The 72,089-nt window shown below is 38.5% G+C and overlaps 2 protein-coding genes and 1 long non-coding RNA gene across 4 annotated transcripts; 1 reads left to right on the forward strand and 2 right to left on the reverse strand.

The window, feature by feature from the left end:
- Positions 1-433: 433 nt before the first annotated feature.
- Positions 434-14,176, reverse strand: LOC137295124 (ubiquitin carboxyl-terminal hydrolase 30-like). Its single transcript, XM_067826450.1, has 8 exons — positions 13,979-14,176; positions 11,437-11,610; positions 10,207-10,307; positions 9,156-9,254; positions 8,800-9,003; positions 7,455-7,607; positions 6,616-6,812; positions 434-5,980 (listed from the first exon to the last, which is right to left on the reverse strand). The coding sequence occupies exons 1-8, from the start codon at positions 14,082-14,084 to the stop codon at positions 5,590-5,592; spliced, it is 1,425 nt and encodes a 474-aa protein (XP_067682551.1). The 5' UTR covers positions 14,085-14,176; the 3' UTR covers positions 434-5,589.
- Positions 14,177-14,424: 248 nt separating this feature from the next.
- LOC137295135 (MAP kinase-activated protein kinase 5-like) lies at positions 14,425-30,945 on the forward strand. 2 transcript variants are annotated; one of them, XM_067826460.1, is made up of 12 exons: positions 14,425-14,480; positions 15,735-15,808; positions 16,605-16,778; positions 18,046-18,154; positions 20,268-20,357; positions 21,318-21,413; positions 22,867-22,932; positions 23,553-23,740; positions 25,024-25,138; positions 25,862-25,989; positions 26,482-26,565; positions 27,492-30,945. In XM_067826460.1, the coding sequence occupies exons 1-12, from the start codon at positions 14,448-14,450 to the stop codon at positions 27,493-27,495; spliced, it is 1,161 nt and encodes a 386-aa protein (XP_067682561.1). In that variant the 5' UTR covers positions 14,425-14,447; the 3' UTR covers positions 27,496-30,945. The 2 variants fall into 2 exon arrangements, with proteins under 2 accessions (XP_067682561.1, XP_067682567.1); XM_067826466.1 differs by lacking the exon at positions 27,492-30,945 and having other exon boundaries at positions 26,482-26,569.
- Positions 30,946-30,984: 39 nt separating this feature from the next.
- Positions 30,985-34,451, reverse strand: LOC137281483 (uncharacterized). Its single transcript, XR_010956741.1, has 3 exons — positions 34,353-34,451; positions 32,458-32,545; positions 30,985-31,798 (listed from the first exon to the last, which is right to left on the reverse strand). It is a non-coding gene; the product is annotated as an uncharacterized lncRNA (long non-coding RNA).
- Positions 34,452-72,089: the final 37,638 nt, after the last annotated feature.

Consider the following 72,089-nt stretch of genomic DNA (forward strand, 5'->3'; position numbering starts at 1 on the left):
TAAATGGCTATTCATGACACTCGATTCTCTGGTGTGACGTGACAGGAAAAAAACGTTCTTCAATGTAGCTTTGGACATGTCCAGCCTTTATGCGAGCAGCTGGTGTCTTCTTTCATTTTCGCTAGTCTGCTGGTGTGAGTTGTTTTACGCCGTTTTAGCAATATTCCATCAACATATGGCCTGGAACACTGAAAATGAGATTTACACATTGTACTTGTGTGAGGAATCAAATCCTGATCTTCGGTGTGATGAACGAACGCTTTAACCACTCGACTTTCCCACCGCCCGTCTAATGGTGTGACTTTCACTGCTGTTTTATATTTTTCTGCATAATGAAGACTGGATGTTCTCAGGAACTGACCAGTGGTGTTTTGACTACACTCCATAATATTAACAATGAACAAATAATACACAAATAAAAATGACCACAAACTGAAATCTTCCGGTTTATTCAATACACAGAATCATGGCACAAATACATTTACACAAAAATATCAAAAGCGATATATTCATTATGACCAATAACGAATAACTGGCCATACAATTCTCAAAAGAAGTTAAAGACCAGCCATTGTATTATATGACTTCTGATTTGGGTTGGTGAGGATTGCAACAAACTGCCTTCGAATGTGGAGCGCTCTTCAATCTGTTTTGAGAAATACAGACTACTGCTGAATAGCCATAAATGCCTGCCTTTTCTTAAATGCAATAACTGATAACACTTGGTGATCTTTCGTTTCCATTTCACATTAAAGTTACGTGAAACAACTGTGTCTTTTAGTTTTTCAGAATCATATCAATGGATAACTTAACGTAATCCTTGAAAATCTGTCATTGCACACCCCATTTCAAATGAGGTACCTTTTGAAATTCTGTTCCCCTGGCTTTTTGGATCCTGGGAGGGAACAGTACCTTTGCGGTAGTGACAGTAGCTACAACACCTGGTATCCTCACAATACAACATATACAATATATTGAATCGCACATTGCTTTAGAAGATATTTCTCATCACCTTATGTCTTTTCAATGCACCAGGGTTCTGGTTCTTTCTACTCCGTATTCCGCAAGTAGAATGAAGGGGGATTTCATGAGGTAAAGTACTGGGATAATACACAATAATGGTTTACATACATATGATATCCTAAAGGATGGAAAATACCATTTGGAAAAATAGTTTTGGATATTCTCTAAAAACATCAATAGCCTGAGCATTCTGTACAGTGACCACTGTCATGACAACATAAAAGCATATCAAGAAACATGTGTATTATGTGCTCTTTTGAGTCCAGTTGTGATCTGGCTTTAATATTTAACAATATTCTCGCCATATCATGGCATGTCTATCTGCGAGGTAACCATGTATCCCGATCCCCAACCCCAATAAACAGTTTAGTTTCACAGGAAATAACCTCAACACAAAAAATGCACTTCTCAGAGAAATGACAGTGTTTAGACATTTTACTCCAGAGAGTTTCTAGGACTTCAGTCCTACCCCTGATGAGGCACATGGAGACATGCAGTCTCATCTTAGGCAAGTAAGTTTGTTAAAACACTGCCTCTGTTCATGCAGCAGTAAATAGGTTCCCTGTGAGAAAAGCCATGTGACTTGTAAGTGCCACATGGGAAGCTTTGGTTATCTGGGGTAGTATAAATTGATTGTACCGCTTTGAGCATGCCACTCCGTGGTGTGGAATTCAGCACATTACTAGTGAAGTTATTGTTAATATGAACAGCACTTATGCCTTGTAAGGTGTCACAGTGACAAAGAGTCAAGAAGAACATACATTACTCTCATGGTAGCTATTACAAAGGTATCTAGACAACATAACCAAACACTACAAAAACTTTGAGGCTGCCTTCTTCTATGTTTAAGAAGTAAAATTTGACAAGCTCAAATACTTAAACCTGCTTGATTCTGTTGGGCATTGTTAGTATGTGATACTAACATCCATGAGATTATATTACAACATGTCGTCTGGACACAAGGATTTCTTTTGATCCCTGGAAGAATCCTATCACACATTATTCATCTATACCACAAGGTAAAGCATGGCTCTTTTGTATCGGTGTTTGTAGACATGTTTAAACGTTTGATGTAAATGTCTTAAGTTTATCAGCGATGGACTTGCCAATGCAGGTTTTCCAAACCAGCAAAGGATGAGATGAGATATTGTTAACCAAACAGTTAACTTTTCGATGCTAACTTGTTATCCCTTGTGTAAACATTCCAGAATTTTGTTCATGTTATCACGGTTCTGTTCAAACATATTTTCTTTCATTCCTTATGACAGTATGCTTTTGATTGTTCTCTCTTTAGGACAAGTATGCCTCAGAAGTTGCGGAATTGTCTCTTTTTTCATCCAACACAAGAATTGCTTCCTAAAAGACCAAGATGAATTTGAAATTATGTACATTTTTCACTTTATCAAAAACTAAACAAAACAAAAACATACCAACTTACACACAAATACAAAAAATGCAACTGCAGATGAACAAAGTAGATAAACTGGGACAAAAACTGGTATGTTAACATTTCGAAGCTGTATACTTACTTAGAAAAAGCATGCATCATGAGGTTTTCGATCTCAAGCTGATGGTTTGATTTCAAAAGCCCATCCAAGATTTATGTATGCAACAGTTACAAACTTTTGTTTACCAATGTGTTTTTCAAATGTAATTTACACATTTCAGGAGTAAAATTGAAATGAAAATTCAATTCACTCAACCTGGCTCTCGTCTTGTACAACATTCCTGAGAATATTAACTTGAAAATGCTCTAAAACATATCAGGTAAAGCTTTAAATTTCTGGTACAAAGTAAGAAAATAGTACTACTCAGGTACTAAAACATTATTTTAAAAAATGCTGAATTGGACTTGCTGATTTCATTTCCAAAAACAGGAATCTTCATGCTCAGGTCTGATGACAATTACTTAAAGGAAGCAAAGATTTAAATAAACATAACTGTAGAATATCAAAGAGACATTTTGCTGTAATATCACAAGAAGGGATGTCATGTGTGACTCTCATATTTCATAGTATCCACCTTTGGTCACAGGATATCAGATGTATTCCGGTATGTCACATTCACTGCTTTCATGACACATGGGCATTGCAATGTCCACAACAACCAAGGACCTGGTCAGGCCATATCATGCTTTGCTTGATCACAACCACCTGGTGTCATTGCTGATTTTCAGACATCCATCCATATAAGTTTCAAAGCTATTTTCCCTTTTACACAAACTGGAATTTGTGGAATCCAGTGGGTTGTCAGGGTGGGGTATTCTTTTTCACTGACATTCTGGTGTATATTTATCTATGCTTCACGTTTTGCTTAGTTTACAGATTCTCTGATAAAAAAAATAACAAATTTTCAAAAACTAACTTATGAATGAAAAGTCCTTTTCTAACATTAATAGTAAAGACAGTTTGATTACAAGAATGAAAATGAAATGTCACAGTCAGAAATATATTACTATGGAACAAAACCAGGTTAAAAAATTCAAACTTTAAGATCATAACAAAGTTCCAGTACAAAGCATTTCTTGATTATTCAACCGATTATTAAACTAAATTTTTCACAAACATCTGTAGATCTTGCATCTAATCAAAATGATTGTCCAGAACAATCTAGAAGCAGCTCTCACTACCCAACAAGTAATATTCGCACATCAATGTGAAAATGACAACAAAAGGGTTGACATGATCATATCTGAATGAATAAATGTCACGAAAAATTTGCTTAAACGTGATATTCGGATCAACAATGCACATTTTGACTTTCATCTAACTACAAATCGTATCACTGTACCAATTAGCTTTCTAACAACATTCACTAGGTAAAGTGCAACAGCTGCTTCTTGTAGCTTTTTAACAACACACACTAGGTATTTCCTTGTTTCACATGTAGCAGGGTTTGTGTGATCTCAACAGCTGTTTCTTGTAGCTTTTTAACAACACACACTAGGTATTTGCTTGTTTCACATGTAGCAGGGTTTGTGTGATCTCACACTCACTTCAAGGTCCAACACAGACATGAGTCATTTGACAAGTCTCCATATTTGGAGGTGAGATACTGAGGGAAAAAAATAAGGGATCACATGAAAGGACAAGTTTTCCTTTATTTTTTTCTAGGTTTCTTTACAAGTTGAGAGATACAAACCTTGAAAAGAAACCAAAGAAAAAATACAGGAACACTTGTGCTTTCATGTGATTCCTTATTTCAATCTCTCAGTATGTCATTTCTTTTGTCAATCCAACTTGTGTCATGATCGTTAACATAGTCTGACCATTAGTCAAGTCTTGAATCTGTTACGCTCCTTTATTAAACGATTTAAGATGGATATCAGCATCTATATTCATCTGTTATAGAATTCAGGAGAAGATAATGATAACTGTTCTTGTATAAAAATGCATTCTGTGTATATCAGCTGTATGATGGTGGTGTGTATATAATTGATTTTGGACAAGACAATGGATTGATTGATACTGTGAGATCAGTCTACTCAGATGGGCAGCCGACACATGATACCTGATCAGTCACCCCTTTCAGTGAGCGGGTTTGGTGATGTCACTTTTAGCAATATTTCAGCAATTACACTTTGATGGGCACCAGAAATAAGCTTCAGATATTGTATCCATGTTGGGAATCAAACCTGGGTCTTCAAGATGACAAGCAAACACTTTAACCACTACGCTACACCACTGCCCCGTCACCTCTTTCAGCTTGCACAAGTTGGTGGGCACTAATTTGAACTTGGAATCTCATATTGTTGGATTTTAAGTTGTTTGTCTTGGAATCAAAGTAGCACGGCCATTATTTTTGGTTTAAGTCTGCTACGTTCAACCCATATGACTTCACTAGACTGGCTAGAGTATGAACCAGATAATCCAGTGATTGACATGAATGTTGATCAATGCAAATTAGATACAAAGTCAGTAAGTTTGACCTCATGATCTCATTAGTTGTCTCTTTTCACTCACATGGGTGTATGAAGACCTAGAGAGAATTTTTATGAATGGCTACCAGAGATGGTGATACTGATCGCTAGAGATATATTGATTTCAAACCTAGTTTAAGAATATCTTATTTTGTTTTGAAAGAACATTTCGTCTTCAACAATATCAACAGACAAGACAACCAAAACAGTTTTTCCAGCTGAAAATAACAGCTGAGTATTCAAATAAATGAAACTTCCCCAAATTTTTATCGTCGATTTGATGTCAGCTTACAAACTTTGTAAGCAAAAGTCAAACGATTGCTAAAGAACTTCTGAAAAAGAATTTGTTGTCGAAGTAATGTTTCAAATTCTTAGAGAAATAACCAGTTTAGGATGTCAAATGATTACAAACCATAAACAAAATACAAACCATCCACATTTCCTGGTACTTCTTGGTCAATGTCTCACAAACCAAATTATGATTGAACCAAAAAATGATCCAGTATGATATCCTAAAATCATAAATCTGAGACTATTCCCCATCTGCAAACATGCATCTTCATTCCAGTCTCATCACATGAACTATTTACATCTACCAGTCTCACAACCCACTCTCAAACAAAAAAATAATATCTAACTCCCTTTCGTCAAATTCTTTCATAGAACAGCATATAAGCCTCCGAACCCAGCACCTGTTCCCGAGAAGCCCTCTGGACATTTGCGTCGGATGTATATAGCCATTTATCGCTGCTTTTACCCGCTTGTCCGCACAACGGGCTGCGTCTATATGTGACAAAATGTCCAGACACCTCGTCCCCGAGATGTGCGACAACGCTTGAAAGTCTGTATGTGAACTCTGTCTGTTTGGGTAGGTCAGGTCCATTGTGGTTGACGTCTCCGTGGGTGTTGGGTAAACTTAATGGACACGGTGGCTGTAGGAACAGCCCGTTCTTTGTCATGTGGCTGTCGTAGTTGAGGGCACGTAACAAATTTACGGGCGCTGATTGCGAAACGAAACGTCCATTATTGCTACCAAACCTGAAAGAAATAATGTTAACATTTCTTAGGTTCATACATAAGTAATTCTCCAGCAATATCATTGCTAGGAAAACCAGAAATGGGCTTCACACATGAGGAATCAAGCCAAGGTCTTCAGCATGATGAGCTGATACTTCGATCATTAGGCTACCCTACCTACCCAGCTTAAAGCAAGGCACCAGGAAACTGAGTGAGTGAGAGAGTGAGGTTAGTCAGTCAGCCGCAGTCAGCATTACTCCAGCTATGTGGCAGCGGTCTGTAAATAATCAAGTCTGGACCAGACAATCCAGAGACCAACAACATGAGCATCGATCTGTGCAATTGGGAACCGATGACATGTGTCAACCAAGTCAGAGAGTCTGACCATCCGATCCCGTTAGTCGCCTCTTACGACAAGCATAGTCTCCTTTTATGGCAAGCATGGGTTGCTGAAGCATATTCTACCAAGAAGCCGAAAAGTAAAAGTGGTGCACTACTAAATCATTCAATTTTTACTGACAGCATCAGGCAAGGTAGCAGCATGTACATCTGTTAACAGCTACATGATGCCACAAGGTATCAACACCTCCCCCTCCCAAAGGCTGACGGTCTACCCACTGAGCTGATGTCCACAGAATATCTGAAAATCGAAGTACCTGAGGAGGTCCAGTGTTGCATCCTTTCCCCCGAAAAGGCCATTCTTATTGTCACTGTCCTTCCTTTTGCCCTTCATGTAGACGTAGCTGTCCATGTGAAGAACTTCAGGGAAGGAGATGAAGTCATAGCGCTTGACGGGGACGCTGTTGTTGAGCCACTGTGTGCGCTGGATGTGAATGCAAAGACACTGAGGCACCTGAAAGATGTGAATCAATATGCAGCTGTGACATTTTTCATGTTTTCCACAAGTCTGTTTGGTTTGTTTGTATAGAGCTATTTTATAACTGTCTTATATAAAATGGTGCTAAAGTGTTTTATTCTTTACAAGGAAAATAAGATTAAAAATATCATACAAAAACATAATAAGGTCACTTAAAATATTGAATGTTGGTGGTAGTGTTCTAAAGTTTATGGTTTTATGTAGGGGGTCAAAAATATGTTGAAAAGCCACTTGGCACAGGACAAGTGACTTCAAGACAGTTACTTGTCCTGACTAATTTTCCACTTGCCCTGATTTTATGACACAATGCATAGTGTAACTGTTTAAGGAACTATTTATCGAAGAGTGATAATTTCACTCTCTACTACTTCTACTTTATAATTATTGCGAACTTTAAGAGCTTCATTATGAGTAAATATAAAATTAAATCCAAGATTATTTGCAGTTTCAAACCATAAGTGGAAATTATCTACTAGTCCACAGACAAGTGAGATACCATTATTTGATTCCCTGAAATGACTTGTCCCCAGCTTCAGGCAATAGGATTTTTTAACCCCTATTATGCATATCTTGCATATAAAACCATGAAAGTTATATAAAATTCTGCAACATCCTTACCTTTCCTATGGTTAACTTCTTTCTAAAACATGATTTTGGTGACACTGAAGGATCTTTGGTGCCAGCTATTTTGGCACATCCTGGACACTGAACGTCCTTGACCATCTCGGGGCAGATGTAATGGTGAAGGAGCATGTCCAGACTGAGAGGGCCCTGGAAGACAAATCAACAAATATAGGGCAACTTGACAACCTGCACTGTACCTAAAGCACGAACTGTAACACATTAAATTATTTTATACACTTGAAACAAGACTTGAACAAGGGAGGCAACTCTAACATGAAAAGCTGCACCTCAGACATGAAAGCCAAGTCTGTTTATGGATAATCCAGATTGTACGTTATCACTAAATCCAAACATCTTTGTCAGTCTTATCAAATGAATAACTGTGGCACACCTTGGTGAGTGAGCTCAGTTTCACGCTGCACTCAGCAATATTCCAGCTATATGGCAGTGGTCTGTAAATAATCGAGTCTGGACCTGACAATCCAGTGATCAACAACATAAGCATCGATCTGCGCAATTGGGAACCGATGACATATGTCAACCAAGTCACCGAGCATGACCACCCAATCCCGTTAGTCTCTTCTTACAACAAGCATAGTCGCCTTTTATGGCACGCATGGGATGCTGAAGGCCTATTCTCCCCCGGACCTTCACGGATTGTGGCACACCTGAAAAATACATAGTGAACTTAAAGGGTCCACTGCAATTTCATGTTTTTTACATAGACTTCACACATGCAGCAAGTGGGCATGATAGAAAACACAGAAACACAGCATGAGCAATGATGTATGAAAATTGGGATACAATGACTAGTCAAGCGAGTCAATGTCTGACCACAAACACATGTTATTGGCCTCCTGACAAGCATGGGTTACTAAACACCAATTCTGAACTGGATGTTCATGAAATATGACCAGATGGTGGCCACATGAATACGTGCAAACACCTAGTTGCTGGTACAGCAACGTGCAGTGAACTTGGACAAAGTAATGTGACTATGTGTCCCAGTCCACCAAGCTGTGAATGGGTACCTCGTTAGGATGAGAGAGCCTCAATAAACTCGGTGCACCAAGTGGCAGCAAGGGTTGTATACTCTCCATGGAGTTGAGATTGAAATACGATGTGCTGTTGAGATTGACATCCAGTGATCGAGGGGAAAAATACCAGCACCTTAAGCATGCAATAGTGCGTGGATATGAGTGTTATATAAATATCCTATATCATATCATATCTTCACAAATAGTTCATTGTATATTTCCATCCCACAGTTTGGGGGCCAATGGAGACCATGTTTCGCGAAGTGACCAATGAACAGTTAGTACTACACAACTTAACTCACCCAGAAGTTTGCTGGTATGCTGAGAGACAGGCTGTTGAACAGGTCGTACTTGACAGGACATCTATAGCCACAATCTCGGCACTGTAACTGACTAGCCAGGAGACCTCGGAAGGGGTGTTCCATTTCCCGGTGAGGGAGGATTGGTAGGAGACCTTGACTACGGGTCACTGCAAGTCGGTTAGGTTGGTATTTATTGTAGGGGTTCTGAAAAACAAATTTTGGAAATGTGAAAGCAAACACCCGGACTTTGGTACATGATAAAAAGAGACACACACATACACTAAAGTGAATATCAAACTGGACACAAGACAAAGACTATCCTTAATACCACAGAGACAAACAACACACACACTAACCTGAATAGCCTTGACATCAAAGAGAGACACAACCCTGGGATACTGGGAAGTCTCTTCATCCAGTGTCTCTGTCAACACCTGGAACAGCTCGTGGGCATCCTGATAAAGGAGAATGATTATGCAAAATGCATTTTTAAACTGCTCAGTGACAATAAACAGAAATATACAACTGAAGATTTGGAGATAATCAGATATGGCATATATATTGATATGAGATATTATCATAGAAAAAACATCAAACATGATTAATAGTTCAGGTTATGCATATAAAATGATCATGCCTGAGAAAGATAACACTGCAGCAATGCTCCAACCAAAAAAGGAGACCCCATTATCTAGATACAAGTGACTGAAAGCAAAACAAAGTAATGACCCACACAATCAGGAGAGGGTGTAACACAACCAGGGTACAATATCATACAACCTGGGCATGATATCAGAGCATGATACCTAACAGAGTGTGCTATCACACAATCAGGACATGGTACAGCAGTGTTTGCAATACTTTAATTTGCCAGTTCACCATCAGTTCACCGCCTGGTAGCTTTAAAGTATACAGGCCCTGAATGAAATCTGCAGGTTCATTTCGTCAAGCCAATAAAAACAAACAGACTACATTGTACATAGTATACACTATACACAATTTCTACAACATCAGGCAGCCAAACCTATGGCACAGAGAGATGATTTTATTTGTTAAAAATTAGTCAAAGATATTCCTCAGCACAAATGCCAGGAAGCGACTTACTTATCATAGCATGATGGATCAGATCGTTCCTGAACGTTACAAAAAGGGGGAAAAAAACAAGGAATGATTCCAGTTGCCAAAAATAAATTTACTGACAGCCATACAGGCCTGTAGATATTTGAAACTGCCAAACCAATAGAATAACAACCAGAGTTGGGCCTCGGGGCCAGCAACTGTTTCGAACGCTGGGTACCACAAAACCAGGGCACAATACAGCAGCATCACAGCACTATATTGAAGAATTCATCAGGGTCAGGACAGTTAAGCTAAAGGATGTCTGCACAATAAGAGAGAATTACTCACCTGTTCCTCTGGAGATATTACCCATCTTCTTAGTCGTAGAGCAGTAATTACCTCCCCTGGACTGTATGGATCAGAGCCATCTAGTCTGTTGTCATTGACAACTGCAAAAAAAAAAAAGCATGTAGAATGCACAAATAACATGATATTTAGATCCAGAAACAGGTAATTGATAAAACATTCAAAGGTGCATCATATTTGTACAGTGAGATTTTCATCCATAAGCTTCAAGATGTTTAAACGTATTGTAAATTAAAGGAATGTTAATTTTGAGACGTAATTATGTTCACAAGAATAAGAACATCCTGGATTATCCAGTGTATCTTATCTCCCTTATATTATGTACACAGTCCCTTCAAGACCGCAACAACAAGCAATACCACTTGCATTTGCCTTACTCTTCATCTCAAATACAACTTACAAGCAGCAATTTACATTGCACAAGGATTATCTTCACTGTCTACATCGGTTGGTTGAATGTTTTTTTAACGCTGCACTCACTAATACTTTACCTACATGGCAGCAGTTTGTCAATAATCAAGTATACACCAGCAAATCCAGAGAATAACATCATGAACATCATTCTACCCAACTGGGATATGATGTGCTGTCTAAATACCATGAATATTCAAAGGTGAGATTGTTTGTGGTTTGTTGTTTAATGTCACACCCAGTAATATGTCAGCTCTAGGCAGTGGCCTGTAAACAATCAAGTCTGTACCCGATACTCCAGTGATCAACAGCATGAGCATCTTCTTTTCGAGTTATTTTAGAAGTTGTAAAGATGAAGGGAAAATAAGTTCTATGGATAGTCAACAATATGCGACAATGACAATGAATTTACAGCTACGCTGTTTGCTTGTAACTCAATTCCACAATCAGCACCATTCCTGTTATGCACAAGCAGTCTCTTGATAAGCAAGTCAGGACCAGATAATCCAGTGACTGACATTTTAGTGACAACATGAGTCAAGAGAGTGAGTGAGTGGGGTTTTACGATACTTTCAGCAATATTCCAGTAATATCAAAGCAGCTGACATCAGAAATGGGCCCCACATATTGTACCCATGTGGGGAATCAAACCCAGGTTTTCAGCATAATGAACATGATCAAGAGTATGCACCAAATATAAATTGGAATTTAACACACTGGATCATCAGGGTCATATCTGAATGTTGCAAGTCAGCAAATTTCAAGACGTATATACGAACAATTTTGAAAACAAGTATGCACCATTTAAGACTTTCAGTATTGATGCAGCAAGAAAATCTCGGACACTGCCAGCTTCGGAATTCCTGGACAGGAAGTTGTGTAGCCAGCAGAGTACTGTGGGACATGCTGCCCAGGACTGAAGAACGGCATTCAGAAAGCATGTGTTGCCGAGGTTCTCAAGACCCCGACAGTAGTCTGAAACAGAATGTGTGAAAGTTCAGTTGGACTGCACAGTATTACTGGCACACCAGTATATCTCAATGTGCTTTTTAAACAATACATAATGCAAAATGCAATTAACACGTACAGCGCACTTAAAGTGCATCAAGAGTAGTTGTGGGTGCCTGATATTTCAACATACGATCATAAACTTGTCCACCGATTTATTCTTGGCTCTTAATTAGTATCGATTATGTACAGAGTACTACACCACTTCAATACTTTAAAGGACACTAATACTACCTGCAAGGTTGCATATTTATTTCAGGTGGCTACAAAATTTCAGATGAAAGAATGCATGAAATATTTATGCTTCACAATCCATGAATCAAAAAATGCAATCAAGACAATATGAAAGGTGGCCTATATCCTTCACTACATATATCTATCATACGTATATCTTCCATTGCTTATCTGAAAGGTCACATGCAACCAAAAAATCAACCACAATTAAAACACAATTACCACTTATTTATGACATACAATATGCATTGCTGATTATAAAAAACAAAAAATTATAAGCATACAATGGCAAATCATAAGTACAATATTTTGTACTTGGATCTACTATGCTCAAAACAAAAGACCCGGGATACCGAACCCTGTCAGAGCCACTGGGTGTGCACTAAAGTGTAACGAGATCTTTTCATTGGCTGGTTCGTTTGCTGATACACTTAGCCGGCTCTCAGTTTATGGCATATAAGCCTGAAAGGTGTTAATTTCAAATTGCATGTGGTCAATGATTGAAGTTGTGCACTGTATATTGTCATCAGTAGACAGGAAAGCAGACATATAGGTGTCAATAAACCAGACATTGAGTTCTGTCTGTGACAGAGGATGCTTATCACAATCAACATGTTTCTTTATTTTTAGGCAACGAGTAGATTATTTACATGTTTGTGAACACATCCAAGATCAGATTACTGCTCATGACTTCATACTCCGGGTATGCATAACTTTTGAAGCTCCGTGAACCTGTTCACTGCATATGCGTATGGGCGCAGCACAACACAGCTGTTAAAACCACCTTTTCCCCGAGTGCTGGGGGAAAATTACTGAATCGTTTGAACTTTGATTTAATTTTTTTTTTCAACTTTATTGGTTAAATTGCCATTTTTGATGATTTGTTTCCGTAAGTGCATATCCAAAGTTATCAGAATATGCAAAGTTTTGACAGAGGATTAGGCAGTCTGCTTATGAGATCGGCACACACCAGACATCACTATAGTATTAACAACAAGGCAGTGTCTGAATGAACATTTATGTTTAACTGTTATCACTAAGTGATTGACACTTCCTGTTTCTGAATGATCTTGGGAAATGTGTTGTTACATCATCAATTTTGCCTTAAATACCCTCCAATCAACAATGTGTAAACTCTTGCTCATTTTTACAGTCAAATGCCCACTATTATCATTCTGTGTGAGAGACATGTTCCACTCTCTAATTAAGAAGATATTGGTTGACACTTCCCGTTTCTGAATTACCTCGGGAGTAACCGCGATTTGTGTTGTTGCATCAGTTCGACCTAATTGCATCAAAGGGTTGCATCATTTTTCATGTGCCGGATTCGGATTCGTTTTCATAACAATTTGTTCGTTGGGACTGAAAAACAATGCTGATATCCTGAGCAGACAGAAGCCGATGTTAATAAAGTACATTTCTGCTGGGACTGAAACTTTGTGCTGATGTACGCAGAGCGCTTGTATTTATTGAGGCTGATATTGCTAGAGTCCACAGTACAAGCTGCATTTGAGTTCATGTACAAGTTCACATTCAAACATAAAAGAAACTAGACCCAAATTTGCTTGTCCATCAACAATGTCAACCAGGAACAAAACCATATTAAAATTACCCAAATTAAACAGATATTCTAGTTAAAACCTAATATATATGAGATTTGAGAAATAGTACATTTGCTCCTTCCCCGATATAATATTCCAACACTGATACAAATTTATTCATTGTTTTTTTTTAAATATCTGTTCTAGTTTATTAAATGTACATTTACTTTGAGATGTCCATGTCAGTTTGTAATTTTGGTTTTTGATTGGGGTGGGAGGTACGTGCGGATATTACATTCCTGACGAAACGACGAGTCACTCATGATTAAGTACGTGGTGTAGTATGGCAAATGAATGTCAAGGGCAGGGTTGTCTGGTCATTGAACTTAATTGTTTTAATGGAATATTCACCACTGACACGTGAAATGAATAACAGTAATACCACATGTTCACTTTGATTATTATTATTCCATCAATCGACAACAAACCACGTCTAGGTATATGCTACTCTGTAGTGTATGCACAAATAATTTACAGTTCGTATTTTCAAGAAAATGCACCTTTTCTCTTTGGCTTCTTTCTCTCTCCTGGGCCCCAGAAAACGTAAACACTTGCTAACACTGCGGCAGCTGCTCCGCCTACTATTGCAACTTGTTTAGAAAACATAACACAGTCTCCAGTAAAGATTTACGCCTCTCACACTGCTAAATTGAAACGTAAACAACAATCACCCATCACGCCATCGTTCCACCATATTGGGCTAGTCCATCACGAGGTGAGCTGGGCTGTTACTATTACATCATATCTTGTTAACGTTTGAAAAAACTCTTATCTGATTTTTTAATATTCTATGAATTCGATACTCTTTTTATGGTTTACAAATTGTTTTAAATCCTTTAAATTGCACAATCCTGGCGTTATAAACTACATAACAACTTGACCCCTATTCCGTAGTAATTTCCACTTCCAGGAAGTGCTTGTTATAAATAATGCCGTTAGAGGGCGTTGTTTACAGTATGGCTGTCAAAAATGACAACCGAAGAAGCTACACTCTGTCCTAAGGTAAATCGTGGTCATGTCGATGTGTTTTTGAAGCAAAATTTGATCCACAAATGTTTGGTTCAGCTCAATCGGGAGGTTAACCACGAATTAGTAAGGCAGCCATGTTCAGAAGACTACAAACGAGGAAGTCAAACCGAAAGGCAACTGTCAAAATCTACTAACTACTTCAGTTTGGTATTTTCACAAATGTTCAGAAACAAATGTCAATGATATTGTTAGTGTGACAAAATATATACGCCTAAGTATAATTGTCGATGTCGATAATATTAATACCAATTGTTTAGCATCTTTACCCTTTTACAACGGTACAGGTAAAGTTGATTTCTAACCATTTTTATGCTGACCAAACATTATGTAAGGTTAGTAAGGAATATTTTTAGATATTTTGCTTTCGTTTGCATGAATTCTGTCAATTCCGTAGGAACATGAAAAGAAACAGACAGCAGATAACTCTTGTTCACTAGTTCAAATAAGACAGTTCTACAGACTGTAAAGAAGTCTCTGAGTCCTTGTCAAAATTCTGTGTTTATATCTTTAAGTGTGAGATCCCAGTAACAAGTATAACATTCCCAAGGACTCCTGGGGCCAGTTTCACAAAACTCTTGTAAGCCTAAGATCTCATAATGTTTCTCGTAGCATTCAAACCTCCTATACTGTAACATAGGAGGCACAAATGCTATGAGAAAAGTTTCAAGGTCTTAGACTTATGACAGTTTGGTGAAACAGGTCCCTGGACTTTCCTCAGTATCAAACACAAGCTGTACAACCCACAATCAGTTTTGAAAATTGACATGACATCCTCCATTTCAAATGACCGTCTTGATATTCTACTGATTCATACACACACTCTAAACACAAAGTCTCTCTTTCGTATCAAAAATGACTTGTGAAGATTCGGGTTAGAATTGATCTTCAGTGACTTATGCTTGTCATAAGAGGTGATTAACAAAATCGGGTTGTCAGGCCTGCATAGATCGATGCTCATGTTGTTAATCACTGGATTGCCTGGTCCAGACTCAATCATTTACAGACCACCAGCATATAGCCTGAATATTGCTGAGGGTGGCGTAAAACTAAACCCACTCACTAACTCCTCCATCACCCCAAGGGTGAGTCATTATCCATGATCAGTTAACCTTGAAATGTGCTTAGGTCCTACTTAGTTAATGTGTATATTTTGTGTCACACAACATATTATGAGCTGATTTAAGTATCATGATTTGCTATTTTGATAATCCAGTTTTCCTTATACAGACAACAGCCATATCAGATGATTATGATGTCAACTGGCACGACAAACTTGGAACTGGGATAAACGGACCCGTCAGGTGAGGAATCATGGTATATCAAACAAAGGTGTTATCCTTGACAGTGGTTTAATCACATTAATAACCAGTCTAAAAACCTGAATACCGGCATATACCGGTATGCCCTTATTCCAACTGACTATGGTTAAATCACATTAATAACAAGTCAGCTGAACTCTAAATGTGTGAACAGTAGTATTTAAGAGTATAGTTAACTTTTCAGTATAATTTAGTTTACTGTTAAGGTGTATACCATAATAAGCAATCCTCTTAGTTATCTCATAGTACTATCAATCTCAGTGTAATATCTGAAGATAAACTGTTGACTATCTTATCCCTCTGTACCTAAACATATAGGTTTGGTAACATTTTGGTAATAATACCACAGAGATGTCAAGTAAAATAAATCATAAAACATGATCATGATGATAATGATGATGATGATGATGATGATGATGATGATTGTTGTAACAATCATCATCATTGTCACAATCATTATCATCATCTTCATCATCATCAGAAGTAAGAACAATGTATTAAAAAATTAGTGACTAATCTGCTTGGGAAATGAGCCCCTGTACCCAGTGCTAGACATACGCTTGTTAAGAATATGTTTGTGTTTGCTTGGTTTCAATTTGTGGAGTCACTGATTATGCTTCATTGTGTCTGAACCTGTAGACAATTCTTCATGCTCCTTACTACTGGTTTCCCTGAGTTAGACTGTATGACAGTTTACAGATGGAATGTGACTGAGAACATTCATTCACTGTATTTGTTCAGAAGGATATATATTTTGAACTTTTTTGTTGATTCACAGGTCTTGTAAGCACAAAGTATCTGGTGTGAAATATGCCCTGAAAAGTATTTTGGACTCATCAAAAGCCCGCCGTGAAGTCCACATCCACTCATTGTGTAGAAGTCATCCCAACATCGTCGGTCTGCAGGATGTGTATGCAAACAAAGTCCGCTTTTCTGGGGATGAAGAGTCCAAGTAAGTCAGTCAGCTGATTTTGAGCATTGAGAGACATTTGTTCATTGTACATTGCAAACATCATACACCAGGCTGAGTTACATGAATGAGTGATGATTGTAACAGCTCTACTCCTGAAAGTTGGGTTATATTTTGTTCTTTAAAACATTGAAACTCAAGTCATATCTTGTGTGCCCTTTGTCATTTGCATTTAAATGTGACTGTGGCCAGGGGTGCATGGGTACCTTGTAGGATGAGATTGTAATAAATCTGTAAATCCTCTAGAGCCCCATAAGCCACCTTTGAAGCTTAGGATGAAATCAACTGTGTTCTGATCAAATCACCTGAGTAATAATGATAATGCACACAGTACTGTGAGCATGCTTCAATAAATAGATTACGTGCTTCGCAAGTAGCCATTATTACTGTCTTAATACAAAGTATATGCTTGTCAGCCATATGCACATTAAACTCAAGCATCACTCTCAACCTTGCAAGTAATTAGACTGTGCCACTCCCTCATATTTATGAAGGTAGTAATGTCTGTATTGTCTCTCTTTCACAGCAACCAGTTCATAAACTCAACCTGAAACGTGTTTTGTGATTAGTAAATCAATAGCTTGTATTGGGTAAACTGATGGTTATTGTGTTCATTCACCATGACAGTGACACAGGTTTTTGTTACCTTCATGGTGTCCTTCATTGTCAGATGGAGGGAGTATTGCTAAATCAGCATAAAAATACATTAATCTAACACACTGTTCAAGTTATCCTACCTTGATCAAGTATTGCTGTACATTGAGAAGATCCTTTCAGCTAAATATTTGCATTGATTAATAGCTAGTTGATGATTTTGAGAGTACTGCCCTTTACCAGAAGCACTTTTTCTGATTAATTAGCTCTCTAAAAAGATCAGAAAGGGTACCAGACCCTAACGCTAAGGATTGTAAAGGGTGTATAACCCTTACCGTAAGGATCGTAAAGTGTGGCTAAACCTAAGCCTAAGGATCGTACAGGATGGTGACTTGTTGGTGCTGCACCCGGTAAGCTGCATTCTGGCCATGATTACTATCATTCTTGCTTTGATTTCCTAGATTACTGATGCAAGTGACTACAACTGTACAGTAAAGATATGCACTTGAAGGCTGAACAGTCAATGGCAGTCTACCCTGGGTGGCAGGGTAACCTAGTTAGTGTTTGTTCATCATGCCGAAGACCAATGATGATATTGCTGGAATAGTTGCTGGAAGCTGTGTTAAACTGAACTCCCTAACTCACTCACTTTCAGACCACAGTTGCTGCTGGTGTTGGAGCTGATGGATGGAGGGGAACTGTTTGACCGCATCATAGAGGAGCAGTGCCTCACAGAGAGAGAATGTGCAGGCTATCTCAAGCAGGTAGTTACTGTCATAAAACCAGTATTCTGTTGCTGATTAAACTGGTTTGACATGAAATTCAAACTGTTTGGATGCTGTCCAGATTTTTGTCCCGAAATGTTTTAGATGAAATAGAATTCGCTTTTCATTATTACTTTCTGAAAATGTTAAGTAGATTGAGGTAATGATTCAGTATATTTATATGGTCATATGTGAACATTTAGCTGTCTGATCATTAAAGTGAGAAAATCACACTCCAACAAGAATATTTTATTAGTTATCCAGTGTTTTGAAAGGGTGTACAGGACTGTAGAACTGCGTCTCAGAAAATACGGTATTTACAAGGGCTTTACAGTCCTGTACACCCTTTCAAAACTCCATGTCACAAGTTTATTACCCTTAAGATCTTTGTAATTTAGCTCATCTTTAAACAGCAATATTCAACATTCGGCAGAATGAGACGCAGAATGTTTCGCCATGGTATTTCCTCATAGAGGGAGATAACTCAGGATGGCTTAGTTTATGATAAAAATGATCAAATTTGAGGTTTTGTTAAACGACAAGTGAAATACAGAGACATTTTATTTATTAGATTCATTTATTGACAAAAACAAATTATGGCAACAATTTTATTACTCTTTTTATTCCGATAATTGTATACGTCAACTCTAAAATATTGAAGTGCTCAGCCGTTTGGAAGCCACATACGGTCAAGGTCATTTGAACAACCTGTGTATTGTGTCACATGATAGATTTGACAGCTTGTACAGTTTGTACACCCTGGAAAATCTGCCTACATGATTTCATATGCTTGACTAATAAAGGTCATATGTGACCAAAGTAACAAACATAATTAAGATGCAGTTATCATGTATTCATGACATATAATATACATTCCTAATTGTTAAAAAACAAATAAACAAAGTTAAAGCATAAGAATGAAGATTTCATGGATATAACTTCTTTATTATGGGAACACACCTGATGAAGCAGTAAGCATTAACTCCAAAACATGGTGTTCCCATAAAAAGAAGTTATATCCATGAATCTTCATTCTTATGTATTTCACTTCTAAATGCCCTTTTAAGACTTGAAAGTTAAAGCGTACAATTGCGAATCGAAAATGCAATATTTTGTACTTGTGTTTACTTCCTTTGAAACAAAGCACCCGGGAGATGTGTTTGTGTTCGATCCAATCAACAAATACTGAGATGATGAACTACTGCGTGGCTGGAAACTGTCTTTTGTCCAAGTACAAGGCAGAACTTGAAACTGACAATCTCAGCTTGCACTGGTTTCCGCCATCTGGGAAAAATCAGTACAGTTTGTTTGCAACCCACAGACATAATAACATATATCATATGTCACGTGTACAAGTATCGCATGTCTGTGTCTATCACATAATGTGACAGAGATAGAACCCAGGTGCACGAGCCATAGATCAATGTATTCTGTTTATGGTGTGTATCCTGACAGGTGTTAAGTCCAAATTGCATGTGGTCAGTGATTGAAGTTGTGTATTGTATATTGTAATTAGCAGACAGTCAGGCAGACACATAGGTGTCAATAATACAGACACTGAGTTTTCTCTGTGACAGAGATCAACATCAACATATTTTTTCTGTTTCCCTAGAAATGTATTAAAACATTTTAGTTTTCAAGCTGAGCAATTCCTAGTAATGGAATTAGTATTTCTAATGTTACACCTTCTTGAAAACTTGTCTTGCAAATCTGCATGTATAGGACCAGTGTACATTTATTTATTACTGCAGACCCAAGATGCTTGTAATCACAAGAGACATCTCTTGTTCTCCAACTCCGACCATAGCAATAATCCTTGCAAGCATCACTTGCTGTGTTTGTATGAGTTGCCTTCCTGGTTCAAGCCACATGAACCTAATCACTGCAGTAGTAAACTTCAGTGTCTAGTAGATCTTGTTTTAATATGGAAGGCAGTAGCAATTGAACCATCAGACATTGACTAACTTTGATTTAATACAGATGTTATTTATGCGGGATTTTGACAGTATTACTCATGACACTTAAAGTGTTTTAATAAATTCTGTAATGATAACATCTGATGTTATCAAGCCATGAGCATGATGCCAACAATGTCTTCTTGTATTTTCTTCAGATAGCCGAGGCTGTCCATCACTGCCATAGCCTGAATATAGCACACAGAGACTTGAAACCAGAAAATCTACTTCTAAGTAATACAACAAAGGTGTGTGTGTTTTATATCATTCATTCAGTGAAATATGTTATGACTTGACTATGGCTGTGTTTGCCCATGGCATAAACATTTAGGAGTCATCATGACTCCCTGGTGTCATGAGAGGGAGTCATGGACATGTTTTTGGGAGTCAGCTTCAGTTTTTTCAGCAAGCAGGCAACTGGCAAACATTAAATTAAGTGGTTCTCAACAACAGCAAATTACAAATTTAGATTATCTGAAATAAGGGCAAGGTAGCATTGTGTCAACAATGATGCAAATTTCTAAATTCACTGTGTATTTGAGATAATTTGAGCTTCAAATACACAGGCTTTCTGTGTCAAGGCAAACACTGCTATTCAGTCTGAGAACTTTGGGTGTCTTTTGATTCAGTGTTTGTTTTTAGGACAGACTGAGTTGAACCTTTATATCTTCAAGATGTTTAAAAACATCTTATTAAGGTATCATCAGGAACATTCTGTCGGTAGAGATAGGTTAAAATTAAAAAATACTGAAATGGAAATATTTATGTTTACCATAGCAATCTCTTTGATGTATGTTAGTATAGCTTGTGCAGACAGTTATGAAGATTAAAGTGTAATTTGACCTACCCAAAATAATAAAAGTTGTGTTTTGTATGAAACCACGAAAAAATTCATTATTTGCATCATTTGAAAATCTGAACATGACATCAGGGTATTAAACCCTGTTTTCAGAATAAGTCTCATTTCAATAAATTATCTCCCTTTGACCATTTCCTTCCTAAGCTGAAATCAAGCATCTTTGGAAGCCTGTATCCATTCCTGTCCTCAGTAATTTTATTGATTGCCAGACAGTATTGGATATTGCTTATGATACCAACCACTGATTTGTCTGGTCTGGTCTATAACATGCAGCAGTGACATACATTGAATACTGTTTAATGCAGTATGAAACAACACTATTGCATTCATGTATTGTGACTCATAACAGGAAGCCACCGTGAAGCTGTCCGACTTTGGTTTTGCCAAGTTTGATGATGGAGACCTGAAAACCCCTCACTTCACACCCTACTATGTCGCTCCTCAGGTAAGAATCTCTTTGAGCTGAACCATCTCATTGAAATACAGTAGAAGCTTCCAAAACCAGCAGCTGTCCAATCCGGCAAGTTGTCATCACCGCCATGAAATCTTAGTCCCATCCATGGCTTGTACACTTATCATCATTCAAAAGCTCTGCAATCGATCAGTCGTCAATTCCAAATCTTGGCATGAAATGAGCTGTCCGGATGTGTGTTTTCACAGTAATTTTACTGTCTAATCTGGAGCGTGTCGAGGAGTCGCCTGGATATGGAATGTCACCAATTAATCCTGGGTTGAAACTACATGGTTGCTCAAGTCTTTGAAGGGCATTTTCAAGTGAAATACATAAGAATGAAGATTTTTATGGATGTCAACTTCTTTATTATGATGAAGGAGTAAGCATTAACTCTGAAGCGTTGTGTTCTCATAATAAAAATGTTGATATCCATAAAAATCTTCATTCTTACATGGTTGCTGACAAAGACCACTCTGCTCAGAGTGGGTATTCTTGTACACATTATGTGCAGTAATTGAGAGAACCATGTGATGCAACAATGTATAACTGAGTGACAACTGGTTCAGTGCTAGTCATAGATAGCAGCATCAACTCTACATCAACTCTACATCAACTCTACATCAACTCTACATCAACTCTACATCAACTCTACAATGCAGCACATTTCTTCAGTCCCAGTTAATGCTGGTTTAGACAGCTTCAACTGTATGATAGGGAGTTATATGTCATTAGTGAGGAGGTAGGGTACAGTAAATAAAGCAAGAATAGTAACATGCCAGGATTCGAAAATCACAATTGTATGATGCTAGATTAAGCTGAGATTGTCATAGGGTTCAGAAATGATATTTGTTTAATTTGTTATTTGTTTAATTTTGTATAGCAGATGATTAATGTACATTTGAAGAACTGCCTACAAGACACTCACATAAATGAGTGAGTGAGAATGAGGAAATGAATGAATGAATGAATGAATGAACGAATGAATGAATGAATGAATAGTTGTGTATCATGTGAAATCCCAAACAAAAAATTACTGTCCTGGCATTTAAGAGTTTAGGTCGTGTTGTAGATGAAATATCTTCTAAATTGCAACTGGTTAATATCATGTTTGTCTGAAATGATGTTCACAGATTTCAAAGATGGACTAAAGGTGTTCTTTCATTTGCCACAAGTAAATTCCAAAAAGCTTGCCTCAACAAGCAGCTTATAAATCATTTACATTTGTGATTATACACTGAATTCCCCAGCTGTACTAAATGTGAATGATTATATGAGAGTTAGTACACACAAGGTCGGTATATTGTCTGGAATTGTCCAAATGTTTAGGAGACAGGTAGAATTCTTCATTTTCACTAAATTATGAAACTAATTCTGGATTGTACAAGTTTTGTGCAGGATTCCATACTCTCCATGTACAATCAATTAGTATGTTTTCATATTTCAGGTTTTGGAAGCACAGAATCATCTTAGAAACAAGACCAGCACTCCGAAGAGTTATACTTATGACAAGGTGATTTAGTAATTCCGTCACATGCTGGAACAGTTTTGTGAAATGAATTTTTATGATGATTCTGTCACTTGTGTGATTCTGAACGTTATGTGGTATTCTCTCTCCAGTCATTGTTTGTTTGTTTGTTGTCTGGAGGTGTGACTCCCTTGGGTATGGGGGTGATTCTGAAGAGCCTGCTCCCTCCCTTCCCTGCAACCTCTTCCCCCAACCTCTCCCCTCCTTCCTCGTTCCTCCCATTTGCTGGACCTTGTGGTGCTACTCCACAGTTGTGATATAATGACTATACGCATGATTCTGTACCCTGCCCTGCCCTGCCCTGCCCTGCCCTCACACCACAACACAACACAACACAACACATGTTCTTTTTACCAGCACTCCCTCCCTCCCTCTGTCTCTCCTCTAATAGTGTCAGGCACTCTTACACCTTACCCCTACACACAATCCACAGCTGTGACATGTCGAGTATGGGCTTGATCCTGTACATCAAGTTATGTGGTTACCCTCCCTGCTACTCCGAGCTGCCACTTGTGACAACCCGTGTATCCGCCCACCCCTTCCCGACCTCACTCCCTCCCTCCTTCCCTAGACTCACCCAGTCACCATATGTTGTTTGCCCCCAGAGCTGTGACATGTGGAGTATGGGTGTGATCCTGTACATCATGTTGTGTGGTTACCCTCCCTTCTACTCTGAGACACCAAGTCGTGCCATCACCACTGAGATGAAGAGGAAGATCCTCAATGGTGATTACGAGTTTCCCGAACAAGACTGGGAGAGGATTTCAGAGTCAGCTAAGGATGTCATCCGAGGGTGAGGAGTTAAACAGAGTTAACAATAGTGAATACATTTATATGCAGCAGAAAAAAGAATGATTATATTCATGTGTTATCATCACAGAAAATCTCAACTCCAAGTTTTAGGTAGAAAACATGTCTCAATTTAGGGAAAAGAAACCAACTTGCACTTGGTGCAACTTTAGGCAATGATCTTGTGGCACCAGACAAAATCAGGTTTCAGCTGGTGCTCATTTGTAAAATTACAATAACGTTCTTCACGATACCACAGTCTCTGTTAAACATGGGGTACTAGGTAATCTGTGCCTCCCATAAGCTATCATACATCTTGACGTCATCAGAAATAGCTTACCAACAAATTGTCAGTTGTGCTCATGTCCATCATGTTGTAAGCAAACGGAATTCAGTGCAGATCATAATAGAAAGTGCTCATTGTATTCTCACATTATTTGTTTTCAGGTGCTTTATAAACATTCATGATTTGGAACATCATTCTAGGAAATCTAGTCTCTGGTGTCCTCTGTGCAGAATGTTGCTAAAAGTGGTGTAAAACATACTTATTTTCTCACTCATCACCAAAATCATTCTGGGTCTGATAGAATTGTTCAGTCTTACTTCATGACACATGACAACATCAGTAGTAGTCTCACATCATGACACATGACAACATCAGCAGTGGTCTTACATCATGACACATGACATCAGCAGTGGTCTTACATCATGACACATGACAACATCAGCAGTGGTCTTACATCATGACACATGACATCAGTAGTAGTCTTACATCATGACACATGACAACATCAGCAGTGGTCTTACATCATGACACATGACATCAGCAGTGGTCTTACATCATGACACATGACAACATCAGCAGTGGTCTTACTTCATGACACATGACAACATCAGCAGTGGTCTTACATCATGACACATGACAACATCAGCAGTAACAGTCATTCAGTCACTGTCATTGTAGCCATCAGAGTCAGTGCTCCAATCCAATTCCTCATCATTTTGTCTTCCATCTAACGTCTGTATTCTTTGAACTGCGAAATATAAACACTGGATGCAAGTTGGTGTAAGCATGGTATGAGCACGAAGCCTTGTTTCACAGTTTTGTGTTGCACGTCCTGATTGAAAGTTCCTCAAGATTAGAGTTTTTTATATTCAACCAAAGTTGAGTAATGTTTTTACCAACTTTGGGTCTGAAAGAGTAAAAATTACATGAAAGAATTAGAAAACTCTTGGATTCCTCACTTTGCTTGTACATTAAGGGTGAAACTGTCTGTTCAATTTCAGCCTACTCCATGTAGATCCCTCTCAGCGTATGACAATCTCAGATCTCCTACATCACCCCTGGTTACATGACGCCTCCGACAACAAACTACACTCTCCAGCTGTTATTGCTAGCAAGGTTTGTCACTTTTACAAGCGAACTGCCATTGAAAGGGATGTCACAAGTGACAAAGTGATCTCCATACTATATTTACTGGCAAAAAGGAAAAGTTGAGCAGTGTCCTGACAACTGACACGTTAGCATATGTATAGCATGTTCGCATGTATGAGTACCGCCCGCTGGCACTTGCCATTGTTAGCAAAGGTTGGGGGCCAGGTTGTCCATGATCAAGTGTTGTTGCTAAATGGACCACATTAGTCTTGAGAGCAAGGCATGTGCAGGTATGTGCGGAATCAATTTCACCATCTTAGATTGCTCATGCACAAGTCTAAATCTGCTCTCCTTTTCACAGACCACGTGGGTTTGCTTATTGCGCTGCACTGCCTACTTATTCTTGTTTGCCAGTAGTTTGACGTTTAGAGGGCAAATTTGAAATCTGACACAGTGCTAAGATCGCTTTTCTTGAAAGAACTGAAGGATTATTACTCACTCACTCACTCTCTCAGTCACACCTAGTGTGAAGTATATACTGTCATCAAGCATGTTTGTCTGTTTTTAGTTTAATGATCAATGCTGCCATATTTCAGCTTGTAACATCACGTTGTAAATAAGCAAATATGAACTAAACAAACTAGTGACTGATTTTTTGAGCAACACAACAATGTCAAGATAATCCCAAAGTCCAACAATGGCAACTAAACATATTTTACCAATGATTACCGTTCTGTTTTGGGTCCACAGGAGAGTTTCGAGGATGTTAAGATTGCCCATGCAGAACATCTGACCAAGATGAGGATGTCTGAGAACCAGTTGACATTGAAACCCCTCGTTCAGGCAGACAATCCCATCATCAGGAAGCGAAAGAGAAGGTAGTGAAAGACTTTCACCAATGTCTTTGTTTAGTTGAAACTAGGAAGTATTCATTCACTGTGACACCTTGCTTCAGCGAGCAACTAGACAGATGGGTACTTGGTCCCATAAAATGAATTCTTTTTCTTTCGATCAGGGACCCTTTCACCATATCTTAGTGCTAAGGTAATTGAAATTCCTTTACTTTGACTTAAGTTTTCAGTATTGTTGATACTGGATTCAAGAAACCTTCTAACAAGGACGATCATGTGGCATGGTTTTCACATTGGGCTGATACAAAAACCATAGCATTAATCCGAACGTGTATTAGTAGCCACACACAAACACAAGCACATGCACACACAAATTCAAATCATTATATGATTGAAGTCTCACTATGTATTTGTAATAACCTTGTAGATGAACTTTTTTTCACACCGTTGAAACAATATTGTTGAAACTCTCATCATGACCTTGTATATCTGAAGTTAATTGCTACACTTTGTCACCAGGGTAACTTCAGGGACTGATGTTGAGATGGAGGAAGAGAGCCAAGGGAAGCGACTATCTATAGACAACACTGGCAACAGTGTTAGGTGAGTGGACAAAATGAGCAATGGGTTAGAATATTGGCCTTCAGTAACCTATGCATGCTGTAAGAAGTGACTAACAGGATTGAGTGGTCAAGCTCGCTGACTTGATTTACACATCTCACTCACAGATCGATGCTTATGCTGTTGATCCCTGGATTGTCCAGACTCGATTATTTACAGACCACCGCCATATAGCCGGAATATTGCCGAGTGTGGCATGAAACTAAACTCACTCACTGAATCACACCCACATCGTTCAGCATCACATTGATTAAACTCTTCTTTCAAGGGAATTTGTTCCTGAAAGAAGAAATATTCAGATGTTCTGAGTGTTGTGCTGACAAATAATAGCCAGTCCTCCCTCCAAAGCTGAACTGCATGCAGCATTTTTTGTTTTCTCAACAGTGAAATTATAAAATGATGTCTTGTTTACATCTCGCATAAGGACTCCAGTGATCAACAAATAATTCTCCTAATTAGTGGTGTGATATACTACAAGGTATCACACCACTACCCCTCCCCACAAAAAATCCTCTTGTTGTTACATGAAAACCTCTACATTTCACATGGATGTATATCCTCATTCTTTCTCACTTGAAATGGAGCAATGGCCTGTTGGTAAAGTGTTTGCTTGTCATGCCTAAGACCCAGGTTCATTTCTCAACATGGATACAATGTGTGAACGCCATTTCTTGTGTCCCCTGCCATGATATTCCTGTTATATTACTGAAAGCAGTGTAAAACCAAACTCAAACTCACTTACTTAAACTGATTCTGTCACTTGCACCCCCTCTCTCTCTCTCTCTCTCTCTCTCTCTCTTGTTCACTCTCTCTATCCATGTGTCATACCTTAACTGACTCTCTGTCGCTCTCTTTGTGAATATTTCAAACTTTTTTCACTAATTTTTTTCAATTTGTTTATATTCCAGATAGCATCTTGTTGACATGCCAACTAGAGTCTTTTAGGAGCTAAAAAAGGCAGCAAGTTTAGAGACGAATCCTAATGCATAATTAGTCCACTACAAACAACAGCAAACTTAGCTTCCGGACCAAGACAAGGGGCATACTTGTCTCTGGTTCTTGTCATGTTGTGAAGTGCTTGGACTCAGGGTTGCCATACAGTATCTGATTGTTGTGTCCACCCATTATGTTGTCTTCAGGATCCCAGTTAAGGGGAGGTCCATGGTTGTCATGGCGATTGACAGATTTGGATTGTCATTTGACTTCTTTGATTCACGTCCTAATCAGATGGAGCATTGCTGATTACGTCAGTCACTGGGTTGTCTGACTCAGTTATTTACAAACTGCTAACATAGAGGAGTAATATGACTTGTTCATCAGTCAAGGGATTGTATGGTCCGCTTGATTTACATCTTGCAAAATTTAACAGTTGACAAACTAATGATCATATACTTATCAAAAAGGTTTGCTTTTGCTCATCATTCAGAAGACCCGGGTTCAGTTTCCAAGATGGGTGCAATGTATGAAACCCATTTATAATGTCCCTGCCATGATATTGCTGGAATATTGGTTAACGCAGTGTCAAACCATACTCGCTCACTCCATGATCATGGTCTTGATCATTGGATTGTATGGTCCAGTCTTGATTTTTAACAGACTGCCACCAATAATGCTGGAATATTGGTTAAGACAGTGTAAAACCATACTCACTCACTCACTTCATGATCATGGTGTTGATCATTGGATTGTGTGGTGCAGTCTTGATTTTTAACAGACTGCCATCGTATAAAAGAAGTACTGCTGAGTGTGGCATTAAACAACAAACAAACCCATGGGCTCCACTTCGGTGGCAAACAACAACGACCTTCATCAAATCAGGTCCTCCTCCAGACAATCTGGCACACCGTGATGGTGCTGAAAGTGGCATTGAACATAATATGCTTTTTACGAGCAATAGCGAAATTTAACATGCGGTTAGACGTCTGAATATTTTTTCAATATAAGTTCATGAGACATCAGGCAAAACCGTGGACATGCTTTTAATGTCCTTGATTTCCAAGCTAAACATTAAATGATTGTTGTATATGTTTTATGATGGTTGTAGAATCGTTATTGATCTGTTATACAAATGCAAACTAGACATGATATACTTAGTGTTTTATCAAGACTCTTTAGATTGTTGTGTTGTGCGCAATCTCAGGATAATGTCATGTTAAAATGTACTGTAATATTAATAGAGTGTATTCCGTGTGTACAAGATTCCCATTGTGCATGTGTACTACGATACTTTCTGATGTGATGAGTGCTTTCAACGTTGGTAGGTCATCATATAGTGCATACAGTTCTATTTAGCATTTTCTGAAAATGGAGCATGGTGTGGTAGACCAGTGGTTAAAGCATTTGCTCATCACATTAAAGACCTGGGTTTGATTTCCCTCATAGGAACAATGTGTGAAGCCCATTTCTGGTGTCCCCATGATATGAAGTTGCTCCAAAACTGCTACAAGACTAAAGAAACTAAAACTTACTCATTCATTCACTCCGAAACTAGACTCCAGACCAATGTGGAGTTCATCTTTTGAAGCAACCCCTATCAAGACTGAACACTTTGATTGCATTTTCTATTTTGTATTTTAGATCATGTATGTAAAACAGTAGCACTACCCAGTATCTATATTGAAAAACTTTTATTTCAACGGAGGATCTTAACTTGATGTGTATGGTTGTAATAGGGGATCAGGCACTGTCAATCTTTGAAGATTCAGAGGTACTTATTAGTCTTAACATGTAGTGTAGGTAGCATGGAAATAGGGATGTTGGCTTGATGAGAACCTGAATACATCATAATAATACATTTACAACAATGATACTATCAGTTTTATTTTTCAAAAAAAATTTGTCATATATGCAGGATTTCTGCATCAGGAATAGGTCAGATGTTTTTGTACTGCTTTAGTATGTTATGAAGGCAGGTGGTATGTGGGCATAGGTCTACAATAAAAGTGGGATTTATGTCAACTATAGTACTTTCAGATCATGTTAGGGTACAAGTGACCAGTGGTTTAAGATCGTACAACTATCTACTTAGTGTTACTTCCCTTAGCTGTACCAAGATACTCACTTAGTTTTCACAAATCTGAGGTTACTGGTTTTAATTACAGAGGCCCCAGTGGTCTAAGACGGCACATCTTGCTATACAGTGTTAGTTCCCATAGTTGTTCCAGGATCTGCTGTTTGTCAGTATGAATCTACTTATCTTAACTGTGCTAGGATCCGCAGTCAGTTGATCTGAATCTGAGGCTATTGTTTTTTTTCAGATCCCTTTGTGACCTAAGATGACACATATACCACTGTACAATTCTTTGAGTCTTTCATGAGCATGTGTTTGTGAATCACTACAAAAATGTTATGTTACCAGGTCTTATACGAATCGAAGTGAAGTTGGTACTAACTCATTGAAGGGTAGGGGACATAGGTCATCCTGATGTTACTTTGTTATGAGTTTGTAAATTGTACAGAAATGGAAGGGGATGGTTGGGGGTGGTGGAGCTTCTCCTTGACTCAGATACTGAAAGGGGAGGTGGAGCTTCTTGACTCAGATACTGAAAAGGGGAGGTGGAGCTTCTCCTTGACTCAGATACTGAAAAGGGGAGGTGGTGGAGCTTCTCCTTGACTCAGATACTGAAAAGGGGAGGCGGTGGAGCTTCTCCTTGACTCAGATATTGAAAAGGGGAGGCGGTGGAGTTTCTCCTTGACTCAGATACTGAAAAGGGGAGGTGGTGGAGCTTCTCCTTGACTCAGATACTGAAAAGGGGAGATGATGGAGCTTCTTGACTACTAAAATTCTCTATCAGTCAGATACTGTGCAGGAGGGGAGATGGAGCTTCTCCTTGATTCAGCTGACACCCCATTTACTTTAAGAAATAGTATTTTGTATTAAAGATGTAACTAAATGAATAGATGGAATGCAATGAGATTTTGTTTTTCTTTGCACAGATTTGATCAAAGATCAGTCTTAGTTTGTGACAGATATTTATTGTTTGTCATACATTTTTTCTGCAATTATTTAGCATCTTTATGAAAATATGCAAAACAAAATGCATTTTTATCTGTCCATTTTTGACTGCAAAGAATTGGATATATTGCCTTGCATTGATTTTTTATGCATGATATGATATGATTTACAATATTTTAAGTGGATTTTGAGTTAAGTAATTTTGTCCACTGTAACTTTGTTATGTTCTGTGTTTTCTGTCATAATGAACTTAAAGTTTATTGTAGTATCTGTGATAGAGCAGGTAGTGATAGCATTGTCATACAAAGATGGTTAAATACTGTGTGTTACGTAGCAGCAGCAGCAGGAGTAATTCTGTATCTGTTGTAGAAAATACATGACTTGAAAATACAAATGTATAGACTTTGCTTTATTGTCTTTGTCATTCATCACTGGATATTCACAGAAGTTGGTCCCAGCCACCCTTTTGTCAATCTTCTCCTTTTGGGGTTTGGCTGCTTGGTTGAATCCCAGTGGTGGAAAACAGCATGAGGCACAGTATAGAGTTGGGATTCAGGAAACACATACAGCGACCTTTGCTGATCGTAGTCTCGTGGACTAAGTCAACAGCATTGGGTTCATCTCTCAGTATCAGACATTGGATTGTGTTGTCATGACTTACAGGCTGCTGTGATTCAGTTTGCATAATGCTGAGTGCTGTGTTAAAAAAGCAATAGAATTGACAATGTGCTTAAGGTTTAATGGCTTGATGTGATCCTGTCTTGTGCTTGGGATATTTCTCAGATAACAGTCACTGGCATGTCTGGTCCAGACTTGAATATGCACTTGAATAACTTTGCCATGCAAAATACCACCATCCAAGCATTCATTGAATCTATGATATGGGCAGCACACTTTTAACCATCTAAAGTTTCTTGTCTCCCAACAATTAAACCAGAGAGACTCTAACAAGTTGTAGATTATCCCTGCTTAAACAGAAACTCTCATCCATTAAAATAACCACTATGGAAATCGCCAGGAGTGGACACATATAGGCACTTGTATTACAGTACTGTCGGGAAAAAAACCAACCCTTTTCACGTTTATCTCTACAATTTATGTAGCTGAAATGTGAAGGTGTGAAATATATGTTAAAATAGTTTCAGCATAACTACAGTTCCAGTGGTAAGGAGTTCGGGAATGTGAAAAATAGTCTTTGCTGAGGAGAGATTAATGCAGAAATGAGCCATGCCGATTCTTTCCAAGTCCAAAGCGACTTATCTGAAACAGACCATAGCTTTATGCAAAGTAGTGTGCGCTGATATTTTATTATAAATGACACTGTTATAATGCCCACTTTAAATAGCTTCATTAAAAACGATAGCTGGCGTAAATGTTAATAACTGTCAAGGTGAAACTATTAAAGATTAAGTCTCACTATCACTATGAAAAGAAACAGGTAGGAGGGGCTTTTCAAAAGCAAAACAAGGACGCGTGAAGCAGGGAATGGTTAGGGTCGGGCCTGGGGATAGAGATATCAGCCATGATATGATAATCCCATTGGGTAATTAAAGTAAGGAAGTACACGAAATGTCATGACATATAAAACAATATCCAGACCTGTCGATCTTCGGGTGGTCGTGCCATGTATACCATGTATCATACTTGTTTACATATCTTAACATAACCTTCATGAAAGAAAGACACGTAACATGTTTATGAATACACGAGACATATACAGCTGAGTAAAATGTTGCACAGTGGATGCACAGTGGGGCTAAAGTAAGTTATTTCGACATATCCCATTTGCAGTTAACATATACATAAACATATTTTTTTCCTTTAGTACTTTTGTATCTCCTGACTTTTTTGAAACGCCAGCTCGCCTGGTTTCTGGCCAAGGGAAATCACTTTGTAAGAAAAAATATTCTTCCAGTCACCTTCCTTTGTGGCGAGCCACAGTACTTCAGTATCTCATTACGTTTTTCAAACGCCAGCTCGTCTGGTGTCTGGCCAAGGGAAATCACTCTGTAAGAAAAAAATATTCGTCCAGTCACTTTCCTTAGAGCCGCGCCTCTTCTGTCGATATGTATTGATTTATTGATTCATGTGAAGCCAAACATTATATGAATTCTTTCACAAATTTTCAACACCTGTTCTGCTCACACGTCGGATCAACTGGAATTATGCCCATTTCAATGGAGAAATTACTATACAAGGACTAACCTGAGAGGTACGTTAGGGCTTTATGGCCAGCGTCAGTGATATGTTCATACAAAGAAAGACCTACAGCAAAAATATTCCCTTTGGAAGGACTTTTGTGCAGATGATGTGCGGCGATATACGTTGTCTGTCAACAAATTTCCACATTGCAACATATGTCATATTTGGGATTTCACTTCCTCAGTAAAGTACAAATTCTAATACCTTTTTGGTTGAGTCCCATTCGGGATTCGAACCCGCACCCTCAGAGTCAGACACCTAATCGTCAGCACACAAAGTCAGCCACCTAACCCGCTCAGCCACCGCGACTTCCACAAAAATGAAAGTCGGACAACTGGTAGTCTAGACTACGTACTTTGTGTACCCCTCTGATAAATGTGAATTGGCACGGCTCCCACGGCCGAAAGCTATGATTGCACGATGCCATTTAGGAAGTGGTCAAATGCAGATTGAGCGGGTTAGGCGGCAGGGACTCAACCAAAAAGGTGCTAGAATTTGTACTTTACTGAGGAAGTGAAATCCCAAATATGACATACAATGTATGTTGCATTTGACCACTTCCTAAATGGCATCGTGTAATCAAATTTCACCATTGTTCTGTGACAGAAAAAAAAAACAATCCGTGAAGGTCCCGGAGTAGAATAGGCCTTCAGCAACCCATGCTTGCCACAAAAGGCGACTATTCTTGTCGTAAGAGGCGACTAATGGGATCGGGTGGTCAGGCTCGCTGACTTGGCTGACACGTCATCGGTTCCCAACTGCGCAGATCGATGCACATGTTGTTGGTCAATGGATTGTCTGGTCCAGACTCGATTATTTACAGACCGCCGCCATATAGCTGGAATATTGCTGAGTGCGGCACTCACTCACTGTGACAAAACGAAAAACAAAAAACATTTGACAAAACATACTCGCTGGTTGTGTTGTCTTTGTCTAATATCGATAATTGCATCGTTTTGTATCACATCGATCTGGAATCAGTATAGCATTGAAAGAAACCCAAATCTAAAATAATAATTGTCGATATAAAGGAAATGGTAAACTATGCAAAAGGTCCCACATTTTTACGTTGTTTAGCACTGATTGACAGATCAAAATGATATTATTTCATGTACTTGCGTTCTTGAAATGTCTTTTCTGTTCTGTCGCTAATGGTTGGAGCCGTAATCGAGTAATATGCTCCGATACAGTAATAAACACGGGAATATTATCATATGAACTTGTGTTCTTGAAATTTTGTATCTTGTACTTCAATACTGTAGAAATGCGAACCAGTTTCAAAATATGCATTAGCTACCGGGTTTTGACAGGAAATAAACATGCTTGGAAAATATCATCTGCCTCCATTCCAAAATTACCTTTGACGTAACGTGTCGTATGAGAATACATATTGGGGATATAACAACGAGACATAACATATTCATTTCCAACCCTGCAACACGTTTCCAGTGATTTCATGCATAGCTTGGTGCGGTTGGGTAGCCCTGTGCTTAAACAGTCATTTCCAACGAAACTGCACAATTCAGAGAGGATAGTGAAGAAAAACACAATGACTTCAGTCACAAAAATGTTTGTTTTCCAAACCCACTACTTGTGAATAAGCAGTTTGTACCTTTTCAGCAATCGGTGAACAGTATTAAACTTGCAGCACCAGTCTGAGGAAAGGTACCCGTGAAAAAACATGTAATTCACCTTCATGGGTAACTAGAAGCATCAACTAGAAAGAAAAGAAAACAGTGAAAAAGTCTTGCACCAGATCTGTAGTCAAAAGAGAAGTGAACATTATTCTGAAATTCTTGATTGCATGACGACTTAACTACATTTGACTTGTAGCTATACTTTGTTATCAATAGTGTATTTAAAGTTCTAGAAGTGATTTTCGTTTCAGGAACATACAAAATCTGAAGATGGTAACAAATCAGATGATGGTAAAATGGAAAAGATTGTCTGAATGGGTAAGTGGGGAGATATCCAGTGGATATTGAAATCAAATCATATTTTTTCTTCTTTGGCGGAAAACACATTTCAGGAAGTGCTCAACATTTTCTCTCCTTATTTACAATTTTTTCTCTATAATGATACAATCCGAATTGAGAGAGTGAGTGAGTTAAATCTATCGCCACATCGGTAATATTTCAGAAATTAATTGTTATGAATAGTAAGTAGTTAATGGTAAAAACCTGTCACGATGGACAGTAAAGTACCTGGATTATTACAGATATGAATTTTTAATTAACTTTAAAACAGCCTAACGATAGATGTCAATACAATGTAAAAAGAGGCTATAGACTGTCAATAACTGAGGGTACATCACCTTACTAGGAACCACGGGCTATATTGAACTTAAGAACACTTTTGATTAGGTTAATACAGGCATATCCTAATCAAAATATTCTTAAAGCACTTACTGAAAACAAACTGAAAGAATTTAATCCACAGACATGGCTATCAAACACAACAAAGTCTTCAAGGGGAGCTATTTATAATATCTGAAAAAACGAGAAGTGGAATACGAAAGCTGTCTGAATTGTATTATAATAATCTGATTGTGTTCCTCTGTTTCAGAAGATTAAACCATTACCTTCCCGTTAGTGAGTGAGTTTAGTTTTACGCCACACTCTGCAATATTCCAGCTGTATGGCGGCGGTTTGTAAATAATCGAGTCTGGACCAGACAATCCAGTAATCAACGACATGAACATCGATCTGCGCAAATGGGAACCGATGGCATATGTCAACCAAGTCAGCGAGCCTGACTACCCGATCCCGTTAGTCGCTTCTTACGACAAGAATTGTCGCCTTTTATGGCAAGCATGGGCTGGTGAAGGCCTATTCTACCTTCACGGGTCGAAACGGGACGATGGATTAAAACACACACAAATGAGAAAATTTGCTATATTTAACATGTGTTATATTTGGGATTACACTTCCTTAGTAAAGTACAAATTCTAGTGCTTTATGAGATGAATCGCACCCGGAAATGGAACTCACAGTTAGGCGCCAAATGGCCAGCACACAGCCCAGACTACTAGTTGTCCAACTTTCGTCTTTGTGGAAGCTGCTGTGACTGAGCGGGTTAGGCGGATGATCTTTACTAAGAAAGTGTAAGCCCAGTTACAATATATGTTACTTTTGACCACTTTCTAAATAGCATTGTGTAATCAATTGACTATATTGACTTGCACTGATTTGTTTTGCTTAATATCATATGATTACATTGTTTAATTGGTTGAGTTATTTTGTCCACTATACCTTTGTTTTGCTCTGTGTTTTCTGTTTAATGAACTTAAAGTTTATTGTAGTATCTGTGATAGAACAGGTAGTGATAGCATTGTCGTACAGTTTTTCTGTGAATTTCAAACGATATTGCAGATGGATTTGACTTTGGTCTCAGAAAGAAAAAAATACATATCAACAACTCCTTCTACAAACATCCGAATATGCACAATATGAACCATTTTTTTCACTCTGATACAAGAGGAAGAATTCCCATAAATAGTAGTATTTTGCATTTTAAGCAAGGCCTGCAAAGATAAATTATAACCATAAGTGTAACATTGTCCATGTAACTAATTACATGCATATACAGACACTACAGTTTATTCTTGCAACCAATCGACATGCACATATTACCATTTTGTCTATTATACATGTATTTAAGATACATGTACATATGTTGTACATCATATTAATGATGTAAGCAAGTTCATCTGCCGCATTACACGACTTCAGGGTAAATAAAATTTCATTGCATTCTTTGGTGACAATTCCAAGCAAAGCTTGTGCGAAAAGAATGCAATGTCCTCAGAACAGTTGAAACTGTTTTTTTTATACAAATGCATGTATGGATTACGTGCAGCATGATGGATTTTAGAAAATCGGTAGAAAAGTTCGATAGAAGTCACTTTGAAATGAATACTGGAATTACATGTAGTCCCACAATCCAACTGACACTGCCTGGATAATTCATGCATGGGTTTGCTTTCTTGTAATCTACTGTCACTGTTTTAATATTCACAGAATCAGAATATGCAAAGAAGTGATACGATATATCTGTTAGGTGACATTCTGTGACATTTCCATTTCGTTTTTTGATGCGGTTCCAACACTGATGGTGATGCCAACCAATTCAGAGACATTCGATCTTCAGTTTTAGATCGATAGTTCTTGAAGAAAGTGTTATTATTCGATTCCATGGGGGCTTTTGTTGTAAAAAAATGCTTCGTTCAAGGTTCTCTCTGCTAACAGACATTTACAAAGGTCATGATGTACAGGGATGATAAATTTTTGACGTAGTGATGCGTTATTCCTTTTTGTATTATTTGCACGATTCCATTACCTTTCAGTGATTTTTTCTCAAACCAACTGCTTAAGCTGACATTCTAAAAGGTTAAATGTACATGAAGAGTTTTTATCCTGTGAGTTTTGCAGTTGTTACATACTTTCTCAGGAAATACCTATCCTTTCAAAATTCTTCACGCATGTCGGAGAAAACACCGTGATGAATGCGTGATAACAAAATGGACTCCATGAAGCAGATTAACTATCATTCTCGCTTTGACTGACATTTTGTTCTCATGCTATTTCTTTCAGCTAGTCCACATAGATAAATGACATGTTTAGCATTATCGAGCTTATGTACAAATTTACTGTCGCGAAAAGACGATACTGTTGGTAATCAGCGATTAAAACAACGATGTAAACCGCATCAAACAGAATTGGCAACGATGTAATTTCAATAGAGGTACATGATATACCGATCTAAATGACTTCACTTCTAGATGCAGAGGCAGATGTGCTCAAGGTAAAAAGCCGAGAAGATCTAGATTAGAACTGATCTTCAGTAACATTTGCAGGATGAAACTGTGAAGAGGAAGGGACGGAAACCAGTAAACGATCTGGTTCTCCTCAATTATGGTGTTACCATCGAGTTGTGTGTTGTCAGAGATGTCGGGTGTTGGCTGTGTGTATAAGAACATACTGCCAATCTTAATAAAGCGAACTGAAATCTTCGCTTAAAGGTTATTCAAGAACAGCTTGCTTCACACAATTTAAGACAGAGAACCATGAGCATAAAACAACAGGAGGCACAATTAACACAAAATAACCAAACACATCAACCTACCCCACGTAAAACGGGTCAAAAACGCTTTGATGACGTCATTTGTTTAGTACCAAATACGTCACAGCGTGACGAGTAAACCAAGGGACGCCAGCCATGGCTTATTATGGAAAATGAGCCCAGGGTGAATATGAACAATATAAATAAAAATAACCCACACTGTTTAAGCAATGACAATGTTTGGTACATATTTTTATGTTGACAAAGTACTTTCCAAGTAGGTATATTTATGTGTAAACATGCCCATAAATACAAATAAATACACGTCACATCGATGTGTGATCCGTGCAGTGATTTTAAAAATCCGTAGTACATGTCAGCAAGAACCCTTAAAACCTAAAGGACCGAAAAAGCACCCGGTTACAGGGCTTTTCTTTTCCAGCTATCATCTACAACTAGCACAGCATCTTTAGAACATTGATAAAGATGATAGGCCCAGAAGGTGTCCTTTGAAACGCTATCAAAACACCAAACCTTTCAACACCATTTACTAGTAGTCCTCCAGTGAGCAATTGACGTCATGCGTACATGCCATTTACGATGAAAAGCTCAAATCTGACATCCATTAATTTGACAAATTGCCCATCTTTTCATTAGACGTTCCCGGGAGAGGTGGGACGAATATTGAATCTTCTCATTATTGCTTATTCCAGAATGTTCCTCTGCTCGACAAAGATGCTAACATTTGTAGCAAACATCTTGAGGGGGCCAAAATGGGAATGTCTGTATGCGTTCTGTGCTGAAGGAGGTTATCATAACAACCATTCCAGAATATGTGGTTCAGCAGGGATATCGTTACATTATGTAGTCTCTGTCACCGTCCGTTTTTCCTTTCTTTTCAGAAGCTCGGTGATGCTTGCTACGAACGTCTATTCATTTATACACTTGAGACATGTAGTAACACCGAGAAATGACGAAATAACAAAAGATCATGTTTCCTGCATCGCTAGACTAGAAAAGTATCCGGCTATATTTATGCTTGCATAAATCACGATGAAAAACTTTAAGTATACATGTATTAAGCGAGCTGACCAGTTCAGAACTGATCTTGTAGTGAAAATGCGAGTGAGTGAGTGAATGCAGTTTTACGCCGCCTTTAGCAAAATTCTAGCAACATCACGGCTGGGGATTACAAAAATGGGCTTTACATATTACCCATGAGGGTACCTTTTTCCTGTTCTTATATTTCCCGTATCTTTTATTTCTGTTTTCGTGTTTTTCCTACATTCGAGGGAGTGAAAGAATATTTTGACATGTGTAGCAATTCTGTATTTATAACATTGGATGTGACACTAGCATAATTATAGTACTTGCATGAAACCATTCATGTCCATTTCTGTGACAGTTTCACACTGTATTCCAAGCTGAGATGTAGCATAGCCGGCACCATTTCGTCATTATTTGGGTATTTTGGCTCAGAAAATTGCACGCTTTCATGCATATAAGTAGGCTGTAGTGATTAGTAGCGTACAACCTTAATGTCATTCAGGTGACACTATATGTTCACGTAAATCAATGTGCAGTGTATTAACTTGCCTCACGTGGGATATAATTGTCAAACACCCATCTCATATCAAGTGTTTAAACCAAATGCCATTTCTGTTTGCATCCGATGAAAATAAAAACACCTACTCTGGAATTTAAACTCAAATCAATGAGTATTACTTCTTGAGGAGCATTGATTTTACCTGGGATTAAGGAAAAATATCGCCATTGGAATAGTGTAAACGGATATAAAAATGAGATTTCATTTCATTTTAAAAATGAGATTTCCGTTGACAGACCTTTTTCTTTCCACATAATTCAAAGAAATCATATACCGGAAGTATCCTTATTTCAGACCGAAGAGGGTTACCATGGCATATCAGCTTTAACGAATGTCTTTCTGCCAAATGCCACTTAAACGTCATTAAAGAGGTCCAGCATTTCACATTTAATGGCATGTATTGTCATCTTTGACGGACGTATGACAGTATCCATGCACACGATGCAACAAAACCCTACTAACGCAATGCTGTCACAAACATTTCTACCCATATTAACTGAACACAGTATTGCACATATGACAGTCACTGGAATGTCTGGTCCAGATGCAATTTGTTCACAAACAACATCTTGCTGCTGTAATATGTGCTGAAGGAAATATATACTCATGGTGTAGTCACTATTGTACAGTCGACGCTGTTATAATCAGAGATTTCTGATTAATGTCCCAAGCGTTATGTCGCTTCTAGTCATACGCGTCCATCCTTCACAGACAAGGACTCTCTCCACTGAACAATGATTGAGACAGCAACAATCCATCCTCAACAGTGCTGGAGCGGCAAAGAGAATATGCCTACCTTCTCCTGTTTACTTGGTACAAGGCGTAGTAGATGCATCATGAGAATTAAGTTCTGTTCCTGATAAGCCTTCTTGATTTTTACTCGTCTTGTCATTTCAGTCTAATGTTCATTTCAGAGGCGAACTAGATATACACGGAACAATTTTGACAGGCACTTAAGAGCGTTGTTGCTTACTTTGGTGTTATATCAATCGATGTGAAGACAGATTTAAGTGTGGAAATATGTGAGCAAGTTTTCTGATCGTTTAGAATTCACAACAACTTGCATTTCGACAGAAAACACATCAATAGGTAAAGTCGAAAGCTACATCAATGACGACCCTCGACTGTGTGGACTCCTGAATTGTAACCGATGAAAAGTCAAGACTTTATTGAATTACTTCCCAGTTTTCTCACCGCGTCACTGAATATAATACCGTCATGCTACCTGCATATCCTATTAACTGAACTGACATACATGTTTAAACCCTTAATAGGTGTATAATTGCCCTCCTGAGATGCACTTTAGTGCTTTTCGCACGACTTTACCGCTATATCCATGTAAAGGAGGTCATTCTTACACAACGTGAAATAGCCGAGAACAAGTAAATGGATGTACCATTGATTATGGATCAAGTCAAATGTGATTTATTAACGAACACCACACTGCTGCACATACTCAGACGTAAGGTTAATCTTTCTTTTGTTTACTTACTTGTTAACTTGCAAGAGAACACACACACACACAAACGCACACGCACGCACGCACACACACACACACACACACACACACACACACACACACACACACACACACTAAAGAGCGTTTCGTTTAGGAACAGCTTCGTACCTGTTTATAAACAGAACCTAAATGTCTCGTGCACAAATCAACAACTGGGCAGCAATCTTAATATGTGGTTATGTTCCTGCAATCTCATGGGGGAATTATGCTGTTTGGTAGGTATGTTATACAGCAAACGCAAAACGTGATACACAGTTGTGACAATTGTCCTGTCAGCATCACTATGTCAGTATCAGCAGTGTCATCTTTCGTGCTACGGGAAGGGTTAAGTCTAAACGGATTGTGTGTTTTCTCTCTCGTATTAGTGTCAAATAAAACCTCATGTTTTTTTATCTAACATGACTTCATATTTCTGCCATTCAAATTTGGGAGATGTCCATTGAAGTTTCTCCCATAGCTTCGTCTGTAGCTCAATTTTCATCTTACAGTGACCGTACCATATTTGTTCCCTTGATAGTGTGTAGTGTGCCAGTCCGTGAAAAACCTGTCACAAACGTATATTGCACGCACCGTCATTTTAGTGGGGAATAATAGCATTATAATGGAACAAATGTAAGGTGTCAAGGGTGTTTGGCATTTTGCTGTTAAAGCATCTGTAGTGTAGTCCATCTACCCGACTGTAACATAGAGACAGTTGGGTACTAGTATGTGAGGCATCTACATGGATCATTCGTGCCAAAATAAATGCACTTTTACCGTGTATTTTCTCAAGCTCATGCGAGACAACGTCTTACTGCTTTCATTCCTGTTTTGTTCAATGTATTGTTTTGTTCAATGTATAACGTGACTTTTAAGAAAATATGTGGTGATATCTAGTTGTGTTCTAATCCAGGAGGAAATGCAGTGTCAAGTTAAGACAGGAAATATTCATCATGTTAAAAACATATAATATTTAATGTGAGCATGGTGTCAGTATCAATGGTGTCATCTTTCGTCCCTCTGGATGAATTCTGTCTCTGTGGACTGTGTGTCCTCTCTCATCATTGTCCAATAAAACAGATATTAACATTGCTTTTTATCTAACCCACACGAGACATCACTTAATATGTCTGTCAGTGAAATGTGCCAGACGTGAAGAGAAACTTCTCACATAGTTTGGTCGTCAGCAAAGCATTATCACCTTGCAGAGACGGAACCATATATTTGGCTCGCTGATGCTGTGTACTTTGTATTTCAACCATAGCAGAGCGCCAGTCCGTGGGAGATGTCCATTGGAGTTTCCCTCATAGCTTCGTCTGTAGCTCAGTTTTCATCTTACAATGGCCGAACCATATTTGTTCCCTTGATAGTGTGTGTCAACCACAGTAGAGCGCCAGTCCTTGTAAAACCTGTCACAAACGTATATTGCACGTACCGTCGCATTATAATGGAATAAATGTAAGGTGTCATTGGTGTTTGGTATTTTGCTGTAGTGTAGTCCATCAACGTAGAGACGGTCGAATTGCATGCACCAGGGAATTTATAGTATTCCCAGAAATTATTGAGAATCATGTTGCGTCATGTAACTCATTACGTTTATTAACTTCTGGCGTTTTACTTACATAAACATGTTAAAACATCATCCTTTTACAGTCTCAATCTTGTTTTAGTACTTTGTTCGACCTCCTCGCTCAGCAATGCATGCCTGAATACGCCTAGGCACACTACCCATCAAAGTTTGTAAATCGTGTGACAGGGTATCCCAATATTGGACCACCTCGGCCTTCATATCTTCAATATTTCTCAGTCCCTTTTGGTTTATTCTGTCCTTCATGACTCCCAACACATTCTCAATTGGGTTTAGGTCTGGGCTGTAACTGGGCCAGTCTAAAACTTGAACATTTTCGCCCGACAACCACTGTTTTGTGTAGCGCGCAGTGTTTTGGGTCATTATCATGTTGGAAAATCCAATCATCTTCATACAATGTTTGTGCTGTCGGAAGAAGGTGACCATTTAGAATGTCAACGTATCTTTCTTTTGTCAAGTTTCCCGTGAAAACAAACAATGGCGTCACTCCGCGAGCCGATATGCCACCCCACATGTGAAACTTCGGGCTATGTTTTGGTCGCTGGTAGATAGGTTTGACAGTATCTTTGGTCCAAATTTTCACACAATTAGGGAAAAGCCAAACAGAACTTTCATCCGAAAAGAAAACATTATCCCAATCTTGATTTTCATGAGCCCGACACCAGTTTAAACGTTTTTCCTTTTGTGCATCTTTCATCAACGGCGAGGGAATTCCACGTTTTTTTCACCCAATTAAGTCTCTGTAATTCCTGCCTGACTGTTTCATTGCATACCTGAGGACTTCCTCTGCTAATCATTTCATTTCTGATGTTCTCAACACTTTTCAATTTGCCCCTACTCACAATCTGCCCAAGTCTTCGGCGATCCACAACACTGAATTTCCTAGGCCGACCTGCCCCTGCTTTGTGCTTTATCCCGGTTCCTGTTTGAATATTCTTCAAAGTTCTGTATACTGTAGACAGAGGAATACCATGTCTACAAGCTAACACTTTAGCATCAGCCTCACCCCTTTCAACATCATCTAGAATGAGCTTTCTTTTCTCTCTTGCTGTAAATTCTGCCATGTCAACACAGGAAGTCGTCTGCTCAGACAAGGGAGATAACTCTTGACGTAATGAGCTGCCTTCTAAGCCTTCAAGAGTTGTCTCCCTTATTTAGTATGCTTAGTGCATAGTGAAAGCCCCTTTTCCACTCTTAGCATCATTAGAAAAAAAACAAAGATTTTCTCAATAATTTCTGGGAACACTGTATATAGATTTGTCACCATATTACAGTGGGACAATCGTTCATTTTATTGATGGACCTTGACTTACAATACAACAGTATAAGAAGTATGTGCTGGTCATTTCAAATGATGACACGTCAACGATGTAAAGCCAGTTCATCTTTAAAGTCGTGTCTTTTACATGCCATTCATGCCAGCACGAAACTTGTATAGACTAAATGGAAACATCAAATTACAAACCATTTCCACTCCGACTATTTTTTAAACTCTTACAACATCTTAAACATCTTAAAACTATACTCGTGAAGATCCGGTTTAGAACTGATCTTCGGTAACCTATGCTTGTCGCAAGTGGCGACTAAAGGGATGGGGTTGTCTTCGGATTCAGTGTCGCAGACGTGGTTGACACGTGTCCTCAACTGAGCAGATCGATGATCATGCTCTTGATCACTGGATTACATGGTGCACACTCTATTATTTACAGACCGCCGCCATATAGCTGGAACACTGCTGAGTGAACCTAAACTCACTCACTCTAAAAATACTTTCACGATGGGAAAAACCTAGCAGTCGCCTATGGAAACAATTACTAACTATCAAACTTACTAAATGATCCTCGTGTGAGCAATTGACGATCTTCAAACATGCCATATACGATGAAAAAGTCAAACCTGACATCCATTAATTTGACAAATTGCCAACGTTTTCATTGGATGTTTCCGGAGAAGCGGGACAAAGACTTAATTATCTTAATATTCCAAATACCTTCATGTGCCTGCATCTCTTGCATACAAAAACGCTAGTCCGTTGGAAACACCACAAAGGGACAAAATGGAAAAGTGAACTATGAACGTTTCTCTCAGCTTTGGTTTGGGTATAGATCTGTTGTTACATGACCTTTTGCAGCTCTAAATATTTCATTTACTCAGCATTTGCATTTGGAGTGTATTAATGTATACAACAGAAATGTAGCGAGTGAAAAAAAGGACTTTCTCTAAACATAAAAAATGCATTGGCACATCTTGATTTAATTGATTAGCTTCCAGATGATGCATAATTATTCAATGATTCACGCAGCATAGCTTATTATCAACTTTCAAATCAAATGAAAAGGCCATTAACATCTTATCTTGGGCCAACATAAATATTCTCATTGTATGACAGTATTCGTGCTTAGCATATACCTTCGTTAGATCTATCATTGTGGGATCACAGTCACTATTGTTACAACTGTTTGTTGCAGAGGCCTAACGTAATGCAATTTTATACACTGACAACGGGTGAATATGACGGTTTACCATTGGACGTACTTGTACGTGTTTAGCTATTTGGCTGAACATATTATGAGGGTTTTGGGATCATATATATTGAACATATGGCACGTAGAAGAACAAGAATACACATAAAACTGGAAGTAGATAGAAGCTTGAAATTACCACAGCGTGCAGAAGGGTGCTCAGTGAATGCTGGTTTACATTTCTTCTCCGAATATGTGAGCTAGCCAAAGACAAAGTCAATAAAGAATTTATGACTGCTAAAAGGGTTAGAGTGTTCCAGCCGTTTGCCTTAAAGAAAATATGCTGAAAGACATAAGAAATGTCTTTACATGGACCATTTACATCAATAAATAGGGGTTTATCCCGTCTCCTGCCTCGTTACCCTCCCCAAATGATCAAATTAACCAATTTAAATGCAGCCAGGGAAATTTGAGTCGTTGGCTCGTGGATTTTTCTTATAAGTTACGTCTTGAAAGCAATTTGCTCTCTTTTTGCTGCTCAGTAACCTAAATGTCAATTTCCCTTTTCCTCTAATGATTTTCTTACACATTTAGGTTATGTGAAACAAGATCGGAGTCATTCGGTCTGTGGCAAAGTGTCTGTGTGTATAAGAAAGCGAATTCCTACAGAAACTGGTGTAATTCGATTCCTTGTGGACTTTTGTAGTTACTGAAACTTGTTTAATTCCAGTTCCTTTCTATCCATGGACATATATAATGGCCATGATATACAGCAACCATTGCTTCCTTGATATTTGATGCGTTTATTCGTTTTTGGACTTTTTCCTTTTTTTAAACAACCCTTCCGTGGTTTCAATTTCTTCACAAAGCAGGTGCTCAGGTTGACATTCTCAAATGTGATAGGTTCCGGAGTGTCTTGTTGGTGTTAAGACTGAATAATAATGAAGACGTATCCATTTCCCCTTCTTCTTCCTGATACGAAACATATGGTTTGGCATTTAGTCTTACAATGGGTGTTACATGTTGGGATGATTCAAGTTTTACGGGTGTGTTGCATGTGCATATCAATAATACAATGCCTTGAAATCATTGTTAAATGTTTAAAACATAATTAGCTACACAAATATGACAATACGAACATCTTCTTAATGTTTCTTTCAAACAAAAGTTCAATATGTATCTTATGTGCACTGATCACAACCTCATATTATTGTGTTCATGAAAGTTTTCATTTATTGTCATTTTATCTTATGTTTCAAATGTGACTTTTGCAGAAAATGTATCAAACCTCTGATAAAGGTCTTCTTCTAGGAGTAAATACAATGTCAAGTTATGACTCGAAACTCTTCGATAGCAGAAGAAATATAACAGTAATGTGAAAAAAAAATACGTTTACCATGTTCTTGTCAACTTCGAGAGGGGCATGAGGCCAGACGTGTTTCATTCCAGTATTGCTAAATGTCCAAAGTCTCAATTAAGAAAATATTTCGTCCTAATCAACAATAGAGTCATGTTTATTTCAATGGTGATATTTGTTTACAAACACCATCACGAGAGACATTGAAGAACATTGATGCTAACGTTACAGTTATATTCAGGTAAAGAGGAACCTTCTGCAGACACACTTTACGTTGTCTAGTAATAGATTCTCTAATTTGTTTCAACGACAAACAGCATTTAACAGCATGTACACAGGTGCACGGTGGTCCACTTTTTGTTCATTGACGAATAATGACATCGTTTTGATTTACATCGATCTCGCTCAGTATTGTTCAGTGGGAACTGGACAGAAACGAACTTTGAATCGAATAGTTATGTTTATAGAGATAATGATATCTTCCAGATTATGCAAACTATGACTCCTAGCCATTTTCCTACACAATATTACACTGATTAACTGTTCAAAACGAAACCCGTTAATGTACATGTGTTAGTGAACTGTCATTTCTGTATTGTTATCATTTTTCTTTGGAACAAATCTGAATAGTTCTGTGTACACTTATTCACTGTTCGGAAATGAATCATCATGCTTATTTCTTTCCAAACCTACTTGATGTCTCAAGTGGTTCACGTAACTTCTTCATAACTCGATATGAGATTCGAGATCGCGAGTTGCCCGTTGCCTGTCTGACAATAGTTTCCATTGTACATTGAAATAACAGGAAGAGATTCAAGGCAACGATGCACACTAGCAGATATATATAACAATTTGGCAGTAGTAGTCACTTTCAATTTCTGTTTAACAGCGGAACTGACGATGATGATAACTATGTATCTGAATGTTAACATGATGCCCTTCTCTACACGAGCTGCTTTTGTGTGCACTGCGACTGGTTGAAGTTTCGTCTTCAGTATGCATATGTATTCCAGTCGGAAATGTAGAAGTGTTTTTTTCTAGTCAGCATATAATAATTATATGAGGATAGCAGCGGTTGAGGACGTTGGTTTATAGCCATGGCTATACACTTCACCAACCATTTACCAATAGGGACAGTGATTAGCTATGAATCTTTAAGACCGTTTTCAACAGCGCGCACTAAAATGGCACCACAAGCAAGTCCGGGAAATGACTCGGCTCTGTTTTCGTCATTCGTACTCTCCGTTAACCAAGTTATTGCTTACATTACTTGAAATAATAACCCAGTGACACTTATATAAAAAATGATGTCGATTTATACATGTTTCAATGTGTTTTGTTTGCAAGGGTTTTAGCATTGGTGTCTTCTAGAAGCAGAGGTAGAAAATCTCCTTATGCGTTAACATTTCGTGATTCCAATGATACAAAACCAAGGCTAATGTTCAGAATAACCTGCCTGTTATGTAACAAAATATTCTAGTCAACGCATATGACACAACATTGCTAATAATCACCACACAATCGGCAATATATGGAATTTGTCGAATGCTTGTTAGATATTTCCTGGTCAACCCTAATAACGATACAACAGTCGTAGTGCAGGTTATTCCTCGTCAAAGCATTCTGTATTAAACACTGACTGGACAATGCCGGTTTGTTTTAAACACGTTGTAGATGTCAGCTGGAAGCCATTAACACCTGCATGACTGAAGACAAAACATCAATTGCCATTGAACGATATCAAATGTGTGACACAACTGCATCTTATGGCAAAGCTTTATTACTTCAGCAACAATACTCCGCTTTGACTTTGCCAGTGAAGAAATTCTATTTTGTAAAAATCAAAAAGCCATTTAAGCCAGCGATGCACATATACTGTACTGTTTATTTTACAGAGGTCAAGAATGGGTTTGCTTAAACTGTTCAAATCATTATCAGTAATCGACCTAGTTTTACTTCAAAGATTTTATACCCGGCAAGTAGCGTATTATTTAAATACAACTCGGGCATTTGGCTGTCTGCTGTTATTAATGAATCCAAGAATACTCTAATACAAAATAAACATATAGACGCATGCTGCAGCTCAAGATTTAACTTACGGGTTTTCCAAGAACAGATTGCTTCATGCATCTTAAGAACGGAACAATCAACAGAACAATAGGTAGAGTTTCGTGATGAAAATCCCTCGCACCTGTACCTATACTATGTCAAATGGATCTAACAAGGATGAACGACGTTTTTGGAAATAACTACATCATATTTTAAGGAAGGTCATCCACGGTCTGTTTATTATGTAACTACAACTTTAATAGGAATCGACATAATGCAATATATCAATTAATAATTGCTTATATTATCAAGACTGTTTAGCAAACTATTTGGTAAATACGAACTTACGCAAATGAAGACATATCTTTGTCATATGACCCATTCCTCTTCAAAACACTTTTTTTGCAACACGGTGTACATCTACTCCTAAAAGCTAAAGGACCTAACAAAGAAGTATCAGATAACAGGGTTTTCCTTTAGTTATCATCTACAAATGGAACGATGTTTCAAAATATTAATAACGACAAAGCCAGAGGGCGTTCTTTGAAACATTATGAAAACACCAACACTTTCAATACCAGTTGCTAATAGTCTTAATAGAGTGACATCCATTAATTCGAAAAAATGCCCATCTTTTCATTAGACGTTCCCGGAAGAAGCTGAAGGAATATTTTATTAAACCTTGTTTCAGATACCCTCGTATGAATACTCCGCTGGTAGATAAGGATGCTAACATTTTGTCAACGCGGGCCTGTGGTCATCTGCTCGTGGTGAATTAGCTCGTGATTAGATGAAGAGCGTTACGTTGACGAAGACAAACTCTTAGTTTAGTTGCTCAAACTTCTTTAGTTGGTTTCACAAGACATGACAAATAAGTATACATGAATGAGGTGAGCGAACTTCCAGCTCAACCCCAGGGCCTTTCCTGCTCGCGGTCGTCCCTACAAAGACAGTTGGAATGCCGGTCTCCACACTCACATCTCACGTCTCAACTCCAGTATAGATGTGAGCATACATATATATAGTTTTTAACAACAAAAGACAGGCAAAGATGCAACAATGGACAGATAGAGAAACTAATAGCACTTCCTTCTACAGTTGATTTGATGACAGACACAACCAAGGGGGATGACCAATAAAGGCCATAAATGTCATTTACAGTAGTTAATGGAAGTGACAAAGAGGAACAAGGTAGCTGACAAAACAATGTACTGATATAGTGATAAAGATCAAGATTGCAGATTGAATAATAATAGCTAAATATCATATAGCCTGGCTACATAGTTTTTGGTCTGTAGAAATATTTGGAAAGGGCTGTCCTGAAGTAGACACTATAACAATGTGTAGCAAACAAAAGGGGACAAGATGGGAAAGTTTGCATGTGTACGGAGCTGATGTTATCATGACATCCATACCACAAGGTCCATAGTCTTTTCATTTTTGTAGCGCAATGTTGTTTGCAGTGAATAGCTATAAGTTCCTACAAAAAAAATTTAACAGCGTAGAGGAATAAGAACATGTGAATAAAAACGTGCACCCACCTGGCATATTTATTTTAAAAAGATACAAATGTATGTAAGGAATCCCAAGGAATCTACTTTACGTAGATGAGCCATTAAAATTAGGGGGATATTTTAGGCATGGTCTCATTTACACCCTATTTAAACGGAATATCGCGATTGTTTGAATCGGATGAAAATACAAACAACTGCTGCCTGATTTAAACTCAAATCAATGAGTATTACTTCTGTATAAGCATTGTATTACCAGGGCGATTGTGCAAAGACAAATCGATGTCAGCGCAGCCTTCAACTATTAAGAAAACTTTATAGTGTGTTTTGTTCTGTGTTCGATACTTGTTCTTTACACATATTTCAAAAGAAATGATACTTCACAAATATTCCCATTCCGGACTGAAGAAGGTTTCCATTGGGATGTCTGCTTCCTGTTAAAAGGTCCTATCACGAAATTCTGCAGACATGTCATCAAGCAGGAAGTCACATTTTGCATTCATTTTGCATTCATTTTCGACAATTTGTCCAGAGCATTTGAAGAGTCACGTGTAACTGTGTTTGTGGACACGATGATTTGTACTTAACACTTGGGCAACAGCAACGTCTGAGGGGGCTGATTTGGGTTTTATCTCACATAATCTCCTGTCCATGCATCTACATTCAAGGTAGTATTGATATCACTGGAAAGTGTAAGGGGGCGCAACAATCCTTATTCATGAATGCTGGAGCGGTAACGAGAAATTTACATAACCTTCTCTGTTTACCAGGCACAATACGTAGCAGATGAATCATGAAAATGATCTTCAAACTATTCCTGATAAGCCTGAACAGCCACAAATCGCAGCAGATAAACGATGAAATTGTACTCTCACCAGTTATCCTCACCAGTTATCTTTAGTCTATTCAAGATACACCTTCTTGGTTATTTGCTCATCTTAGCATTTTAGACAGTGGACAATCAGACATACATGGATTATTTTTGACAGACATATAACAGCGCTGTTGCCTGTTGCTGTATCAATCAATGTAAAAGAGTGATGAAGGCGGGGGCATATTTGAGCAGGCTCGTTCCTCATTTTATAGTATATTTGTTTTGTTTTCCAAACAGCTACATCCGTGGTGACCTACCACGGATGATACTGTCTGGAGTCTGAAAAAGGCAGACATGGTTAAAGGTCCATATGACATTCATGAAAATGAAAATGCACGTGCATCTCGTCACAACACCACCAATGAAAGGGAGTCCAAAGATTTCCTGAAATCGTTTACATTCTGACACAATCACCATACCACGCCTTACGAGAGATCAGAGGAACCGACTGCAAGATGTCCAGACTGCGCGGAAAAAAAACAAGTTGCTGATGGTTGCTTGGTTGCAATTGAAGCCTTTTTTATTCTGACGTTGTGAGGTCCCCACTACTGCCTTACAAAGGCTCTCTGCTTGTAAAAAGTCTCGGCATTTCTCGGATGTTCTTTTTGATACTGTATGGCTGCACTGTTCCACATTTGTATGCATGCAACAATTGTGCACGGGTATTTTCAGTAAAGTCCATTTGTGGTGTTTTGGAATAATTGTTCATATCAGCACGAAATTCACTTAAACACGGACTAATGCTTTGCTATGTGATCACAGAATGTGTTGTGGTGAATGTTTTCTGAAAACATCTAACTTTATGACAGTATCTGTAATTGCGAAAATGTTAATTTTGCGTATTGATGTTTTCGATCCCAGTACAACTACCATTTCAAGACAGAAATGATACACTCGTACGGCGTAACGTGTATTTTGTGGAATACTGACACAATTGTTCGTTAATACCAAAGTCAAAACTGAGTATACTGTTTTACACGGGGACTTTTGTTCACGATAAAATAGTACATATACACACATACATTGTAATACACTGCTGACGTATTCTTGAAGGATATTCATTTGTCTGGACAGTATTACAGTTGCAAAGCACCAAGCACTTAAACTGTGTACGCACCTATAACCTTTGCGAATGCCAACCTGAGCAGCTGCTTTGTGGAAATCTATTTTTACGGGAAGGTTATTCAGTTGTCCAAACGGTACAAAAAGCGAATAAATGCATCAAAACGTCAAGAAAACACTAGTCAGTGTATATTATGACCATTATGACATCATCAGAATGATGCACGTTCTTGTAACCACAAAAGTCCATCAGAAACCAAATTATACAGTATCTTCAAGAATTCATGTTCGAAGAAATAAAAAAAAACTCATTCCTGTAGGCTGAATGATGACTCTAAATTGGTTTGCTTCAGCATCGGTGTGTAAGAACCCCATCAAAGACGAAAATGAAGTTCGACATGTGGATCACGGTGAGGCAAAAAGGTAGCAAATTGCTTTCAAGAATGTAACTTTCCCAACAAACATGAACACATTTATCCACGAACCAACAACTCAACTTCCCCTTAGCTGAATTTAAATTGGTTAATTGGATGTTTTGGGAGTCTAACGAGGCAGGAGACAAGATGAACCTCAGTTTATTGATATAAATGATCAACGTGATGTCATTTCTTAGCCTCATCTACGCATGTGATATTAAATCTTTTTTGTTGTTTTTGTTGCGCAGTATGGTAAAGGTTATTTTGTTTGGTACTTCAGCTGGAACAGCGTAACACTTCCAGCAGTCATGAATGTTTCATTGACTTCGGCTGTGATTAACTCACATATCTGGAGACGAAATGTAAACCAACATTTACTGAGCGCTGTGGTCTTTTCGAGCTTCGAGTCCCATGTGTGTTCATGTTCTTGACAACTGTTCAGTTGTGCATGAACCCAGAAGCCTGATATGTGTCGCCAAATAACTCATAGAAGTACATTCAGTGGTAAACCGTAGTATTCACTAGTTGCCGATATTTAAAATATCATCAATACTGAGTGAGTGAGTTAATATTTAACGTCACATCGGCAATATCTCGGCCATATCATCAATACTGAATGTGATTATAACAATGATATATCGTTGATTTGAACGTTGAAGATATGTTGAAATCATAAACTATTGTCATCTAGTATCTCAAGGTCAATCAATAACATCAATGTCTATCAATAAACATGAATGAATAACAGGACACATTTGCTCACATATTTTCTTATTTTGCTTTATATCTCTATTGTATAAGTTAATAATCTTCCAATGCCAATACTCGGCTGTTACTCAAATGAAAAGAACTGCTGAAGGCCAAAGTAGCTGTAGACCCATAGCCAGGCAATTTCTGAGAAAGGCGTTCATGAGTGGCCGTTATAACAACCTCCGGTCCTCACAGAACTCACACTGGCTTTTCCATTCTGTCCCTTTGTGGAGTTTGCGGCATGGATCCGCGACTTTCTCCACCAGAGAAGAATTCACATAGGGATAGTTGGAGTGATGATAAAATGCATTCTCCGTCCCGCCTCTTCAGAAACATCTAATGAAAAGATGGGCACTTTGTCAAATTAATGGATCTCAAAATTGAGCTTTTCATCGTAAATGGCATGTTTGAATGGCATAAATTGCGCACACAAGTCCTACTTAGCAAACGTCTAATGCTGAATTTTTTAATGTTTTGCTATCATTTCCTAATGCGATTTCTTGGCTTGTAATAGTGAAAATAGAAGATAGCAGATAGTTGAAATTATTCACTTTTGTCGTGTAGGCTGTTAAGGTTTCTTGCTCACAAATATAACATTTAAACACATTGCTTGAAAGAGGAATAGCTTACACCGGCTATGTACCATCATCTGGGTGACGGTTATACCTGAGATACTATTGTGACAAGATCCATTAAGGTCCCGGAGTAAAATAGGCCTTCGGCAACCCATGCTTGCCACAAAAGGAGACTATGCTTGTAGTAAGACTAACGGGATCGGATGGTCTGGCTCGCTGACTTGGTGGACACATGTCATCGGTTCCCAATTGCGCAGATCGATGCTCATGTTGTTGATCACTGGACTGTCTGGTCCAGACTCGATTATGCACAGACCGCCGCCATATAGCTGGAATATTGCTGTGTGCGGCGTAAAACTAAACTCACGCACTCACTCACTATTGTGACAAGCCTTGAAAGATTATCCCACATATTTCCAAAGCTGTTGTGTTATGTTATTACATAATTTTCCCTTTCCACCGTGACATGTCGAGAGGCCTGTATACATTGACTGGTAAATACAGCTTGATCCTGCCACTATGCTGATGGGCTACATATAAAGAAAGTAAACACCAACATTCCATTCATCTCTTCTATTTGCATACTGTTACTCTGTACAGTGACGACTGTTCATGCTATACACGTATGTGGCAAGTTGTACACGGATTAGTGCACTATTGTGGTTGAAGTACACAGGGCACTGTATCTCACGCATTACTTCTGCTTGACACGTGTTAGACAAGTGTCAAGCAGTGTTAGACAAGCGCAGTAAAAGTGTTTGTGACAAGTAGGCGGGGCAGGTCATGTAGACGAATACACTTGGTTGCTGCAGGTACATGACGTAGATCAGGGATTAAACTCGTGCAATACAGGCTGACCGTTGCGTGAACTCAATGGCGCTTCTATTTAACACGTGTCTCGCAGACACGATTCGCACGAGGAAATTAAATTTGTCAAGTCCTAGACGGCCACCTGTTTCACTCATTTTTCAAATGGGATGTTATGGAGGGTCTTCCCAGATATGCAAACTGGGGTCATTTGTCAGGTCGTGGCTCATCTAATACTGGTTCATCAGTGTCTTCATAACAAATGGCTGCAGTAATGTCGATGGATGAACTGCAATATTTAGTTCATTACCTTGTCTCACTAGGGTTGTCAAGTGTCAAACTCCAATCCCTGATTAGAAGGAATCTAAGTTATACTTTAGAACTTTAGTTCTTATTCTCTCATATTTCTTCATCAGGAGCAGCTGTATTAATATCGATGGAAGAGGGGCAGTGTTTAGCTCATTGGCTTGTCTCATATGGATTCTGAAGTGTCACCCGCCCATCCCATATTAATGGGAATAACTGATATTTCATATTGATTACAGAGATGATCTGAGTTTATGAAAAATCCTAAAAAATCAAGAATGTTTGCATCTGATGAAAAAAAAATCATTTGGTATTTAAACATATTTTGATGAGCATTACGTCTTTGAATGCATCGATTTGTCAAGGGCTTTGCAAAGGCATATCGACATAACAAGAGCTTGAAAGAATTTTATGAAGTTTAGAATGAGATCGTCAAGTCATAAAACAACTGAAGGTTATAGCAGACAATATGGACATTTTTTTCTGGAGTGATAAGAAAGTTTCCAACTGAATAACAGTTATGATGCGGTCCCTGTCGTAAATAATTCCCTCTGCACAGTTGAATCCATTAGTAGAGCCAGATGGCCATGTTCATGACTTGGAATAGTCGACGTGCTGTTGTCGTATTTCTTAGCCTGTCTTAGCCAGTTGTTTTCACATAAACAAATAAGCTTGAATCATTAGGGACTTTACCCTGTATCTAGTTCACCCGCTCACTCACTCACTCAACTAGAAATGAACGGTTCATCTCATTTTCAGTCAAGTATTGCTGTGTCTGTCACTTCTGACAGCCCGCCGTTAACGTGCGCTTAAACATGTCATTATACATTTAACGATATTATTCTTATTGGATCAATCAATTAACTCAAGACGGTGTTCTCGACATTCAACTAAGCCGTCCACAATCCCTTGATTGAACACAAATAGCAGTAAAACCAAATCATTTCACGAAGTTTGAAAGCGAGTGCTTTTCCAAGTTCTGTGTCCAATCAGGTCTTCTAGAATTCACCATGGACAACGAAGTATTGGGATTCCATTAAACAGGCGACTCCCAGAAATCGTTAGTAGTGTTAAGCATGCCGACACGGAGTCTAACTTAACTGATTCAGTCGGCCTCATATAGACGCAAGTCAAAACATGGGCAGATTTGCCGTAAGGCTGAAAAGACCATTTCAGCTGTCTGTTTCAATTAGCTGGGAGTTTTCCTGAGATCGATAAGGGTGTTTTAGTGAGGATACGTCTGTGTTGATTGCGCAGCAGCAAAGATACACTTCAAAATGTTAGTCCACTTCCGGTATCCTCGAATAACAAAGTTGTGAGCTTTAATGTAGCTAAAATAATATTGTTTCTTTCGTGGGTGTTGTGTCTTCGAGTGGGATTGAATTGCCTGAAACTGATTTAGTAACTATTTTTGCCGTCGTTCTGTGCACTCTCGGTTCGCTCTATTTTGAGACCAGAACTGGTGAACTGCCCAATTGAAAACTGAACTATTTCAATACAAATGTCCTGACAATATCAATACTGCAAGTTTAGGGTTCAGCGTGGGGTACTCTTTGAGTACGTTAAACTATTTAAGTTCAGATAAGGTTCAGCTTGATATGTTCTGTATTTCCAAATTTCTGGTGTACTCAGTGTGCCATATAACTACCGGCCAGCATACCCGTCGCTAGTAAACATCAAGTCGGGCCAGATAATCTCCACCGTCACTGGTCCACTGGCTAGTGAATTTTCATGGGGTCACTTTGTAAATATATCACTTTCTCGGACTTCTGAAGTTATAAAACAACTTTAAATCATGTAAAAGTATTAAATATTTTGTGGGCTAGTAAATTTCAGGCATAAATTTGGAAACTATTTTTCTCATACTAGATGAACTATCATCAAGATCGAACACTCTTGCTACGATTCGACAGTTCGTAGCTTAAAACAACATTCACTCTCTCATCCACTGGGCGTACCGACCCATCGAGCCTGGTAGACAGTGTTCAGTGAAAGGAACGTCTGAACCCAGCAAACGAGAAACTGTAGAGGAAGGCAGTTCCGACTTTAGACAAGCTATTTTTTAAGGAAAAGGACATTTTGACACATTAATTGCCTAGAGGTTTGGTCGTCACTCTGACTATGTTGAAACTTGTGGTTACTGTAGCAAGTGCGACCTGAGATGTTTGTAATTTGGGCATCTTTCACCATGTCGAGGAGGTCGCAGCAGAGAGGAGGAAAGAGGGAGTTTACATTAGGCTGAATAAAGTCAATATATGTATTGACAGAATTGATACAATAACACTATTGCTGCACATCTTTCGCATGAGTTATGTATATACTTGTTCATGATTCCAACAATGTTTGAAAAGGGAGGGGTAGGTCGCAGCAGAGAGGAGAAAAGAGGCAGTTTAGATTGAACTAAGGTCAAAATACATATTCACAGTTGTGAATTATCTTCTTGTTGAACATATCATTTAGCAGAGTTATGCGTATACTTGTGCATGGTTGCAACACGTTTTGAAACGAGGGGTATTAAAAGGGCGTAGTGCATGCCAAAATGTACTGATCTTTCGGGTCAGAAAATTTAAATTTGATATATTTATTTCAATGAGTCAGCAGTCATCGTGTCTCGGTCTGGCAACATCAAACGTAATATTTCGCTAACATAGGGACATATGTTCATCCACATCCTGACTTTGAGAGATAAATATAGATCATGTCGTCAAGGAGAAAACTAGACAGAATTCACAAAAGAGAGAGAGGGGCAGGTGTTCATTACAGATTCCATATAGAAATTGCGAAAGATCACAGCATATCCATTGAGATGAGAGAGCCGCCACTGAGAGCAGCATCAGATGAGTGATCTTACACTATCTTGTCTCAACGAAGTGTACGTGGGTTTGTCACCCGATCAGATTTTCAGAACGATTTGATTTAATGTATTTACTTTTCACATGTTTTCCCCACCACATCGATTCGGAGTGTTCTGTTTTCACAAGAGAACAGCCATGCAGGACAGGGAAGATGTCACAGTCCCCAGAAAAAGGGTGTACAAAATATTCATAACAGTACAAGATGGCGGCTTTTTGCAGTCTTGTGAAAGGTTATTTTGGCGCTATTTCAAGGATACAGAAATAAGAAAAGCTGTTCTGAAGGCTTTGCTCACTCGGTTGATGCCACAACTGCGTTTGTATGTCGATGCTCGCGACTTCAATCACTGGATCCGATTATGTATAGTCATGGTCAGTTGTATAGTCACAGTCTCTTGAGATATTAATCCCATCGGCTTATCACCATCCACCGATACATACACAGACTCTCCCCACCCTCTCCCTCTCTCTTTCTGTCTCCGTCTCACACACTCACTCACACAGACTCGCGTGTACACACTACTGACTGCTTGAGTTAGATGTTACGCCGCTTTTATAAATAATCGAGCAATATCATAGCGAGGACACCAGAAAAGGGCTTCACATTATGTGCCCATATAAGGTATCGAACCCGAATCTTCAGCGTGACGAGCGAACGCCCTAACCACTACGCTAACCACCGCCACACGTACTAATCAGTGATGGTCTCAATGGGCCAGCGCTGTAAACGTGGGTGCGAGTAACTACGTAAAACACTGTAGATTCAAAGGGCCAGCTCCTTGTTGCTCAATTTGGAGCTTATTGTTTTCAGAGGTTAGTTAGTCACACATAATGGTCCTATACAGAAGTCCTACGAGAATGACGTAATTACGTATAACGTCAAATATTTGGCCATATTGATCCGCTTTTCCGGCGTAGGTGTCACAATTTCTGCTCGGTTCGGCAAAATCAAACGTAATGTTTTGATAGCATGTACAAAAGGATACATGTTTATCCACAAAATGAGTTATCGAGAAAATATAGATCATGACGTCATCAGGAATCTGAAAAAGAGACGAGAGATCCACAAATGCTTTTAATGACGTTCATTTCAGATTCCACATGGAAATAGCGAAAGGTCACAGAACGTGCACGCCCTGTAGTGGCATTCACCGCTCTCTGATACAGAGAAAAATAGCGAAAGTCTACGTTTCGAAAATGGCATAGCTACTAGGAAAACTGTACAGATTAACCAGACTCATTGTGGGGCGTAATGACTTCCTGTCCTCGTTACTCCTGCATCAAGGTAATATCACATGTATTACTCCGCGGGGAAGATTGGGACTCATTAAATCTACCTCTCAAGGGATCGTGTCTTCGACCGTTCGTCCTATTTATTCATTATAGAACTGTCTTGGCTATAAAAGATATGATCTTCGTCTTTGTCAATGCATGTTGACTCGAGAGATTGGCTTAATTAACGTCCGGCTTGATATGATGGGTTGAAAATGAAGCTCACAGCGCTCTGTCCCACAAAATGACAGAGAAACGCACACATTCCTGGAACTGATTCACGAGAGAATACGAAATTTAGACACGTGGGCACATTATTTGATTTATGTGTACATCCTGAAATACTTAGGCACTATTTCCGCAATAGTTCCAAATAAACTGTATCACTGTTTCAAGGAGATACCTAATTTTGTTCCACTGTGATAAAATCATATACTTGCCTAGCTACTAAAGTTGAAATTTATCGTCTGTTAATATAAATTTGTTACATCTAAAGCCAGTAAAGTATGTTTCGTGAGGTAATGAAGCGTGGTTGTTCACTGGATCTGATGTTTAATATTTAAATGTGCCATGGCAGAACCTACATTAGTTAGAGTTCTTTTTTCAGTTTGAAAAATAGATGGTAAGGTAGACATTTGAATAAGATCGACACTATCGTTTCCTCATTTATAATATTTTCATGCTAAAAGTAGAGTGATTGCACGGTTCCGATGAAATTGTTGATTGTTGTGTAATGTCAGTAGATGCATTTGAATTTCAGACAAAGATGGAGACTTAGACATTTAAATATTAAACGTGGCACCATCGTTGTTTCCATTTATAATATATTCATATTAAAACACAAGGGTCGTCATTTGTTTGTTGTTTCACGGTTCACTCAGAAATATTCAGGTTACGTTGTATTCCATGAAAGTTTTTAAATTAAAAGAGTAATTTTTATAATTATTTAAGAGCTTGATTCCCCACAGGGGCACGGTTTCTGGTGTCAATCCGCCGCGATATTGCTGGGATGTTGCTAAAAGCTAAACTCACGAATGCTCATTTGCGGTTATTTTTTAACAAATTGTACGCAACCATGTTAAGATGAATGTTAAACTGTATCAGTGACCATCATGGTTTGTTCTAAAGGTCATTGTGGATCAAGGAATATCGTTTTCTTTCGTGAAAGTGCTGTTTAAAGTTGAAGCATCAAGTGTGTTGACGAAACTGCGTTAGAGATTTGAAACGTTCTGCAAATACCACTAAACAAAATTGAAAAATTGCATAAATTAGATAGGTTGAATTGAAATACTTGAAACGTATAAGTTCATGACTGATAACACTGGCATGTTTTAAAACTGCTATTTCATTAATTATGAAGGAAAAAGGAGAAGATAAATAATCACCATCTCGACACTTGGTAGATGCGCAATGAAAGGAAAACTATTTTTTTTCAACATTGTTACAGTATTTTCATGATGGTCAGTTTATCAACGTCTGAAGAAGTAACACATTGAGTATCAGATTCGACGTTGCCTTAGGCTTACAAATACCAAACAACCTTGTAATTTCCACACACATCCCAAGAGCATCATAACATAAGCTTGTTAGTATCATCCGACATTGTGCCGTAAGGTGAATCTTGTGTTCCGCTACACAAATGCTCAAGGGAACGATGTCTTGATCATTATTGCTTTTGAGATAAGGGCAACAGGTGCCAACGAGAGGCCATCATCAGACTCTCATCCCAAATGTCATCAGAGGGCTCTCTAACTAAACAATGTGTTCCGCGAAAGACATTTCTTTATTAGACGCTGTGATTTACTGGGAGACATTATGTGCACTTCCTAATTGGTGGACGGAGAATACTGCCAAATGTCATGATATCGTTGTTTATTTGAATATCTTGTAAATGACGTATTCTTATTTAGCATATCCCCTTAGACGAAAGTTCAAGGAACCATCATACCCATATTGCCTTACAAACCATATATGTCATCAGCAATTTTGTGAATTTGTCACGCATATTTGTGTGTTGACTTAAGGGCTAGTTTGAGAAATATCTCACCAACACTATTCTCATGTGGTCTTAACAACGTTTGCTTGTGGTTCACTGGGTTGATTTTATCATATTAATGTAAACATATACAGAGAAGGAACATCCCTTCACATTTCTCCGGGAACATGCAAGCTGAGATGTCTTACTCGGGTATTTTCTTAAACTTCATGCGCTTGCCACATCACTACTTTAAAAAAGAGAATAACTATGCTCGATTATCTGGCAAAAGAGACTCCATTTCACATAAAGTTTAACATTAGAGTAGTGATGAAATGTGAGAAAAAACGTTTTATACATGTCATCTTCTCTCTTATGACAGTTGCCATATTGAGTGAGTGAGAGAGTTAATAATTCACGTCACATCAGCAATGTTTCAGACATATCGTGACGAGAATAATGTTCACCTGTTTTAAAGAAACAATTGGCAGAGGGTTTTATGGATTAAGGATCTAAATCTGATGTAGAATATTAAGGGTGAGTTTAGCTTTACCCTGCTTTTAGCAATAAATATAACTGGGAGTGACCCCGAACATGGGTTTCACACATTGCACTCATGTAGGGAATCGAATTTGGGTCTTCGACATGCCGAGGAAATGCTTTAACTGCTGGGCTGCACCACTGTTTCAATAATGAAAATATTAGGTATATATATGCATTTTCGTATCAACTTATGCAAATGAAGACACACCGTCGTCAGATGGCCCATTCAGCTTCATTGCAGCATGTTTACATGTTGTACATGCCAAAGCCTAAATGACTGAAAAAGAAGCCCCAGGTTACAGGGCTTTTTCTTCTTCAGCTACCATGTACAACTGGCAAAACATCCCAAAGACATTAAAAACGAGGACGAGCCCGGGAGGCGTTCCTTGAGACACCATATCTTATGTTATGAAAACACCAAACCTTTCAACACCAATTACTTATAATTGTCGTGTGAGCATGTGACGCCATGCGTACATGCCATTTACGATGAAAAGCTCACCTTTGACATCCATTAATTTGACAAATTGCCCATCTTTTCATTAGACGTTCCCGGAAGAAGTGGACGGAAAACGGAATTTTCTCATTAATGCTTATTTCAGCTACCCTCGTATGAATACTCCTCTGGCAAACAAGAGTGCTAACATCTGTTGCAGATATATTGAGGGGGCAAAATCCGAACGTGGGCATGTCTGGGATGAGGTTATAACTACAATACCAGAGGATGTAGTCTCCGGCAACGTCCGTAATGTTTTCATTTTAGTAGCGCAATGTTGTATGTTGTAAGTTCCTACAAAAACTGCAGCGAAGAGGACTAGGAATTACATGTGAATAACAACTTGCATCAACTTTGTTTTAAAAATAATGTCAAAGCATGTAAGGAATCCAAAGGGAATTATTACTTAAAAGGTTTACATCGACACAATCACATTCTTTTTTGAAAAAAACATCGCGACTGTTTGAATCTGATGTGCTTCAAGAGCCATGTTGCCAGTTGTTGTACCAATCAATGCTCCAGCGACTGATATTGTCTGGGGCTCTGATTTGTTAACTAATGAAAAGGTTTGTCCTTAATATTAAATATTCAGTGTCAAATTATATGACATGAAATTCAAATTCTTAAAAAGAAGGTGAATATTGCTAAACGCAGTATATCAACAATTTTGCAGCGTTTGGTGACGATGTAGGAAAGAAAACAGGTGACATAACTAAATATGTTGTCCATAGTTATATTGCACGCCAAGTGTCACATTTTGTCATTATTGTCAGATAAAACTACACATACATGTATTCCATATTCCATGTGTGTTTTTTCAACCTCAAGTGAGACGTCTTACTTTTTTTCATTTGTGTTTTGCGATAACTTCTATTTGTGTTCGAATCCAGGAGGAAATGCAGTGTCAAGTTAAGACGGGAATTATGTTAAAAGAAGAAAATATTTAATGTGAGCATGTTGTCAGTATCAATAGTGTCATCGTTCGTCCCATGGGAAGAATTGTTTCTCAGTGGACTGTGTGTTCTCTCTCATCATTGCCCAGTGGAACAGATATTTTATCTGTCCCATGCGAGACACCTCTTACCTCACACATAAATGTCGCTTTCTGAAACGGGCAAACTGTCGGTTTTGAACTGTTAATTTCATCAGTGGAGCCTGAGTACCGTAACAACATAATACCACACCTGTGGTAATAATAGCACAATCTACTCCAAACTTGTCACAATAGTTTTTCAGGTATGTCCTGGTCAACCCAGACGGTGGCACATTACCGACGTATGACAATTCCTCTTTAAAGCAACGTCCTTAAAAAAACAACTTAACTTGTATATCTCAATAAGAAACCAAAACTACTGAAAAAGGAAACACCAGATTACAAACCATTTCCCATAATCATGAAAGAATCTTTAAAATTCTTTGACGACGACAAAGGGAACGATAGCAAAGCATCAAAACTTCCAACATGAGATACTGCTAAGTCCTCATGTGAGCAATTGACGTCCTTCAAACATGTCATTTACGATGAAAAGCTCAAATGTGACATCTATTAATTTGACAAATGTCCAATATTTTCATTGGACGTTTCTGAAGAAGCGTCACGATGACTAAATTTTCTCATTATTGAAAGTACCCCTATGTCAATGCTTCTCTGGTGGACAAAGTCGCAGACAAATGCTCCAAACTCCATGAAGGAACTAAATGGAAAAACAGTGTGCATTATGACAGAACCTTGGCTTGTACCATTCGTGAACGGAGGAGAATGTGACAAGAGAATGTGTCCAACCATTCTTTCATATTTATTGATAGATCTTGATTTTATGGATTGACCTTAAGAGGATGTATTTACCTGTGATTGCAACCAGGATGACGTACCTTCAACATTCAAAACAGACGAAAGGTTGTTTAAAATGCACATTTTGCATAGCCTCAGCAACCATCATGAATAGTACCAGTGACACTGTATGACTATGTCATGATTACTATATACCTTTGTTAGATCTATCTTTTTTGTTTTGGTATTTAGCGAAACATCATCAGGCTTCAGGGAACATGCAAAATTGAACTGTTCACAAGAACAAGAACAATAACATACATGGGACTTGAAAATGATAATAACTTGAAAAAGACCGCAGCAAGCAGGAGGGGCTCAGCAAATGCAGGTTTGCATTTCTTCTCAAAATATGTGGGTTAAACAAAGCCGGTGTCAAAGTCAGTGAAACGTTCATGACTGTTCGAAGGGTTAAATTGTTCCAACTGAGGCACCAAACAAACTAACCTTCACCATATTGCATACCAAAAACAAAACTTCAATATCACCTGCGTAGATGAGGAAATGAATTGACATCACACGGACCATTAGAGCAATAAATGGAGGTTTATCTTGTCTCCTGCCTCGTTAGACTCCCAAAACATCCAATTAACCAATTTAAATTCAGCTGAGGGGAAGCTGAGTTGTTGGTTCGTGGATTGATGTCTTCATGTTTGTTGGGAACGTTACATTCTTGAAAGCAGTTTTGCTATCTTTTTGCCTCACCGTGATCGACATGTCGAACTTCAATTTCGTCAGTAACGATGTTCTTACACACTGATGCTGAGGCAAGCAAATTTGGAGTCATCATTCAATCTATAGGAATGAGTTTTCTGTGTTTCTTAGAGCATGAATTCTTGCAGAAACCGATGTAATTTGATTCCTGGTGGACTTTGTGGTTACAGGAACGTGCTTCATTCTGATGCATTTACGGTTTGATGCATTTGTACCTTTTGAACAATTGCATAACCTCCCGGTGAAATAAAAGTTTCACAAAGCAGTTGCCTTCCCAAAGGTTATAGGTACAGACACAGTTTAAATGCTTGTGTTTTGCAACTGTAAAACTTTCCAAACAAATGAATATCATTTCAGGCGATATGTGCATAAATAAGTGCATCTGTACTACTTGATCATCAATAAAATAAAATAATAGGTGTTCAGAAAATACACACGTGAGCAAAATGTGCAGAAATACTTACGTGAAGAACCTTGCACTGTATGCACATTGGCGACTTGTCGGGGGGGGGGGTGGGGGTGGAAAAGTAGGTTTGCATGCAAGCATTATTACAAATGTGAACGCATAGCAAATATACATACTTGAGCAAGTTGCATTCCATATCGTCTTTGATATTATTGTAACAGGATATTGCATCATTGATAGTTTAAGACAAATGTCTAGGCATACTGTCTGGTTTCTGTCACTTTGTCAACGTTGGCAATAATTCAGGATTTACTTTACAGTCAACATTCCGAGGAAACTGTGGTCTTTGTAGTCGTGGTCTACAAAGTGCTTTTCCACATTTTCTGTCCAATCAGGTCTTCTTGGATTCACTATGGACAACGAAGTATTGGGACTCTAATAAACTGGCTACTCCCAGAAATCGTAGTAGTGTTAAGCATGCCGACACGGAGTCTAACTTAACTGATTCAGTCGGCCTCACACAAACGCAAGTCAAAACATGGGCAGATTTGCCGCAAGGCTGAAAAGACCATTTCAGCTGTCTGTTTCAATTAGCTGGGAGTTTTCCTGAGATCGATACGGATGTCTTTAGAAAGGATATGTCTGTGTTGATTGCACAGCAGCAAATATATACTTCAAAATGTTATTTCACCTCCGAAATCGTCTAATAACAAAGTTATTGTGGGCTTTAATGTAGCTTGAATCAGTGACTGGGGTTTTCATAATATTGTTTCATTCGTGGTTAATGAGTCTTCGGATGGGATTTGAATTGCCTGAAACTGATTTAGTAATTATTTTTGTCGTCCTTCTGTGTACTCAGGTTCGCTTTATTTTGAGACCAATAGTGGTGGGCTGCCGATGTTCTATCTTAATTTAACATGAAACCAGAACTATTTCAATAAAAGTAAAAACTTTTCCTTACAATTTCCATACTACAAGTAAAGGTGTTCAGCATGGGGCACTCTGTGATTATGTTACATTATCTAAGATTTGATAAGGTTCAGCATGGGGCACTCTGTGATTATGTTACATTATCTAAGATTTCATAAGGTTCAGCATGATATGGGTCGTCCTTTGCTATATATACGCCACATCAAAAAATTCATGAATCATGCACACACTCCTTGACCATTACATTATCGGCTATTTTGATCATTTTATTATCCTGTAGATTGCATGAACTACATGACGTAGTAACATGACATTTGCAACTTCACTGACTTATTTTTCTGTAATTTGCACGCATCAAATGGCGTATTACTTAGGTCTGCATGAACTACACGTGTGGACACAGTGCACGTGAGATTAATCGTAGATTTATGCTTTGCAGACCGAAGTCATATGGATGGAATGTTGTGTTACACAAGATTCTCGGACATTCTTTCAACACATACTATTGTATATTTCAAAGTCTCTGATGTACTCTAGATCGTGTGGGAAATAACCACAGGCCTACAAACCCGTGGCTAATAAACATCAAGTCGGGCCAGAAAATCTCCACTGGACGACTGGCTTGTAAATTTTCATGGGGCGTGAATATAGAAAATATGTTACTCACACTGGATGTCCTATCATCAAGATCGAATACTCTTGCTACGATTCGACAGTTAGTAGTCTAAACAACATTCACTCACTCACTCATCCACTGTGCGTACCAACCCACAGAACCTGGTTGACACTGCTCAGCGAAGTGAACCTGTGAACCCAGTGAACGAAAAACTGTATAGAAAAGCAGTTCCGACTATAGACAAGGTAAATTTGAAGGAAAAGGACATTTTGACACATTACTCAATATGTAATCAAATTGCCTAGAGGTTTGGCCGTCACCCTGACCATGTTGAAACTTGTGGTTACTGTATTGAGGGCGACCTGGGATGTTTGTAAATTGGGCATTTTTCACCATGTCGAGGAGGTCGCAGCAGAGAGGAGGAAAGAGGGAGTTTACATTAGGCTGAATAAAGTCAATATATATATTGACAGAACTGATGCAATAACATTATTGCTGCACATCTTACACAGAAGTTATGCATATACTTGTTCATGATTCCAGCAATGTTTGAAAAGGGAGGGATTAAAAGTTCGTAGTGTGGGCGAAATGTCCTGATCTTTCGGTTCAGAAAATTTTATTTTTGATGTATTCATTTCAATGAGTCATCAGTCATCGAGTCTCGGTTTGGCAAATTAAAAGTAATGTTTTCTGGCATAAGGACATATGTTTATCCATATCGTGAGTTTTCGAGATAAATATAGATCGTGACATCAAGATGATCAATATACAGGATTTTGAAAAGAGAGACGATAGGTCCAGACGTTCATTACAGATTCCACATAGAAAGATCACAGAACATTCATACCCTGTAGTGGCATGCCCCACTCTCACACGGAGAAAAATATCTAAAGTGGCGAGACCAACTTGATCTTTGAAGTATTTTATCCTGAGTCATCGGGATGAAGAACTCCATCGTACCATTCTTTCTCCCGCCCGTGTTACATGATGACTGTTGACCGCTAAAAAATTATCGTGTAAGTTAGTTACAGTTAGATAGTAAAACAGTTTGTTATAATTAGTTATTTAGTTGGGTAGTTAATTGCCAAAAAACAAGACAGTGTCACGTGTTGCTATTTGTTGTTTCCTGGCAACACATGTCATTGCGCACTGCTGTAATACCTCATACCGACAGAAAGGTGTCCCCGAGTTCCTTAGATTAACTGCAATACGTATCGCCGACACTTACTCATTGACGGTGAACTGATTCACTTGTGAATAGTTCCAACGAGGGATGCATGTCAACGACTGACAGTGAGTGGACTGGTATTGCCCGAGCATCAGTGCGGTGTACCGAATTACGACTTGTAGTGTCAGTCATTATCTTGTCACAACACATTACGATTTGATGACCCGCTCTGACGGTTTTGGAATTACATGGTATTGAAGGTGTACAGAACTGCGAAAACAGTATATTACTGCAACGTTCCATGACGTTATGTTACGGTAATTGTAGTCTGTGCGCAATCCATTTCGTTATTGTCAAAACTTCGTACGTGATACTTGCAGTTACATTTGTTCCTTTGTTGCGAGAATAGTAGTTATTCAAATTCCGTTCTCTGTGGCTCTTATGCAAGCATTCGTGGTCAGAAATTGAAGAAAATGAACTTTGCTTTCTGTTTTCGATAACGCTTATAAATGTAGGTTTGGCTATTCGTGACCACAATTTCTTTTTGCATTCTGTCAATAATATCATACTTATATATGAATACTTTGCATTCGTTGACAACAAATGGGTTCAAATTTGTTTTGCATTGACAGAAATGAACTAGATCGATAACTGTAATTGTACATGTTTGATAAATCATATATTGCTAATACCTTTCTCCATTGATTGTGATGATTACTGTGAGAAAGATGGAACTGTATCAGATCCCATACCATAAGTCTGCTTAAATATTTGAGGAATTCGTCATTGAGTGCCGCGTCAGATCACCCCAGAATATCAGATTGCCTAGTTAAAAAGAAGTGCGCGTGGGTTCTTGAGTCGTTCAGATTTCTAAAACAATTTGGCTTAATTTCTTAACTTTGCATTTCTTTTCTTCACCTCATTCATTCTCATTGTTTTTTGTGGGTTTCTTTTACAAAAGAAAAGTCATGCAGGCCCCTGAAGATGGCGCAGAAAAGGGTGCTAAAAGTATTCTAACAGTATAAGATGTATCTTTGTGAAAGGTTAATTTTAGCTCATTGTAGAAAATACAGAAAGTACAGAAATCAGGAAAAAAACTGCTCTGAATGCTTTAATAACTAGGTTGGTGGATATCACAGTTGCCTTCGCTTCGTAGGTCGATGCTTACGACATCAGTCACTGGATCCGATTATGTAGACACATGTTAGCTGAGATACAAAATCCCATCTTTCGACCTAATATCATACATACATACGTACCTACCTACCTACCTACCTACCTACCTACCTACCTGCATGCACTCTCTCGCCCCCCCCCCCCCCCCTTGTCTTCCTTGCGCCCTTTCTCACACGCACAAAACACACACACACACACACATACACACACACACACACACATACTAATGACTGAGTGATGTGGGTTTCACACCGCTTTTAGCAACATTCCAGCAATATCACGGCGGGGACAGCAGAAAAGGGCATCACATTATGTACCATGAGGGAAATCGAGCCCGGGCCTTCAACGTGATTAGCTAACACCTTAATCACTAGGCTACCAATGTCCCTGCACACGTATTAACCTCTACTGGAGAACATTGAAAATATTGGTGCGAGTAACTAAGTAAAACACTATAGATTCAAAGCGCCATCTCCTGGCTGCTCTATCTGGAGCGTATCCTTTTCGCAGGCCACTTAGTATCGCACATTTCGGTCCTATACAGAACCTAACTCCAAGGAGAACTTGCTATTATGTAATTTAATATGTAGTCAAACGTACCATACTGATTGGCTCTTCCGGCGTACAGGTCAGAAGTTCTGCTCGGTTTGGCAAAATCAAACTTTGCTAATGCTTTGTTAACATAAGGATACATGTTTGTCCATATCGTGGGTTTCCAACATAATTTTAGATTAATACGTTAAGGTAAGAAGGATTCTGAAGAAAGAGAAGAGAGGTCCAGAAATGCTTTTAATGACGTTCATTACAGATTTCATATAGAAATAGCGAAAGATCACAGAACATGCCTTTCAGTGACGTGCCCCCTTTCAGTGCCCTGCTCTCTGATACAGAGAAAAATAGCGAAAGTCTACGCTTACAAAATGACATAGCCACTAGGAAAACTGTACAAGTTAAGCAGACTCATTGTAGGGGGATAATAACATCCTCTCCTTGTTACTTCTACATCAAGGTAATATCACATGTATTACTCCGCGGGGAAGACTGGGACTCATTAAATCTACCTCTCAAGGGATCCTGTCTTCGGCCTTTCGTCCTAGCTATTCATTATAGAACTGTCTTGGCTCTAAAGGATATGATATTCGTCTTTGATACCGCATGTTGACTCGGGAGATTGGCTTAATTAAGGTGCGGCTTGATATGATGGAATGCAAATGAAGCTCACAGTGGCCTGTTATACGTGGCCATGTGCCACAAAATGACTGAGACACGGACACATTGCTGGAATTGATACGACATTCAGACACGCTTATATCTTACACAATTCAGTTTATATGTACATCTCGACATACTTCAGCAACATTTCCAGATTATTCCAGGTAAAACAACATCCAGTCTTCTTAAGGAACGTGTTAAATTTGTTCCATTGTGATACATACATGGTGAGATACTAAAATCGTCAATTAATATAAGTATATGTTACTTCAAAAGCCAACCAGTTGAATGTGTTTCATGACAGGTAATGTGTAAGAACAGGTAATGGCACGTGACACCTTTTGTTGTCATGGATCCCTCAGGTAACGAAATACCGTGCCAGTTTTCCCGTAAAATTGCTTGAAACCATTATGGGGCCTTGGATGTTGATTACTGACTTCAGAGCAAGATTTGTATGACGTTCTGTAAATCGTTGAGACAACCTGAAAAGTAGTGTTATGCTACCACCTAAAGGAGGTGCTGTAGGAAAAGTGTTCGACAGGCAGGGAAAGTTCACTCCTGGACAGTTGAGGCAATGCCTCTTCTCAGATAATCTTGTAGAAAGTCTATCGCGACTCTGAACCTTCCTGCACTGATCTAAAACTGCAGAAGCAGTCCTTTACTTCAAATTCCGGAGGGTAAATCAGTGATTGGAATTATTTGATGATTATTGAACGATTTCATAACATCGACACCTGAGATGCCGGTAGCTTTAACTTACCCTGTTTCACTTATGCCAGTAGGAGCACTAATTATGATTCACGTGAATAAGGAAAGAGCAAGACGTTGAGTGCTATGCTCTGCACAGGGGAAAATATTCTTCTTCCATGGGCAAGTCTACCAATGTCGCATATTGTTTTCTTCGTAAACTTTTGATGACATTTTCAAAACGACCCAGAAGAAGACCCAGATTTGATTCCCAAAATGGGCACAATTTCTGGTGTCCACCCGACATGGTACTGATAGGATGAAGTTATTGATAAAAGCACAGTAAAGCTAAACATACGGACTCTCCTTTGCCTTCATTTTTGACATATTGTACACAACCATGTGAAGACACATATCGAACGGTATCAGTTACCCTGTTTTGTACTAAATGTCTTATTGTTCACGGGATGATTTTTTACATGTGGGAAAGTAATGTATAAAGCTGTAACATCAAGTGTGTTGACAGAATTTAACTGTTTCTGAGATTGTAAAACGTCGCAAATCCCAATTAACAATTTGAAAACAATCCAAAAGATGAAGATCTTGAACTGAAATACTTGAAATGTATAAGCTTATAATTGATAAAACCGGGATATTTTAAGATTGTTATTGTATTAAATTTGAAGAAATATGTAGCAAAAATGCTCATATCGACATTTCAGTTCGTAGGTGCACAATGAAATGAAAACTGTATTTAGATTGCTTCCGTACCTCATTATGCTCAGCTCTTCAGCGTTTGAAGAAGTAAAACATTGACCATGAGATCTGCGTTAGGCCGGTAAATACCAAACAACCTTGTTATTTGCACACACACCCTAAGAGCGTCATAACATAAACTTGTTAGTATCATCCAACATAAGGCCGTAAGGTGAATCTTGTGTTCTGATACACAGATGTTCAAGGGAACGATGTCTCAGTCATTGCAGGTTCTGAGATGAGAGGCCATCATCAGACTCTCATCCCAAATGTCATCACAGGGCTCTCTAACCAAACAATGTGTTCCGCAACAGACATTTCTTTACTGGACGCTGTGATTTGCTGTTATAAATTATCTGCACTTCCTAAATGATAGCGGGAACACCACCAAATGCCATGATTTACTGGTGTCTATGTGAATATCTTCTAAATGACGGATCCATATTTACCAGATCCTTGTTAGACGACTATGAAAGGAGGCACCATTATATCTTTACTGCCTTGCAAGACATATGTGGTTCATGAGGAATTTTCTAAATTTGTCTGTTCATTAGTAACAAACTAGGGGCTAGTTTGAGAAAAAAGCCACCAACACTAGGATTATGTGATTCTAACAACGTTCGCTGAGTTCACTGCATTTATTTTATCATAATAATGTAAATCAATAGAGAGCAGGCATTTTATATCCCTTCACATTTGGCCGGAGAACATTCCCCGTCTTACTCTTCTATTATTTTTTTTAAAACTTCATGCGCTTGCCACATCACTACTTATAAAACAACAAGAAAATAACCAT

This window comes from Haliotis asinina, chromosome 1 (genome assembly GCF_037392515.1).
Source record: "Haliotis asinina isolate JCU_RB_2024 chromosome 1, JCU_Hal_asi_v2, whole genome shotgun sequence".
Taxonomy (NCBI): Eukaryota; Metazoa; Mollusca; class Gastropoda; order Lepetellida; family Haliotidae; genus Haliotis; species Haliotis asinina.

Coding starts and splice junctions, on each gene's coding strand:
- LOC137295135 (XM_067826460.1), top strand. CDS start 14,448: ATGACAACCGAAGAAGCTACACTCTGTCCTAAG. Junction 16,779..18,045: donor TCTGGGGATGAAGAGTCCAA/GTAAGTCAGTCA, acceptor ACTCACTTTCAG/ACCACAGTTGCTGCTGGTGT. Junction 18,155..20,267: donor GTGCAGGCTATCTCAAGCAG/GTAGTTACTGTC, acceptor TATTTTCTTCAG/ATAGCCGAGGCTGTCCATCA.
- LOC137295124 (XM_067826450.1), bottom strand. CDS start 14,084: ATGTTTTCTAAACAAGTTGCAATAGTAGGCGGAGCAGCTGCCGCAGTG. Junction 7,608..8,799: donor GCATACCAGCAAACTTCTGG/GTGAGTTAAGTT, acceptor TTTGTCTTCCAG/GGCCCTCTCAGTCTGGACAT. Junction 6,813..7,454: donor AGAAGTTAACCATAGGAAAG/GTAAGGATGTTG, acceptor CACATCTTTCAG/GTGCCTCAGTGTCTTTGCAT.